Here is a 72,089-nt window from a genome sequence, read left to right as displayed (position 1 = left end):
TTAATGAGGGGTCATGCAGTGATGGTAAAGTCACAACGTCTGATAAGATATCCTGCTGCAACAGTTGGCTCTTATTTTCACAAAACAGCCTCACATTAAGTCCTTTTCTGTCTCTGTAAGAATTTAACCCACCACTTGATTATAAAACATAATTAAAATTATGATTAAACAACAACAAAAAACTTAAATGTAAAAAAATATATATAAATATTTTCTATTGCACTCAGATTTTGAAAGTCCAGGTAAATATATAGAAATTCTTCTTATTTCAGTTGCATAACTTCACTGAAATAAGATAAAAATTTGAACCTTTAATTTGACTATAGTTACTCAGTGTGGCGACATCAGAGATCTTACTATTGTTCACTGTGATAAAAATTATTATAAGGGGTCAACACTTCATATAAGTAGGTTTATTTGCATATTTTTACCTAAATACTTTAATTTGCTTACATAAGTTATTCAAAGAAATGAGAAACTTTTGGTTAGTAGTGCATGACTTTCTCTTTGACTTTATTTACAGTCTTACACAAGGAGTATTACAAGTTTTTGTTTCTTTAAGATAATTAGGTTTCTAGCCTTTCCCTTTTGGTTATGAGACACTATAGCATGCAAACTCTATCACCAGCTTTGCAAGGCTGAACATTGCAACTTTGCTACAGAATCAACACCAGAGCTGCTCAAATGCATCAGCAATCAATGTTAGCCTACCTGAATCTCATGCTATCTACTGCTGAAGCTTCAATAGACAACCAGAAGCTGAAGAGTCACAGTGGGTTCATCTCTCTCTAATAGTTGTCCAGTTTTATTTTGCGACTGACTGACCTGATTATTCATTTGACCACTTGGTGGTGCTCAGACACTTTACACAGAGCTTTGATCTTCATCCGTCATTTATCCCCTTTTAATATCCCCTTTTCCTGGCAGGGTTGTCAGCATGTGTGTGTACTCCCCATTAACCAGTAACATGTCCCTTAACTCACCCCGCCCTCAGGAATCCTCATTTTCTAAATATTATATTATGGGATTTGCTGCTACATTGAAATATTTTGTTTAGAGCTTTATGCAATTTTATCCCTGGGATGTAAATTTAATTCAATTAAGTTTATTTTAACACCAAGTCACAACACATGTCATCTTAATGCATCTTATAGAGACAGTTCAACACGATTCTACAGTCAGATTGGGTCAAAGTTTTTTATCTAAGGCAAAGCAGTGGATTGCGTTGACTCAATGACTCGAAAGCAATGCCTCATACCAAGCATGCTAGTAGCAACACAAACATTCTGAACAAAAAGTAAATCCTGATAAACGTATTTTCTAATTCGTCTTTGTTTCTCTGATTTTCTGGTTTCCTTACAGATTATGTTACCGGGAGGGGGATTTACCCTTAGACTTAGACTTCCTTTATTGTCATTGCACAAAAAACACAAGGTGAATCTTGACAACGAAATATCGATTACTTGGCTACCAGTGTAAAAGAGGTAAGACCTTATTCCTGCACAATAAATGTTTTATAGATCTAAGAGCTAGCTATATACAGTGTAAATAAGTATACATATACATATATATTGCACTGAGTTATTGCTAAACGAAACATTAAATTGAAGACAAAACTAGACTAAGGTGCATGTACTGTATTGTCCATGTCCATGGGGGGTGGTTTTAGAGTGTGTGTGTGTGTGTGTGTGTGTGTGTGTGTGTGTGTGTGTGTGTGTGTGTGTGTGTGTGTGTGTGTGTGTGTGTGTGTGTGTGTGGGTGGGGGTGGGGGTGGGGGTGGGGGTGTGGGTGTGGGTGTAGGACTGTTATTTGGCATTGAGCAGTGTCAAGTGTCCTATAATTTCATGGCTTCCTACACTTGAAAAGGAGGACTTGAAGACATCAGGAATTCACTCAGTCTTTTTATTTTCACCAATAAGTGAGAACCAATAAACAGAACAGGGCAGAGCAGGTGAAAAACCGGTAGTCCTTTTAAGTCCTTTTCCATTAAATGCCGCTTTGGAGGCTGTGTTTGCCTTCCTCAGCTCTGTTGCAAAAACCAGTAAAGCTGTTTGTGGATTCCTTATTACCTGAGTTGAGGGTGCTGCTGATTGGGCCAGATTTCTTTCACCTGCTGAGAAGTGCTGCAGAGTGGCACACTGAAATGTGTGTGTGTGTATGTGCACACACAAATGTCTGTTCATGCACCTCCATCTGACATAATGAGCAGATCTGCGCAACAAACAGTCTGATGGCCAGGGGGAAGAAACTGTTCAGTAGTCTGGTCGTTCTGCAGAACTTTCTGCCTGACGTCAGAGGGGGAAATAGTCCATGGTTGGGGTGGGTGGGGTCGGAGAGGATCTGGTGAGCCCGGGGTAGGCAGCGCGTGTCCGCAATGTTCTTTATGCAGGGGACGGGCGCCCCCGTGATCTTCTACCCTCTGTAGAGACTTCCAGTCAGAAGCCCTGCAGCTCCCAGACCAGATGGAGATGTAGCTGGTCAGCGGGCTCTCTGATGGTCACTCTGTGAAAGTTAGAAGGCAATACTAGGCAGCTGCCTAGGGCCCCAAGTTCCTCGGGGCCCCATAAAACTCTGCTTACATATATGGTTAATACAGCTATGACTTATTTGTGCACATTAATTATGTTTTTGATAAAAATCCTTTGGCTAAAATGCCATTAGAAAGCTTATAATATTAAGAGTGTCTCAGCCCCCCCCTTCAGCGTCCACCATATTGGATCAGTCCATTTGCTGCACATGTTCAGAAAGGTCCAAACAGACAGCAGCAAACCATTTGAAAACAAACGATGCAAAGACCAGTATTGTGAACTTCAGACCCCTTCAGACCCCTCTAGCACTTTGATTTCTAAAAAGCTCCTAGCGCCAAATCTAGAGACTTTTTTCTGCTACTGGAGACTTTGGAGACAACATCCAAAAGCAGCGAACTCTGCTCTCCAGAGCAAGTAGATTGGTAACCCCGCCTCCTGCTCTCCTCTATCTTGTCTGCTGTCATGATTCATGCAGCTATTATTTCATCCAAATGAAAAATGGAGAACAGATAAGCAGATCATGGCTTGTCTACAGTGAAAAGAAGGACTGGGTTATTTACTTTGGCCTTTTTGGAAACACAGGAAGGAGCAATCAGCTAAGTGAGCTTAGTGCTTGGAAAAAATCTTTCATTCCTTTAGAGACAGCATGAAAAGTCAGCTGAGTACAAAACATAGAGAGGAAAACAAGAAGAAAAGGGACAAGAAGAGAGGGACACAACCTAGAACTGATAATGGATTAATCATGACAGCAGAAAAGATAGAGGAGAGCAGGAGGCGGGGTTACCAATCTACTTGCTCTGGAGAGCAGAGTTCGCTGCTTTTAGATGTTGTCGCCAAAGTCTCCTGTAGCAGAACAAAATCGCTAGATTTGCAGCTAGGTGTTTTTTTGAAATAAAAGTGCTAGAGAGTCTGAAAAGTCGCTAAATATAGCAACAAGGGCATTAAATTGGCAACATTCCTCTTTGCACCTTTTGTTTTCAAATGGTTTGCTGCTGTCTGCTTCGACCTTTCTGAATATGTGCAGCAAATGGACTGATCCAATTAAAATTTCTCTACATGTTAAAATTTCTCTATCTGTGTAATGGGTCTGTTTTATATCTTGTCTTCTCAATTCAGAGGGCCCCCTGCCTTTCTTTACCTACACTGCAAAAAATAGAAATCTCAATAAGTTATTTTTTCTTAAAATAAGTGCGTTTTTCCTTGATTTGAGGAGGTAAGTAAGACACTTTGCCAATGGAACAAGACAATTTCCTTTTAAAATAAGAAAAAAACTATTTTATCGTCTTATTTCAAGTAAATATTATCTAACTATCTTATTTTAAGAGTGAAAATACTCATTCCATTGGCAGATCATCTTATTAACCTGCTCAAATTAGGGCTAAATATACTTAATTTAAGCCATTTTTTACTTATTTCTGGATTGTTTTTGCAGTGTAGGGCCCCAAATTTCCTTAATCCGCCTTTGTATGTTACTGTGAAAAAAAATTCCAGTGAAACAGAGGTTTGTGTTTTTTGTGTTTTATGACTACGCTCTAACTGAGCACCTCCCATTGGGGGGGGAGAAATGAGATAATAAAAAATTATCCACCAGTAATGAAAGGAAGTGTAGGAGGCATCGGCACCAAAGAGCCTGTTGAATTTTTTAAAGACTTTATAATTACGCTCCATCTCTAAACTCCACAGTCATTTATTTATCTTCCCATCTCTCTTCACTTATCAGTAGTCACATAAAGGCAGCAAATACTATCACTGTGTGCTTCATTATCATAGCAAAACATTTAATCTTTGCACTAATCCATGGGGGTCTACTTTCCATGCCTGTTTCACTTTGTAGATTTTTCATATGGATCAACTTCATATGGAGGGGGTAAAACTGTCCAGTTTGGAGAACTGCAAGAAATTCGATGACCTGCTGGGTCAGGTTGGTCTAGATTTAAGGTAAGCAATATAAATCTAGTTTTAATTGTAAGGTTGTTTGTTAATGACCTAAGTACTAAAATCCTGAACTCAGAACTTTTATATGAAGAAATGTTATCTGTAAACTTTCAAAAAAATGTATTGAAAGTTCCTACCTAAACTGATTAGATCCTTTCAGATACATAAACGGGACAGTTAGTGCAACAAAACATTATTACATGAAACAACTGTGTTGATTGTTAGACAGAAGAAAAAAATATAAAGGTTTGTAAAAGGAGCAGACTGATTCAATGAACTGCTTGATTATGGTCCCTCATACATGCATATATATATATATATATATATATATATATATATATATATATATATATATATATATATATATATACACACACTATCAGCCATTCAAAATGACCCTTCCCAGTACTCTGCCATTGTTGCCCATTATTATTTGGTACCTGATAGAAAAAAAACTTTTTAATTGTTTGTATTTACTTGCCTACACAATGTTTTATATTTCACTGTCACAGCCTCTGTATTTTTAAATGTTTTTAACTGTTTTTATTTTTTATGCTTTTGTACAGTGACCTTGAGTGTCCAGAAAGGCACCTTTTTAAATAAAATGTATTATTATTATTATTATTATTATTATTATTATCATTATTATTATTATTATTATTATTATTATTATTATTATTATTATTATTATTATTATTATTATTATTATTATTATTATTATTATTATTATTATTATTATTAATTATTATTATTATTATATGCTGATTCAGAAAAGCATTCAGGAAAAGTTGTTGGCATCGCTTTGTTTTTGCTAAATGTTCAGCATTAGCATTAGAAAGTCCCCTGTTTGTTATTTATACATATTTTATTCACAATGGAAAAGTATTTTATAAGAAATAAGCTATCACAGAACATAACTAATGACATCGGGGGTTTTATGCAACAAAAATAAAATGGTAAAAACTGATGACATTTGGATGAAGCTAAAGGGGTTTTTAGATCTAAGCAGGACAAGGCTAACCCTCACTTGGTCAGTTTAAAAAATGGTTTTGCTCGAGATGAAAGAAGAAAAAGAGGGTATAAAGATTTAATGTTTAGTAAGAAACAGGAAAGAAATGTTACTGGAAGAAAGGCTTCTATGCTGAGCTGTATAAAGGGTATGGGGGTCGTTTAGGGGAAATCTGTCTTCCCCCAAAATATTTTTATTTCTCAATTACAGTTACAGTTTCTTTTAACTGTTAAGACTAAAAAAAAACAACCATTCATCTTACTCTGCTGATGGTCTTTGCAGTGGAAGATGTTTTCTGTCAGTCTAAGTTTAACCTTAGTTTAATTCATCCCCGCTTCGTTATACAGAATGTTAAGAACTGGCCTTGGCTCATATTTTCATTACGCTCCTTATTGATTGTGCATTGTCCCATATCTTTTATAAACTAATGTCTGTTATTAAACCATCATGTTTTTTGCTGTTTCCAGGTCTCTTGCAAAGAGTTTTTGGTTGAGCATCAACTGATTCTACCCAAAAAATTAATGAACTAAAAGTAAATATTTATAATTTGATTTGGAGCCTGATCTTAGTCATGACTTTGAGTAATTTAGCCTAGAATGTTTCAATATCTCGACATGGAGCTATATTAACATGCTAAACTCATTTAACACACAATCAGTTTAACATTTCCCCCCAATTCTTTTAATCTTAGCTACAGTATGTTATATTATGGTTATGAAATTCAATATCTATAAGTTTTATGAACCTCAAACATATTGTTCCCACATTAATTAAAAATTTTAGCTTTATATTGAAATTCACAGCCAGACATTCCTCAGGTAGATACACAGATCAAATGACCCTACATATAGATAGAGCATAAATATTATGTGAGGAGTGAGTGCAGCTTCCATCACCACCTCCCCTCCCAGTGTCGCTGCTCCCAGTCTAATCACAGGCTGCAATCAGCAGGATGCACTGGATGTGCAGCCATCCAGACTGAGGCCAGTCTGTGCTGAACCCGGCATGAGATTGAGCCTTCATCCACACCGGATGAAAAGTATGATAATGAACATAATTCCCTGTCATAGTTCTGCTTTAACCATCTCGTTCCCAGCAGGTACCTGCCAGAGGTCCTGATGCCTTGTTTTTCTGCACTGCCTCAACCATTACATGTCATCACTTTGTTGTAGCTCCAGCCTGACCAGGCAGTGCAATTACTGCTGGAGTCGAGTTCAGACTAGCTCAGCCGCTACAGTAAATCACCCAAAATCTGTCTGCTACACCAGCGTCAGTTACATAGGCCCCCAATGACTACAATGAAACTAGTGGTGCTAATATAGTCACCAATGGCAGTCATGGAAATGGGCAACTTTCCTCTTTGTAAATTAGGAGACATTTTTGGTTATATTTATTCACACATTTCCGTTCCTGTGTGAGGATGGGGCTTTGTTCCCCCTTCTGTGTGAATTCTTAAGGTGCTCTGGTCAATGGTTTTCTTATTATCTGTATTCCTTGTACTTTGTGTCAATGTCTGTTTTTACTAATATTCAATAAGGTCTAAAACTCTTTTTTTTATAAAAGTGTATTGTAATACTGGCCCAGGTTATTCTGAGCTATCTCTATAGTTATGCTGCTGTAGGCTTTGACTGCTGGAGGACAAAGGGGCAACATTTCATCCTTCTGTTTTATTCTATTTCTATTCTCCCATTCTGCCGTATTTGTCATTTCAATTCCTTCATTTATGTTCACATGAGACTAGCTTCATCTTGCTTCTGTCTCCTTGAACCCCAGTGGGCCTCAGCAGATGGCCGCTCACACTGAGCCTGGTTCTGCTGGAGGTTTCTTCCTGTTCAAAGGGAGTTTTTCCTCTCCACTGTCGCTACAAGCATGCTTAGTGTGAGGGATTGTATTTGAGTCAATGCAATCAACTGGTTTTCCTTAGATAGAAAACTTTGAATCAATTTGACTGTATGATCTGGTTGAACTGTAAAGAGCTTTGAGATGACATGTGTTGTGAATTTGGCGCTATATAAATAAACTGTATTAAATTGAATTGAATCTTATCTGATTCTGCAAGGCTGTGACTCCATCCTGGAAATATTAGTTGGGCTGCTGGCATCAACACCTCCAATTATAAATGATTCAGTTGGGTCTGTTTTGCAGTTTTTAGTCCTGTTTCTCTCATAGACATAAGTATGGGATCAGCTTACACCATTACTAATTAATTGTTTTTACTCCCTGTCACCCATTTTGCCATGAAAATGGAAATCTTTTCTAACAAGGCAAGGCAAAGCAAGTTTATTCATATAAAACAATTCAATACAAAGACAATTTAAAGTTCCCAACATGAATTGAACTATAAAATAGAAGGAAAATGAAAGCAGATGGAAACCACGTGAAAATAAAAACATGATAAAAACATATAAATGATTTATTAATCTGTGTGTGTCTGCTTCTGCCTTCTTAATCCCCCAGTTATTCTCGGGAGAAGGCCAGTCACACTGAGCTTTGTGTTGCTGGAGGTTTCTGCCTGTTAAAAGGGAGTTGTTCCTCTCCGCTGTCGCTGCAGGCATGTTGTGCAGGAATCCTGTAGAGTAAACAACACATTTCAAGTTGATATCTATTGTTACCACATGCTCATCCAAGATGCGAGAATCCCACACAGCAATGACTCCATGTAAAAAGCTGGTTTTCCTTAGATAGAAGACTTAACCAATCTAACTGGATGATCTGATTGGGTTGTCTGTAAGAAACCTTGAAGTAACATAAGCTGTGATTTGGTGCTATATAAATAAACAGAATCAAACTGAATTGAATTAAGATTAAATCACACACAAGCTCCAATTTTAGGAGGCAAATCAATATTAAAGGACAATGACAGAATATCTACAATTTTCTGATTTTCATTAAAGGAATAGTACACCCAAAACATGATTAGCCTTCATTTTCTACTCACCCCCCATGCTGAACAACACTCTGGAGTACTTTTTTGATATCTCAAATGCATCTGGAGATCTGGGAGGCTTCCTGCTGTCTGCTGACATTCAAATAATGGAGGTCTATGGCGCCCGAGGCAGAAAGGTCCATAAAAGTCCACAAAAAACGTGTCAATATTCCTCCATACTGCTCGTCCAATGTATTCCAAGTGTCCTGAGTGGGTAGCGTCCAGAATTTACTCGAAACGAAGTCATTTAGAATGTTTTTAGAGCATAAACAGTATTGTATAGGATTTCCTAAAAGGGCGCGCCTGCGAGTTCACGAGTCTACGGAAACCGCGGCAGACCAAACCAGATGAAAGTGCACATTCAGCGTCTGCTCTGCAGATAATGCAAGCGTAGAAGAAGAAATGTACTCCAACTCTGAAAGAGACTAACCTCGTGCTCACCTGGCTCATGGCAGAAAATAAACAGGTGAAAAGCGGAACTTCTTCTTCTATGCTTGCATTATCGGCAGAGCAGACGCTGAATGCGCACTTTCATCTGGTTTGGTCTGCCGCGGTTTCCGTAGACTCGTGAACTCGCAGGCGCGCGCTTTTAGGAAATCCTATACACTACTGTTTATGCTCTAAAAACATTCTAAATGACTTCGTTTCGAGTAAATTCTGGACGCTACCCACTCAGGACACTTGGAATACATTGGACGAGCAGTATGGAGGAATATTGACACGTTTTTTGTGGACTTTTATGGACCTTTCTGCCTCGGGCACCATAGACCTCCATTATTTGAATGTCAGCAGACAGCAAGAAGCCTCCCAGATCTCCAGATGCATTTGAGATATCAAAAAAGTACTCCAGAGTGTTGTTCAGCATGGGGGTGAGTAGAAAATGAAGGCTAATCATGTTTTGGGTGTACTATTCCTTTAAGACTATAAAAAACCATAAATACAATAATTTTACAATTTATCAATTGCATGAAATACCCAAGTAATTTCATTCAAGTTAGGTTGTAAAGGGCCAAAGTTTGGAAAAGATGTTGTGCATCAATACTTTAGTAAATCAAATTGCAAGACACTTATGTGCCTCAATCTATTTAGATCATCCTCAAGGGAATCATCATCAAATCATAACCACAACTTGTGTTTTTTATTAAAGCAGTTTTTATGTGAGCTACAATTAGACTGTATAAATCTATGTTAGTCTAACCGTTTATATTTGTAAACAGTTAGACATAAACAGCAAAATTTATCATCCTAATAAAAAAAAAATAATAAAAAAAAACATAGCTCATATTTTCACCCTGCTTCACATTCTGAACATAACCCAAAAACCATTTTTTTGTGATGATGCAAAGATTGCGGTAGTCGTGTCATTATATAGACATTACCTTCCACTGTTTTTGGGTTTCATGAACACATCTGTGTTTTTTCCTTTCTTCTCTAACAGTAAAACCAGAGGCAGTGTTACTATGGTAACCCATGTGGATTTAAGCAGACTTCACTCAGCCTAAGAGATATCCAAGGACTTATACTGTACAACCTAGCACTGTATTAAATATGTTGTGGTTTATCCTGTTTATCATCATCCACACTGTCATTGTAACATTGTAGAAAACATCTAGTTCTCCTATTTATTGCATGTGTAGAAAACTTTCTTTGTCAAACATAAGAGTATTTAGACATTTCTAAATTGTACATCAAGATAATTATTGTGAAATGTTATTTTTTTTAATTACTGATTATTTCTCTATCTGTGAATCTGAATATTTTTAGTATAGTCAACAAAATACAGGCATAATACTGTAGATGGAGAATAAAAAAATCAGTATTTAGTGTTTTTTAGGCAGTTTACAATTTGGAACACAAGAGGGTGCTGTTGTATTGCGGGTTGGTTTAGAAGATTTACACATTTCATTACTAAATATGCACAGACTGTAAGTTGATTTTATTTAATTTTATTTTATTATTTCAAATGGTTCTTGAACCGGATTAGTTCCTATATAAGCACTTATGAAATTGTCTTATCTTTTTTTTGGCTCAGGAAGAGCATCAGCTGACCTCTGTGAATGATACAGAAACTCACCAAAAAGGCAAGAAAATACTCTGACCTAAAAAAATGACTTGTAAAAAAACAACCAAAAAACATGGGCATGTAAAAATTGTTCTATAGTGACATGATTCCAAATAGGAACTGCCAACATTGTATGTGTGTATATATTGGATTTTTTTCTTTAACTTTAAATTAAAAGTTCTGTTATTTTTGCAATTCTTTCAATCTTAAATGTATAGAATAGGTTGGATTGGGACAAAGTCACTAAAAAACTACAACATAGAAATTGCATCTAAAGATAAATATGTCATTTATTTGTATGATCAAAAAGGTATTGGTCATTATTGGTTAATAGTCATAGTAATATGTTAATCAATACTTACTTGGTATGACGCTTTACTACATGAAGTTAAGAAAATATTAGCTAGAGAATGATTTGGTACCAAGTAGGTAATAATCAGATATGGTTAAGATGATAGCAGTGCAGGAATAAGAATGCTAATGTCTATAATCAAAAAATTTTGAATAGAGAGAAGTAAGAAAATCAGAAATCAAGTGTTTGACAATGATAAGCTTGGACCTTATTTTTGCAGAAACCATAAGAACCATAAGAAACCATATAAAAAAAAAAAGATCCCATTTCTATGGAAAAAAAACCTCCTGACCCTTTATAAGGCTTGGCTGTGTTCCCCATCAAAGTTAGGGGGCGGTTATCTAACACCTGATTGGTCATCCTGCACATTAAGGCGAAGCTAATCGATTACAGAGACTGTGATCCACAGGTTGTGAACATACTCTGATACAGTAGGTGGCGACTCGATTCGCGTTAACCCCGCCCCCTAACTTTGATGGGTGAGTTTGACAGATTCTTTTAACGGTTTCGATGCACTGCGACACAGGACCATGAAATAAATAAATGCACACTGAAATAATTATATATATTTTTTTTTAAATAAAATGAAGACGTATTTTATTAAATTAATGACACATTTATATATTTAATTCCTTATTTATTTAATGAATTACACATTTAAATAATTGTTTATCGCTGTATTTATTTATTTAATTGTGGCACTTTATATTAGTGACGTGGTTTTAATTAATTAATGACACATTTATTTATCTAATTCGACATTTCATTAATTATTGACACATTTAATTATTTATTTAATGCTGTATTTATTTATTTAATTTTGGCACTTTTTATCCTCCATAGGGCATTTCCCATAACAATCCATTGACGAATCTGGAGAATTTAAAGGTCATCTGTTAGACATTTTTGGAAAACCGCCACTATATTCAAATTTCAACCAGCTAGCACCTTTTTCTTAAAATTTGATATAAATCAACATTTCAGCCAAATTTCATGCTTGTATTATCAAATGAACAGTTGTTTGCTTTATCTGCTCCACTAATGTAATTAACCAGTAGTCAAAACATTAAGGCTGAGCTGTAATGTAAATGGCCTGTACTTATATAGCACTTTTTCAAGTCATTCACCCATTCACTCACACACTGATGGTGGCAAGCTACATTGTAGCCACAGCTGCCCTGGGGCTCACTGACAGAAGCAGGGCTGCCGTACACTGGCTCCACCGGGCCCTCTGACCACCATCAGTAGACAATGCAGGGGAAGTGTCTTGCCCAAGGACACAATGACACTGAAAGCTTGAACACTGAGCTGTATTTTCCCCGCTATGTAATCGTTAGTTACCCGGTTAGCAACCCATGAGTTGGTATTAGTTCTTGTGGTTTTTTTTCTAGTAGTCAATCAAACTTGGTGTACCTTATGTAAAGTGTTACATAAGGTACACCAAATTAAAGTAAATTCTAAAAGTCTACAAAAAGGTCATGATCACTTCTCAATTTCTTTGCATATGCTTGTTTTTTTATATTTGGTTTAATTGTAGGACTATCCATTGTTAAAATTTGTTTCATAAGAAAGGATCAAAAGATGATGCAGAAGTGAGCACTTTGTACTATAGTTTTTATTAGTAATCTAATGTTAAATACTGTAGATATTCAGTGTAATCTCATTATCAGTTCGTATGAAATTGTACGAAAAGTTATGCACAGTATTTCGTACGTTTTTGACGTTTTTTTTTGTCGTATTTCGTCGTAGTTTTACGTCTTGCCTCGAGACAAGATATCCTTGCGCATGCACATCTTACGCACAATTCAATAACATAGAATATAACATACCATTAACCCTAACCCTAAGATACAAAACAGCAAGCAACCTAGTGAGAGACATGAAGAAGTAATTATTGCACTGTTTTTCCCAGTTTTACGTCCGTCCGCGGATCTGCTTTTTTCGTCTGTCTGCCTGCGCATGCGCACTGATCTGTTTTTTCGAGGAAAAACGTCAAAAACGTACGAAATACTATGCATAACTTTTCGTATGATCTCATACGAACTGATAATAAGAATATGTTGAGATATGCACATCGGTACATATACAGGATCCTTCTTACAATTTTAAGCGAACGCAAACTGATTGGACAGATTACATTTGTAGTGTTACAGGTTTTTGTACATTTCATCAGATCTACTAAGTTATTACTGGATAATTCTGTAATAAATGTTATATTATGGTTTTTCCTCTTGTGTCTTGCTTCTGAAAAGCTTCAGGTCTGTCTTTCTTCGATGGGTTCTTCGGCTCCACCGGTTGCACCAACAGGATCAGATCCGACCCTTTCACCACGGAATCAATAAGCCATCATTCACTCTATTAACATATAATTCCTTCATCAGTTAACATTCATTTTCTCCCCTTAAAAGACTCATTTCCCGATGATATATCCTGCTAATGTTTCATTATTTATTCAACAAAAATTTTAAGGAATCTGCTCTGTGCCTGCTGGAGAATTTAATCCAGAATCGTGTCAGATCCATGTTTTGTAGTTTGTTATTTTATATCTGCAAAAATCAAAATTATAAGTACTTTAAAGTGTCCTTTAACTCACCACATTCTTTCTCATATCTGCAGCCAGTCCAGTTTTACTTGTTACAAAAAAATAAAAAAACCTTTTGCTTAATAAACTTGAAACATACATACAGCCTGTTGAAATTCTTTTTGAGGTTTATTTTCTGTTTATAGTTACAGCTCATTGTGTTTATGTCTATGTGCATAATGTGCAAGTCAGCTATATGGACATTCCAACACTTAAAACTATTAAAACTATTTGTGGTTATGTTAGAAGTAGGAAAACCCACTGCTTTCTGATCAGTGGTAAAGCAGACCTAGGCTGAAATAAACTAATTCCTCTACAAGTTTGTGCTTAATATCAATGATTTTGATCAGAACATGACTAGAATAAATTCTGTTTAAATTGCATACTCTGAGAAGATCCCAGAATAAAAACAGCCGGGTTCAGAACAAGCATTGGGGTGTTTAAAGGTGCAATAAAGGTGTTTCCACACCTTTGCCTTTCCAGCAAGTGGAACAATTCAATTATGTGTTATATCTTTATAGAGGCATGTTCAGCAGCACTGCCATGCAAAGTGATATGATCGATACATTTCTAGCTAGGCAGCAGTAGCGACTGGGGAATTCAGTGATGCAGCAGCGTTGCAACACTTGGAATGAATGCAAAGTGATGAAAAATCTGAATGTTTGTGTATTGAAGTACTATTAAAATGTTTTTGGGTGGATTGCTAAAAGTTGTTTTAGTCCAGCCCTAGAAAGACCATTAAAAATCCTTTAGCTCCAGCCATGTTCTGGCTAGATGCTGCACCTCTTCTCTGCTCTACACTCCGCTTGGTGGATTGCTCTAATCTACAGCTGCCCTACATCTTTTTACATCTTCTCCTTACAATTTATCGCAATTATCTCTACTTTTTTCTCCTTACATTTTAAAAATAAACTTGTTAGTTTAGTTTCATTTAAGCTCATTTCTGCTATGACCTGTTGGTATTTAAAGAAAATAAAAACCATGTAAATGCAGTGGGGGAAATAAGTATTTGACCCCTTGCTGATTTTGCAGGTTTGCCCACTTACAAATAATGCAACAATCTACAGTTTTAATTATATGTACATTCTAACAGTGAAAGACAGAATCCCAAAGAAAATTCCAGAAAATCACATAATATGAATTTATTAAAATTAATAACCATCTGATGAGGAAAAACAAGTATTTGACCCCCTGGACAAACAGCATGTTAATATTTTGTAGAAAAGCCATTATTGGCCAGCACAGATGTCAAACGGTTTTTATAGTTGGTGACAAGGTTTGTGCTCATTTCAGCAGGGATATTGGCCCACTCCTCCCTGCAGACAGCCTCCAAATCATTCAGGTTCCAAGGTTGTCGCCTGGCAACTCGAATTTTAAGCTCCCTCTAAATATTTTCAATTGGATTCAGGTCTGGAGACTGGCTAGGCCACTCCAGCACCTTGATGTGCTTCTTCTTCAGCCACTCTTTTGTTGCCATGGCGATGTGCTTAGGGTCGTTGTCGTGCTGAAACACCCATCCTCCACCCATCTTCAGCTCTCTCACTGAGGGAAGGAGATGTTGGTCCAGAATTCCACCATACATGGCCCCGTCCATCATCCCTCAATATGATGGAGTTGTTCCGTCCCCTTGGCTGAATAGGGCCCACAAAGCATGATGTTGCCACCACCAGTGTTGGGAAAGTTCTCTTTCTACGTGAACTAGTTCAAAGTTCAGTTCACACATTTTAAAATGAACTAGTTCAGTTCATAGTTCATAATTCAAAACCAAAAAATTAACTAGTTCATAGTTCTTTTTTTTTTTTTTCATATATTGCTCCATTACACCATAGCCTACTGTAGAACCACAGACAGCAATTATTTTATCAGTTGTAACACTGAAACTGTGCGTCAGATTTCATCTTCATATCCAGTTTTGAATCCTAATCCAACCAGGGTTTACATTAGCATTGAGGGGACAGCATTTCCCCATTGTTGCTTTAACGCTTTGTTGCTGTCCATTCACTTCACACTAGTAGCAGCTGCAGCTTTCACCCCTACAGTATATTCTCAAAAACATCAGGAAAAATGTGCTGCTTGAATGGTCTTTTTTATGAGTAATTATTAAAAGAAAAATAGGAAAGTAGTCTTTAAGGTGCAAATGTTTTTTGTTTTTTTTCAATAATTTTTTCCATTTGAAATTCCATTTCAATACATACTAAAAAGGAATACTGGAATCCTGGAAAATTATACCAGGCAGGTTTAACAAACAAGTTACATGGATAGTAAAACCCTCAAGAACAGGGGTCTTCTATGTTTTCCAGACCAAGGACCCCCAAACTGATGGCGAGATGGAGCGGGGACCCCCTAACTATATATATTGTATGAAATTGTGTCCTATAGTCACTCTATTACAGATGGAGTAATGTAAAGAAATTAATTTCTCCCTGGGATTATTAAAGTTTTTCTGATTCTGATTCCTGGTTGATGGGACAGGTGTTGTGAAGGAAACGGTGCCCAGCTTGAAAGAGCTCCTGTGTGTCGCTGAATGTGAGCATTGATGACTAAAAGACATCTTTTGTCTCCATTTATCTGTTTACTACAGTGTGTTGATTTCATGTTAATGAGTATTTAAAGACATTTCAATTAGTGGGGGAAAAAATTGCAGGGGGGGAATATAAAAATATCAACTAACCATGCAGACCCTCATGCAGTACCTCCGTAGACCCCCTAGGGGTCGCGGATCCCCTGTTGAAGACCTCCGCTCAAGAAGATTTTACGAACACAAACTGAGGGACCAGGCTGAGGTAGGAATTTAAGGTTACTGAAGTGCGGATTTTTTTACTGAAAGCCGGCGGGCAAACTTGTTGGCATCATCCTCACCGACCACCTGGTCATAAACCTGTTTTAAGTGATCATACTGCTGCTTTGTCGCCTACACGGTCGCCTCCATGCTGCTGTGGCTTCCACGCTGCATTTTGTGTTGATGACGCACGCGGCTGTAGGCTACGACGCTGGTAGCTGGTGTTGCCAGATTGGGTGTTTTTTCCGCTACATATTAAGGCCTGTTTACGGTGTGATTTAGCCGGGGTTTCGCCTGGAGGGCTCTATAGAAATCTGGCAACCTATTGAACGGAGCTGAACTGAGAGAGCGTGCCGTTCACAGACACCAGAATGAACGAGTTCACAATAACGTTCATCAGGCAATAATGCAGTACGTTCAGTTCACGTTCGCCCAAAATATGAACGAGTTCATGAACTTTCGTTCAATGAACGCATTCAGGCACAACACTGGCCACCACCATGCTTGACGGTGGGGATGGTGTTCTTTGGGTTGTACACGGTATTCTTTGCCCTCCAAACACGATGAGTTGAGTTGAGGCCAAAAAGTTCTAATTTGGTCTCATGTGACCACATCATCTTCTTCCAGGCCTCTTCTGAGTCGTCCAGGTGGTGAATGGCGAACTTCATGCGGGCCTGTACATGTTTCTTCTTGAGCAGGGGGACCTTGCAGGCACTGCAGGATTTCCATCCATGACGGCGTAGTGTGTTACCAACCGTTTCTTTTGTAACTGTGGTCCCAGCTGCCTTCAGTTGATTCATCAGTTCCCCCCTTGTGGTTTTGGGATGATTCCTCACCGTTGGCATGATCAGGGGCACCCCACCAGGCCAGATCTTGCGTGGAGGCCCAGACCGAGGGAGGTTGGCGGTGGTGTGGTGCTTCTTCCATTTCCTGATAACTGCACCAACAGTTGATCTTTTCTCTCCAAGTTGCTTTCCGATTCTCTTGTAGCCCATCCCAGCCTTGTGCAGATCAACAATCTTGTCCCTGATGTCCGTAGAAAGCTCTTTGGTCTTGCCCATGGTGCTGATGTTGGATGCTGGTTGTTTGGGTGTTGACAGGTGTCTTTTATACAGGTAACGAGGTGAGGCAGGTGTATTTGATGTAGATAATTGGTTGGGATTGGGGCTGCGTCTTAAAGAAAGACTAACTGGCTTGTAGGAGCCAGAATACTTGCCGGTCAAATAATTGTTTTTCCTCATCAGATGGTTATAAATTTTTATAAATTCATATGATGTGAATTTCTGGAATTTTCTTTGGGATTCTGTCTCTCTCTTTTAGAATGTACTTATGATTAAAATTATAGATTGTTGCATTCTTTGTAAGTGGGCAAACCTGCAAAATCAGCAAGGGGTCAAATACTTATTTCCTCCACTGTAAATCTTATCATCCAGACAATGAATTTCATTGCGGTTGGACTTGGTGCTGCCCCAACATATTGTTTACCACATATCAAAATAACTAGTTCAAGATGATGTAAGTTAAATTTGACACTGTTACAATAACAGAAAATTTTGTATAAGGAAGTTATTATCCTGAACTGTAGAAATAAATTTACGTTTGACCTTTTTTCTTGCATTACTTTTAATTTTTCTAATTACTACTAGTTTTAAAAATTGTACTTTTACACTTTTACTTTAGTGAAAAGCTCAAGTTGATACTTCTACAAAAATATTTTTAAACAGTAGGATTTATATTTCTACTTGAGTAATATTATATAAAAGTATTAATAATATTAATACTTTTGATATCTCTGAATTAGATCTCCCACTGTCTCCCACAACCTTTCTGCCCAGCTCTGGTGCACCCTCTGTCCAGGTTCCTGCCGTGATCTTTTCTCTGGGAACTAAAACTGGTCCCTTCTGTTGGAGCTGATACTGTACAAGGTTCTAGTTTGGTCTCTGCTTGTTTCCTCGCTCTGATCTTCAGCTGCTCGTGTCTGAGATCCTGACCTCTGACCTCATGTTTGTCTTGGTGACCATCCCCAAAGTGGGATGATAACATTTAAAAAACACACCCTCAAAATGGCACTATTGGCACACACCCCCACCATGGAGTCTTCTCCCTGCTGCCCTCTGGGACAAATAAAATAATATACTTTTTGACACATCTCTAAATGGCTTCTTAGAAATCATTTAGTCTTTCCCGATAACATTTCTGAGTATAAGAGAAAGATCCCATTGGAAAACTATTATTTAGTTTTGCATGATTTAAAAAAGACTGTAGAAAGGCAGCTTTTCTTGATTATTTTTCTAAAGGGAAGGTAACTTCAGGAGAATTATCCATTTGAGACTTCCCGAGGAACTTAGTTTTTGTAATAGATAATAAAACTGCGGGATACCACTTGCCTCTGATAAGCTGCGATTGCCGAACATTTGACATCTATGAACTTTTCACTGAAACTAATTCAATTCAATATGTATCCAAATAACGCTGTAAAGACTTAATATATTATGTAATACAGAGACTAAAAGGTGCTAGTTTCAGGTTTTATCAAAAAGTTCACACATGAACACATGTGCAAAGCAATTCTTGAGGCCAGTCAGAGACAAAGGGGTCAGAGGCTGATCCATTTTTGCCTCCTCTACTATTTTAGGGCACACACATAAGTAGGGCATCTTTGTATGTGTTATTTCCTATGAAAATAACAAAAAAAATATATTATTTTACTATAAAGTCCATATCCCTACCCTACTACTCTCCACAGCCTGGTATAGACAGCAGAAATCAAATAAGGTTGGTAATTAAAGATTACAGTATTCTCTCCTCATCACCATACTAGTAAACAATAACAATAATAATAATAGTAATAAATTTTATTTAAAAGCGCCTTATCAAAACACTCAAGCGCACTGTACAGGCAGATAAAACATTAAAAATAGGAAGCTAAAAAGTACAAGCATAAAGGTGCCACAGAAAACAAAACAGCAGGAAGTAAAATAAAGCCAAAGGAAGAAAAGGAAGAAAACAACATTGGAGTGATGCATATGAACTAGATGGGATAAGACTGTCTGAACAGGAAAGTTTTGAGTCTGGATTTGAAAAGAGGGAAGGAGTCCAGAGTACGGAGATCCGGAGGGAGGGAGTTCCAGAGGTGGGGAGCAGAGCGACTAAATGCCCGGTTCCCCATTGTGACCAGACGGGCCGAGGGAACGGAGAGCTGGAAGGAGTGGGAGGATCGTAGGGAGCGGGTGGGGGTGTTAACGTGAAGGAGATCTGAGATGTAAGTTGGAGCCAAGCTGTGGAGGGCCTTGAATGTAGTTAGGAGGAGTTTGAAAATGATTCTTTGTTTGATGGGGAGCCAGTGGAGTTGTTGCAGGATGAGAGTGATATGATGAGAAGTGGGGTTCCGAGTGATCAGGCGTGCTGCAGAGTTTTGGAGGAGCTGTAGTTTCTGGAGGGACTTGTTTGGAAGGCCAAAATGAAGTGAGTTACAGTAATCGATGCATGAAGTGACGAGACTGTGAACAAGAATGGCGGTAGTTTGGGGAGTGACATAGCACTAGGCCATCTGCAGACAGCTCTTTTAAATGTGTCAAGTCATCTTCAATGTCAACATCACACATGCGCACTAATCCGATATTACCAGATCAAAAAAAAAGATCTGGTTTTATTATTAAAATGAATGACAAAGAAGATTCAGAGGAGAAATTTAATCTGCGGCTGCGAATTAGAAAAAAATTCTATAAAATTGAAAACAAGCCCCAGAGTGAAGTTAACAACGCTAACAGACACCAGCTCTCTACCTCTTCACCTATGCTGTCTGTGGACAAACAACTTCTACTGGTGATGGTTCGGAAATATAAACATCCAGAGATATGATGTATCATAAAAATGTCACTGCTATAAACAAACTGTGAAAAACCATTGGAAATAAATGACTGTCATTCTCTGATGACACAAAGAGCAGGGCTAAAAGTGGTTTAAAATTCTTGATGTAATATTTTCAAAAATGTACTGACCATTATTATTTCTCAAAGATTACACGAATAAAAGAGTTTTTTTAAGATATTGACCAATATAATCTATATATAACAGCTATACTGCATGTTGTTATTTTACATATTGAGCCTTTAGCTTCTTTATTTTGAGTTTTCAAGAAAAATAGAATAATTATTCAAAGGGCTTACTAGTATTTGATGATTAATTTTAAATTAAAATGCACAGAAATTCTTTCTTTACATTAACTGTTATAGTATAATATTTTTTATTTTACTCTTTAATTACTCGTTACCATCTATTCACCTCCTATATTAGATTAAAAAGAAATCTTTTTTTGGTATTATGGCTATGCAACTTACCTGGGAGCTATTATTTTAGCTATATTCATGATGGTGCAACACTTACTAAACTCTTTGTTGAAAGAAATCTATAATAAAGATTAGGTATCACTTTAAATCACTATGAACATAACATAATAGACAGCTCTCTCAAATTTGTTTAGTCACCTGCTTAGTCACCTTCGATGTTAACATCACACTTCCTGTACCAGAATCAGCATGAAATTCTTGTAAAAGGCCATGGACACTATACATTACTTGTCTTTAACCCAATTTATTTGACTTGTGTAGCACCAGTTTACATGTGATCTCGAGGCACTTTACACAGAGAATTCAATTCAATCAGTTCATAGTCAGAATGACTAAAAGTTCCTATCAAGGAAAACTGCTTCCATCAAGTTATTGGTTCTCCTGGATGAGCTCTAATTTTGTTGTGAACTCTTCAGCAATTACTTACTGAACATGCATTTAGTGACAGTGGGAAAGAAAAACTCAATTTGAAAAAGGATGAAACTTTCAGCAGAACTTTCAGCATGTCAAAGGATGAAAGAGAGTACGGACAGTTACTGACTGTAAAAGCTCTGTCTAGGAGAGAAACAGGACTACATTTAAAAACAAGCCCCACAGTAACCTCTGTAGAGGTGTGGATTTTAAACCTTAAACTGGTTCATCAAATGAAACGGACCCATCATCAATGTATGCACTGTTTGTTTGCAGATCAGCAGATGTTTTACAACAAGGGAGTGATTTTAAAAGCTTGTCGATGATTCCTTTTCTAATGAAGAAGTACATTGTCAAATCTGCAAGAGGACTCAAATTAAGAAAGATGAAAACTACTTTACTATAGATATAGCTATCTCTGGCTTTTTCTACCAGAGACCAAACGATGCTTGGAACAAACAACAATGTATAAATGAGCAGGACAGTGACCAGAATTGCTACAATTCTTCGTTTTTCATCAGCAGGGACACTGAGAGCTGCTGACAGCGCTTCTATGGTTCCAAACAAAAAGAAGCTGAAAAGGGGAAGAGGGATGAGGTGATAGATTGCATAAATAGCTTCTCTGACCTCATCATTAACATCACAATAGAAAGGGATGGCATAAATTAATGGCAACATCCAGACCACAAGACAGACCACCACCAAGGTATTGATGTCTCTTCTTAATCTGTACCACAGCGGCTTGACGATGACCAAGTATCTGTAACAGAAGTCTAGGTTTAAAAAACAATAGATTAACAGCACATTAACATTATGGCATAAAAAACTTGAAATATACATCAGTGAACGTTTTATAACTTACCTTTCCAAGGATATACAGACCATGAACCCAACACTGGCCATCTCTCCAAATAAGTAGATGCATTCAATGATTTTAGGGTCCCCTCCCATAGCCAAAGATGTTAAACAACACAGTTGAATCAGATCAGAAATGTGAAGGTTGATGATGTAGACCGGAGCAATATGATCTTTTTGTATCTGTAAAGAAGCATCACCAATTTACTAGACTTTACTCAAAGCCATTTATTAAAACCTAGCTGTGTTTTTACCAAAGTAATACAAAAAAAAAAAAAAATTGTATTTGCTGCCCCCTTTAATGGAGACTTAAATTTATTATCTATAATTGTCTATTCAAATTTCTGCTCTAGAAATTCTTTTTTATCTAGTCATGATTTTACAAAGAAGTATTTCTCACAAAAAGAACGGTCTGTACAACCACGATCATCTTCATCACCAATCCAAACATGATGACTTGATGAAATGAATGGAGTCTGGTGTGCTATTGTTTGGTTGGAAAGAAAATCTGCAGCCACATGACCCTTTCTGGAACCAGTTTGACCCCTGTGATGTAGAGCATCCAGCCTGCACTGCAACACGGGGAGAAAACCGTTCCACTTTTAATCCGGATTGCAAATGAAATATGCATGTACAGTACAAAGCTGCTGCTAAGTTGCCCTAGATTTTAAAATGGAATCATTAAACTATTTTGTAATGGAACCAATTGTCTCAGATAAAATTAAATTAACTGCCTTATGACTTTGTAGCCTCGTTATTGTTGGGATCTGGAGGTCTGTCCACTTTCTCCACCAGAGGGCGTACGAGATCTCCTGGAACCGGAGCTGATTGCACCACCTGTCGCTCATCTGCTCATCAGGAGATCCGTATTTAAGGAGGCGGAGGACTTCTCTCCAGTGCCAGAGTGTTTGCCAGTAACGGTTAGCAAGCCTGAGCCAACCTGCCTGTCTGAATCTCTGACTCCCTAAAAACCTGAACCTGATCAGTTTTTTCCTCTGTGCTTCCTGGGTTGAATCTGCCAGTAACCTGAAACCCTGAAGAGTTTCTCCGGCGGTGATCTGCCTGCCCGCTCTCAGAAGATACTGGAAGGAAACTCAAATCTGTGATCTGCCTGCACTCAAATTAAGCTCTGCCTCCGTCTAGCCCTCAGCCTGCCGACAGCCTCTGGAACCTCAAGGTTCCCCCCCTCAGCTGCTCAGTTCAACTCCAGAACAGGTACTGCCCTGCACTCTCTCATCCAGCTAATTCCTGGACCTCCACTAACTCCTCTGTCCCCCTCTGCAGTGAACCCACTTGTGACCAGTCCGTTCTCTTCCTGGACCTGATTTATCTGTGTGCCTTTCAGAACCCACTCGTGACCAGACGAGTTCCCCACTGGATCAGTTCATTGATTGTGTACAATCTTCTAAATAAACCTTTGAACTTTACTCCTGCCTCTGAGTGTTCTGCATGTGGGTTAGACACGTTAAACCAAACATGACAGTTATGTCTCTTTCTCCTCCTCCTGCATCTGTGTGTCTTTGCACTGCTTTCTTTTTTATTCATACCTTTGCTTTGGTGGTTGGCAAACAACAAATTATGAATTTATGCCACCAACTGATATTGAGTTTGGAACAAAATGGCTGAATTATATGTATTTTTCTTTAATTGACACATGCAAATTAGGTGATGACATCATACTTTACCTTCTAGCAACTTTTAGAAGAGCTAATATAGACCTTTCTTGCTGATAAGTTAATAACAGTGTTGCTTTTGACAGCCATTTTAGATTTAGTTAGTCTTCAGGATGGAAACTATTCTTAGTTTTAATCACATTTTAGTCATTACTTTATGTGATAGTTTTAGTAGATTTTAGTCGACTAAAATTCAAAAAGGCCTCAGTCTAAATTAAGTCAGTTTTATGTTGCAATTTAAAAACAGCTAACATTTACAATTTCAAATACAACCAGATTCTTTACCAGATTGACAGCTCTTGCCTAGATACTACAATAGCTGGGTATAGAATACTGCTATGCAGTTCATCATTGCTATTGGACAGAAAACTGATTTCTAGAATTCAAATAAACCTTTTTTATGAAATGATGCCCTACTTTAAACAAAAGTGCCTCACAACGGTTCACTTTAGACTTTTAAAAGTCTGAAAAGGGTTTGGAAAAAAATATAATAAAAGGCCTTTTATTAGCAGAAATCTAAATTAGGCAAAATCATTCGCAGATATACAGGTGACTTTTGGACTTCAAAAGATGGTATAAAAAAGTGCCGCCATGAAAAACCTTCAGCGATAATACCTATTCAATTATTTACAAGAATGTGTCACAAATTGAGTGTTATTTTAGTTTAAGCATCTCAAAATTTTAAGGTGGGACCTGATCCAAGATGAACTTCATTCAGCCACAAAACCTTTGGCCTTAGTCCTAAAAGAATACACCTAGGCCCAGACTATTTCATAATTATTACATCCTTTATTGTAGATCCCTTGTGTTAATGGAGAACCACTTGCCAAAAACATTTCCATGTGCTTGTCTTTACCTCCAATACTGAACTGTGACTGCTTTCTAATTACGATTTAGAAAAGGATTTCTTATATGCCCTGTGTTACCAGAAAGCTAAATTAGACAAAATCATACACAAATTTAGAAGGCCCATGAAAAATCATCAATGACAATAATTTTGCAACATTTGCAAAGATGCTTTACAGAAACAGTTACAAACTGAGTGGTACATTAAGCATCCTAAACTTCAAAGTTCAAACCTGATGCAAACTGAACCTTATTCTACCACAGAATCTTTGGCTCTAGTTCAAGATCAACATCAAGTGACAGGCCTTGATTTGTTCTTGAGTGTTTTATTTTTATTAGACATGTATTATATAAGGATCTCAATTAAACTCACTCACCAGGCAACAAACTGCAACAATCGCCAGAAGAGTTGATGGAAGACCAGTGCAAATGATGATTAATTCCAACAGACGCACTACTGCACGTACACCATTGATATTTTCAGGGCTGTCACCAGGTGAGCTGTTGTTGAAATCACTGCTTCGGTTGAAATTGGTTTGGTTGTAAAACTCATCCATTTCTTTGAGGAGAACCTGCAGATAGACATGAGATCATGGTTAGCAAGGTTAAGTTTACCTTGTGAAATTTGTTCCTGAATATTGTCAATACTCTGTGAAGCAGAGTCAGTACAGTCATTGTCCACTGTTGTGCCATATGCCATGATCATGGTTTTTGGACATTGGGAAGCAGTGTAAATATTTCATCTTGACATGATGACCAGATAAGAGAATAAAAGTTCAGTAAATAAGCAGCTATAAGAACTCTGCACCCCCCTTTCTCAGCCACAGGAACTTTCAAAGAGGTGTGGCCAACCACCCCCCTCTGTGTGAGGACAGAATAAACCACATAACAAACACACAGGATTCTCTCTTTTTCCCTGCTCTTTTTCCTATGAAGCTGGAGTCCACTTCAGCAGGGTATCTGCCAGAGTGGAGACCCGGGCCCAAAAAGACCCAGATCTCCAGAATAAATCATTATTGTGACCTTTTAGAGCCAAACCTTGTGCAACACATTTCTCTTGAGAATTTAGAGAGCCAGAGTGGAGAGAAAGCCTTCTAAAGCCCCATGGTGTGAGCCTGAGACAAAGAAACCCCTGGTTGCTGTTTAGCCTGACTGCTAAGCTGCTGCTGGATGAAACCCAAGCCTTCTAATGGACATGGACAAAAATGATTCCAGATAAACTTTGGTTATCAATCACAAGATCCATCTTAAACTGTTACACGGTTTTCAACCATGTTTCCCTTCCTCTTTGTACATAGTAGTTTAGTTTAGTTGAGTTTCACTAGTTTTAGTTAAGAGTTCTAAATTGAAATATGTTTTACTTGGAACAACAATAACAGCCAAAACAATATCTGATTAAATAAGATATTTACCACCCATACTGGGGAGGGCAATAGGCATCTGAATGTATCAGAAATATAAATTCCCAGCTGTCTGGGAATTGAATAGAATATAAATCCACAACATTAATGTGGCATCCACCCTGGATGGGCATTGAATATAAAATCCCAACACCAAAAATGTCAAATTATGAAATTCAATTGATACTTTGTACAAAGACAACACATTGGCTCTTTTAAATTTGATTCCTTTTTTGAATTTAGTATTAACATTTCTATCAGTTCAGTTCAGTCTATTTTTTTTTACCCTAAATTCAATCAAACATCTATTTACTATAATTATTTCTACACAGCAAAATAAAGTCATACTGGAGAAATTAGAATCTGATCCAATGAGGTTTGTTTATTAAAATAAAACTACCATTTGAAATTAGAACCCATGTACGCTACTATTAAATGTAATTTTTTTTTCATTTTTAGATTTCATTATCTGTTAGAAAAAGATATCAATATATATAGAAGAATTAAAAGCTATAAATCAAAACTTAAAATTGTTGGGAGCTGGAGAAATTCCACCTTTCTCCAGCAGAGTCCGCCGTGGATCCTCTGAGGGAGCCTCCTGCACAGCTGCAGCTCGTCAAGATCATCAGAGGATCCACTACTTAAGCTGTCTTCAGACCTTGCCTCAACACCGCAGTGTTGTTCCAGTTGGTCAGTGCTTAAGCCTAGATCCTCAGTGTAAATCCATGACTTTTGAATCCAGCTTGGATTCTAACCCCTGTGTCTGTTTTCCAGGAAACCTGTGCCTCCTCTGTGAAAGCTCTGGAAGAGCTAACCTGCCGAGCCGACCCTCTGAGCCAAACCCGAAGATTCACAGAGAACCTCCAAGCAGCTCTGGACTTGAGCTGGGTAACCCAAAGCCAAGGTCTGTTCTAAGTAGACGTGAGACGCTGAAGCAGCTACCGACTCTGCTGATAAACTCTTCTCCAGAACCAACAGTGACTCTCCCAAAGCTAACCTCAAGAACCCTCAAGGTACAATCAGTAGACTTCTGGAAGTCAAACCTCTGTTGGCAACGCTAACTGAACTGTCTCTCACACAGACTCCGGTGAACCAGAATCCAGGCCCCGAACCAGAACCAGAATATTCCGTGTGTTTGTGCAAAATAAAACTGTTAAACTTTCATCCTTGTGTCCGTCAGTGGTGTTCTGCATTCTTGGGTCGCTTTCAGTGAACCCATCATGACAAAATTAGGTAAATACTCTGTAAATATTTTGCCTTTGGACAGCTGTTTCCATTAAGAATTTATGTCTTTATGTCCAGAATTTATCTGGACAAGACTCCGCAGTACACCTACACCTTGTGGACAAAGGACATTCTTTTGAGGACCAGAATGTCCATATTCTGGATAAAGAAAATAGGTGGTTTGAGAGGGGCATGAAGGAAGCCATCTATGTTAAGAGAGAAAAACCAACTTTAAACAGAGGTGGTGGACTGAGATTCCAGATTCCAAAAACATACAATTCAATCATAGACATGATCCCTTCCAGATATCACCAAACCCCCCACCCCATCATAGAGGAACGAGGGACTTACCCGCTCCAGCCGGTGAACAATACCTCCTTAACGACCAACCCTTAACAATCATAGACAGGTTTCAGGTATTACAGGAGACAATCTCCCCCTTAATGGCAATCCCCCCTTTAACGACCGACCCCTAGAATCATAGACAGTTTCAGATATTACAGGCTAACGAAGGAACTAACGACCCATTCATCGGTTTCTATTGCATGTTTCCAAGCGATACAAGGCGTTGTCTATATAAGACTCAAACTCACTGCGGATCCAGACATTTGAATTGAGAAAGCTTCATGGAGAGGTGGCGAAACGTCTTCAAATCTTGAAAACCAAGTCCAGTGGATATTTTTTGAATTTTTACGGAATGACTATGACCTGGATGACTGAGAACCTTCATCAGCATTAAGAATTTATGTTTTACCAGATAACAGATTGATTTCTTTTTTATCATTGAAATGTCAAAAGAACAATTGTAAGTAGTGATGTATGAATTTAAAAGAAAATGCATCAGTCATTGATATTCAATTTCATTGTATTATCAATTTTATTGGCAGTTTTTATTCTTTATGTACATTGATTTATGCAGACAATGCTGATTGAAACAGATGTCAACACGTATGTGTTATGGTTGTATACTTTTCACGCTTTAACAATATCTCTCTTTCAGATGTAATTAAACATTTCTATTCAAAATGTAATTAATAATAATTAAATTTGTCAATTGGTTAGTAGTGTATAAATAAATACATTTTCAAAATAGAAACAAATATACAGTATGTGTTCAGATCATTTAACCCTATTTAATAACAGAAACTAAGATCATATCCACTTAAGACAAAAAAACAACCAATTTAGTCGCTGACACAGTATGGAAGGTTTCAATTATGCCTGTTCTTTATTTGCAATGTTACCACTCGGTTTACATCAGTCAGTAGGAAACAGACTTTTATAGATTTCAAACCTCTACTAATTAAACTCAGTTTCAAGCATATTATCTTTCCCAACACAAAGTTCTGAACATATCAGGACAAGTTATACATGGCAAAATATAGCAAATAAATAGTCAAGCTATTAAAGCCAACAGCTCCAAAAGTCAACATTTACAATGTGACACATAATCATATTTACCTTTAAAAGCTTAAATAAGAATTCTCCCACAAAATGGTCCTTTGCAGATTGTTATTGTCACAAAAACATCTAACAAAATGCTTATATTCGGCTGCTGTTTCTGAGTAACCTTCTCTGGAAAACAGAAGTGTGAAATGATGCAATGATGACTAGAAAAGTTACCAAAACCTCCTGAACATTGAATGTGGAATGGCAGCATTTACAGGATTTATAATATACATGTATATATTTAGAATTGCTTGTGTTATAAGAGATATAGATATAATGTGAATGAGTCAGAACATCTCTTCTATTACTAAAGTATTTAACAAAGAATAAAGGTGCTTTGAGAAACTAATAGAATCATATGTGATCTTTTTACGAAAACCAATGAGAACTGCATTTCGTTCCTCATGTTAAGAAAGGTCATTATGATGTAGGAAACTATTTTATGATAAAAAAGGAAAAACAAACATGTTTCTCGAGTTTGAGATAAGGATCTGCTTTTAAAGCCAGATCATTGTTTGTTAAATCCGTTTACTATTTACAGTTCCGTTTCCTGGATAGGACCCAAACTCATGGTCATGATCTGCCCTGATAGCTCACCTTAATTATTCATGCCTTTCACCTGCTTAACTCTGTTTGGTTCTTAAATACTCCACATCCTATCCACCTGGTTATTTCCTTTATATTCTGCTCAGCCCAGCTATCGTGGCCAGATCATTGTTCTAATTCTGTTTCTCCTGTCTGTCGGTTTTGTTAGTTTTAGTTATTTCCAAGGTTCATGTTTCCCGTTTCCAGTGGGAGATTACTCTTGAGCCTTTGAGCCTTTGTCTTCAGGCAAGTTAATTCTCTAAACAGTGGTGAAAGCGTTTCAGGCCACGCTTTTGGACCCTTCTGTCTCTCAACCAGCCTTCCAGGATTCCTAGAAGCTTGTTTTCTTCTGTTCCTGTTTGGGTCGGACAACAGAAAATTAAAAACAATCCACTGGATTTTGTTTCCAAGCTTGAAGATGTTTTGCTTTCCATCCAGGAAGCTTTTTCAATTCAAAATGTCAGGAATAGCGCTGAGTCTGAGGTTTTATACAGTAGCTCAACAAAGCCTTGTTATTGTTTTGAAAACATGCAAATTGTAAAAAGGGGTCGTTTGGCTTCTTTTGTTAGACTACATTACCCCATACCCATTTAAGTGTCGTTAAAGAAAATTGTTGACCTGGCTGAATTGACGAGGTCCTCGACTCTCCTGTACAGGGGGTGGGGCGGCAATGATAACAGAAAGGGATTAACTCAATAGCTACATTGTAGGTTTTTTAAAGCTGGAAATTGAGTCCACCCCTTTTGTTTAAGGTTGTTTTTTCTTTCTTAACATAGATGCTTCCTTCACGCCCCTCTAAAACTACCTGTCTTCTTTGTCCAAAATGTGAAAATTCTGGTCCTCAAAAGAATGTCCTTCGTCCATAAGGTGTAGATCTACTGCAGAGTCTTGTCCCGAGGAGGGCGCTTCTATATTTGGCCGTGCATCTGTGGAGAGCTTGTTTGGTTTTTCCAATATAAAGATTATAGGATTCCTCACTGCGCTGAACTGCATACACCACTCCACTTATTTAGGTCTGAACTTCTGATCAGCTGTGGATTCTTGGATTGTTGGACTGTTGGCATGTTCTCCGGAGCTGCAGCATTGGAGACACTCGGGACGCCTCGACAGCATTTCATTGGCAGCACAATAATCAGCACGCTCATTATTGAGAGGATGGACTGTGAGGATGTCAGTGATTGGGTGCCCCCCCCCCTTTTTCTGCAGTCACCACGGTTGCATTTCCAAAGCCCCGCGCTTTAATTCTGTTCTGTCCATTTATGTTTTTGTTTTAATAAATGTTTTGAACTTTCCTACTGACTGTCTCACCTTGAATACTGGATCCACCTGGTTTTATGAAACTCATTGAATTTGGGAAAAAATTCTTTCCAGGTTTTTGAGAAGTTTAAAATGACTCATACCCTAGGAGTATTATGTTTCATCTTTTGAGTGTGCTTCTTCTAGCCTGATGCCAAATATATGCCAAATTTATATATTTAGTTCAATTTAAATTCCACACAGTACCCACCTGGAAAGTCTTCTGTTAAAAGTGTTTGCAAAAGGGAGGGACATTCAGTACGCTTCTTTAAACTGATTGGGTAAATCACAGATGGCCGCCTGCCTCCCATGTGGAGATTTAAGCCAATCACAGCAGCAGTACCTGCTGTGACCTATCATGATTTGTTTCCCCACTAGTCAAGTAGACTAATAAATCAAACTCACATATGTAAAGATACACATCTGATTTGTTGACTTCTTGTCAGCAAACAGTTAATGGGTGAATGATAACAATTTCAATTTCAAAGAAATAGCAAGTCATAGCATGACAACATTATTTCCGGGCTTTATTGACTTTATTGATCTATATAGTGCATCCTCATATGACAGCTTTTTTTTTTATAATGCAGGGTTATTGCATAGGGCGTTTACATGGGTATTTATACAGGTGGATAATTTTATATCTATAGTTATTGCACTGAGTGTCAAATATAGAGAAACAGAGTATCAAATTGTAATTGCACATTATACATTGCATAAGTTTTTGCCATTGTAGTGTCCCATTGTAGAGTCTGATGGCAGCAGGGATGATAGACCTGCGGTAGCGATGCTTTTTTACAAACAGGTTGTAAAAGTTTTTCACTAAAGGAGCTGCTCCGCTGCTCTACAGTCTGCTGCAGAAGCTGGAAGGTGTTTCCCATGATGGATGTAAGCTTGGACAGCAGCCTCCTCTCAGCTACTTCCTCAACTGAGTCGAATAATGTATTGCACATGTAATTTGGGCTTACAGTTATTTGCTTTTCCATTTGGGTATGCAAAATAGGCGAGAATTTCCTAAAATGAGGTGGATGTTAAGTTAAAAATTGCCTTAAGGCAGATGGCCGCTCACACTGAGCCTGGTTCTGCTGGAAGGTTTCTTCCTGCACTGCAAAAACGCTCTAGAAATAAGTAAAAATGTCTTAAATTAAGTGTATTCACCCTTAATTTGAGTAGGTAAATGAGATAGTTTGCCAATGGAATGAGTAATTTTACTCTTACAATAAGATAATTAGATAAAATGCACTTGAAATAAGACAATGCAATTGTGTTTTCTTATTTTTAAGGGAAAATTGTCTTGTTCCATTGGAAAAATGTCTCTTTTACCTTCTCAATCCAAGAACAAATGCACTTATTTTAAGAAAGAAAAACTTATCTAGATTTAGATTTTTTTGTCGTGTATTAAAAGGGAGTTTTTCCTCTCCACTGTCGCTACAAGCATGCTTAGTGTGAGGGATTGCTGAAGAGTCAATGAGTCGATGCAATCAACTGGTTTTCCTTAGAAAACTTTTAATCAATTTGACTGGATGATCTGGTGAACTGTAAAGTACATTGAGAAGACATTTGTTGTGAATTGGCGCTTTATAAATAAACTACATTGAATTGAATTGAACTTGTATGTTGTCATGTACTTGTGTGCTCTGAAAACATAATCAGCCTCAGCCCTAGCAGTGTTTCAGTTCACAAGAACACAAAACGAATGAACAAAGTCCCAGGATGTTGTTCTCGCTCCTCCCTCTTTACCAAGCATGCATCAAAGCAGACTTGTGTGTTCTCTAGACTGACAGCTATCCCAGCATGCATCGTGGCAGCAGCTGCTTCCAGAGTTCCGTAATTAAATGCACTGTTGTGATTAATAATTGCATTATTGTGATTGTTTAATAAGCTTTTCTGTTTTTTGGCAGGCAGAAATTTGACACCGTATTAAAATCAGAAATGACTTATCCTGTCATGAAAAACAAGCTAATGATTGGTGACCACTGAGAAGGACTTGCATTGTATTTACAAGTAGCACTGTACCTTGCAAAACTAAGAAATAACACATTTCCTAAAGAATTAAGGGCAACAGGCTGTAAATGTCTTGCTTTACCAAATCAATTAACCATTTAATGGTTTTGGACGGCGGAGGTGCTGGGTATTTTAGGGTTAGAGGGTGGACAGGTGACTTATGGGACCGAATTCCTTTTTAATAATTTAATCTAAAAAACATTTTGATATCAAAACAAATCTTTGGATGAAAACTACTTTAAACTGTATTATTATAAGGGATTTATAAAATTCTATAATTGTTTTGTGTCATAATTAGAACTTGATTTTTGAGAAAACAAAAGGGGAAGAGGCAATTAAACCGTGTTTCATTTAAACAAGCTTTAATTATCAAAAGTTCATTTTCTAATTACTTTTATACTTATGCTCTAGGGCTGGGCGATAATTCAATAACGATATATATCGATCGATAGACGTGTGGCGCAATAGAAAAAAATAGTGTCGATAAAAGTTCTATAAAGAAACGCAGTTTTCCTTCCTTCTCATTGTAGCCTATCATGTAGGTTTATGCTAGTCACTACTTCCTCCCAACCAATCACAATCACGGACCCAGACACGCCGTCACCAAGCGTCGCCCTCTTAAACCACAACACAGAGCACATGAAGATGTCGCAGCAACGAGAGGCGGAGGAAATTGTTCCAAAGAAGGGTTTTTGTAGTTCGCCAGTTTGGCAGTATTTCAGTCACGGCAAGTCGGACAAAAAACAAACCACAGTCATCTGGAAAATGTGTCGGGAACCAGTGAAAACCAGTCTGATAACACAACCAACTTTTTTTTAATCAACTCAGCCGCTCACACCCGCAGGAGTACGAGCTGTTTAGGCCCCGGGGCGGCTCTCCTCCGAGGGATCTTCAGGAATTTCGGGAAGAAAAAAAAAGTACATTTTATATATATATATATATATATATATATATATATATATATATATATATATATATATATATATATATATATATATTTTTTTTTTTTTTTTAGAACTATGTGGGAAACAGCCCAGAACTGAACGTATATATATATATATATATATATATATATATATATATATATATATATACGTTCAGTTCTGGGCTGTTTCCCACATAGTTCTAAAAATTGAGAGAAAAATGCTAAGGGGCCAGAAACTTCAAAGTAATAACTCAGGTTAAAGCAGGAAACTAAGCTGAACCATAACGAGGTGCCAGCAGCACCTCTAGAAGAAAACGGGTGAGAAAAAATACCCCATAGAAATGCTAGAATAAAGGGTGAGTTGATTTTTTGGGGGGGGGTTTGTTCTTGTTGAGTGGAGTTTACATGGTAGCCTAGTCCTACAATCTTTTAATTACCACAAGCTGGTGGTGTACTATTCCCACCCAAATAGGGTATTCTATTTATTTATTTGTTATATTTATTTTGGTCACTTTTCTGGTCACTTTAGTTTATTCTTTGTCAGCATTTAATACATAACTCAGGTCTCTTAAGCTATTTTTCTTTAAAACAATTCTGTTATGGTTAAAAAAGTTGATTAAATAAATATTTAATTGAAAGTCTGTGTTTGTGTTCTTTATTAAAATTAAATCATTTAGCTATATCATAAAAAGTCCAGGCAGACCTGCACATGAAATATGGTTTCAAATCTTTTCAATAATTATTGATATCGATCAATATGCATTTTTTTTTTTATCGATAAGCTTTTTTTCTATATCGTCCAGCTCTATTATGCTCGTGATCATGGCATACATCATGGCACTGAAACCCAGGATTTAGAAGTCCTAAGTGCCAAAGTTAGTAGGAATGATCCAAGAATGACTGATTAATTTATCTGTGATAAAATAATAATTTAAGTGTTTCGAAATAATTTCATTTAAACAGAAAAGGCCTTTGTATCATTCTGATAAAACTTAAACCTAAAAGATGAACTTCAATATCTATTTTCTGACAATAATAATAAATAGTTTACTCACCACTTTGTTGCAGAGGATATTTATCTGTTGAGTAACCCAGCAGGTGAAATCAGCAGCTTTTCAATGTTGAGACAATGGTAGGATTATTGAGTGGATTTTAAAACGCAGTCCTTTTACAGCAGCTTTTTTTTTTTTTTTCGGTGGTTATCTTGATTAACTTCAGAGCCTCACTGTGGTGATAAGAGTGGCAGGAAGCTCAGATATGTTTAAAATGCAGCATGACACTTTTTGAAAAAGCTCCGCCTCTTGACATATTTAGGCTTTCACAAAACAAAAAATGTATTTCCAATATGTGTGTTAAATCAGGAGGTCCAATAGTTTTGTCAATGCAATGTTTTTCTAGACAGCCTTCATCTTTGCCATACTATAACATTTTTGATAGTTTATATTTTGTTTCTATTAATACGCTGGTCCTAACTCAAAACAACTGTTGTCTTCATTGTTACCAACATCAAAGTTATTTTCTGTCCATTTGAATACCCGCAAAAAGTACTGCAGTGGCCTCCCTAGCCACTGCAGTATTGGGAAGTACCCCCACCAGCCATTGCCACCAATGCAGCTGATGCAGCTTCTCTGAAGTTTGTCAAATTTCTATACATAAGGCTCAGGTGGAAACAGGAAAACATAGAACCTGAGTCTTCCCCTTTCTACATGGTCAGGCAGCAGCTCCATCATTTTATCATAAAGGGTACAGCCGCTCTCGCCTAAAGAGGCTGCCTAAAGCCGCCCGAGCTTTTAGATCAAACAGAACTTTAAATCGCCCTTAACAGAAAAAGCCTGAGAGGGCGATCTTAGCTTGTAATCGTTCTGATGGAGCAAAACACTCAACAGTTTGTTCCCTATCTTTGCTAGAGGAAGTTATAATCTAGATGAGCACGTGAGACGTTCTGAATTTGACTGAGGTGACTCCATGGCACGTCCAAAACTGCAACAGTGAGATAAGAAAAATCTTAACCAGAACATTTTGTGGTCCAATTTAAACATGTCACACAAGAAAAGAATCTATAAATGTGATCAAAAGCGAGTGAAGCAGGTATGGAAGCCCAATGGTCCTGCACATTTTTCTAAATTAAAACTGGAAAGATCTCTATGTGCAAATATAAACATTTAAATGTCCTTTGAGATGCATGTATTAAATAATCAGACACGAATGAACGTGTGTGAGATTTAAAAATGGCACATTAGTCTCATTAAGTTGGTATCTGTACATTTGTTGGCAAAAATAGCAGCCAGCAGCTCTTCCTGGAACTGCGTACCAGTCCTAAATCTTTTACTGGTACGCAGTACCGGACCACTCCGGCTTACTTCCACCCCTGTTTCTAACAGAATCCATACATTTAGTTTTTATCAAAGGACAACAGTCCATAAAGGTTATGAATGCCATTACTAAGATGTCAGGTTTGGTGGAAGTTAGTTGAGGACCCAAATGCTAAGATGACTAAGCGGGATTCCCGTTTTGCAGACATAATGAAAAAGGCAACAGAAACAAAATCCAAGAACCAAAATACAGGAAAACAAAAACCAGGAGATGTCAGGATAAAACACACATGGGGAGCTAAGTAACAACATGAAACAACAATGAGGAACTGCAGAGGAGGAGTCAATGGAATAGAGAAAGGGGAAATGAGACTGGCACAAGAAGGCAAAAGAGAGTAACTCAAAAAAAAAAACAAAAAAAAAAAACTCAGATTAAATATAACACATAATGGAAATAAACCAAAAATCAACAAAACGGAATGACATAAATAACTTAAATCCCAAACAGTCAAATGGAAGTCGAAAAGGGGAGAACCGTAACATAAGGTTTGTCAACTTATACAGTCTGGCATTTTAGTCTCAACTATTATGACTTGTTATGCAAAATGATACCTGCAGAGAATGAATAAATGATTGTTGTAATTAATTATTTGTTTTCTTAGTTTAATAATTGTAACTCTAATTTTCTTACTTACCAGTGTTTATGCCTTTCACCTCTGGATGGTTCCCTGGACCGGCTGTTAAAATTCACGTATCCCCACCAATTTAGTGACCTAGGCTAGGTTATCAGCAGAGCTATCAATTAAAAATCAAATAACTATTTATCTCTGTTTATACAAACTATTACCAAAAGAGGGTGGATCTGGCCTGAGTGATAAACTATTCGTATATGAACCACGCACAACTGCAAGTTAAACAATGATGTCTTTATTGTAATAATTCAGGATTACTGAAATCTAACATCTATGCAAACACGACACACTATTAGAAAATACACACGAGGTAGACTAACAGACTAGTTTGAAAGAAAAAAGAATGAAACCCTAAGATTCCATTTGGAATAGTAGCAGGTATGATGATAACAACAGTGCAATTAAAACAACATAAATACATTCAACTACAACTACATTCAGATTAAATGATAAATGGCAAGGCAAGTTTATTTGTATAGCACATTTCATGTACAGAACAATTCAAAGTGCTTTACATAAAACATTATAAGCAAAAGGGAAAGAAAACAATTAAAAGCGTGATTCAAAATTAAAAACATTTAAAATTAAAAATAGAGAATACAGAGACGGGCCAATTTTAACTTTTGAATAAAAGCTACGTAAATGCAGCTGAGAACAGGTGGGTCTTCAGCCTGGATTTAAATAAACTAAGTGTTTCAGCTAATCTAAGGCCCCGTCCACACGAAGACAAAACGAACACGAAACGCTAATATTTTCCAGAACGTTTGTCGTAAAGACGGAGACGTAAAATAAATGTGATCGTCCACACGAATGCATGAAATCGCTGCAAAATGTATGCCAGGCCTGTAAGTGGCGCTGTGGTGCCAAAGCAAAAATAAGCGACGAAATGTTGGGCATGCGCACTAATATTTATACATGGTTGCCCTGCGGGTCAATTTTCGTGGTTCAGTCAAATTCAGGTGCTGAACTATGTGGTCGATATTGCTCTGTTCTTCCTGGAGATATTCCAGAAGAAGAAGATTCTGTTGTAAGCCCGACAGCAGGGTGAGTAGCATGAGCAGCAACCATTCAACACTGTACGGCGCCATTGTTGTTGTGATACTGTGTCGCGCATGCGTGTTTAGAGGCGACGCTATGACGCATGCGTGTAAAAAAAAAATGCGGTTAGAGCTTAAAGATGGAAACGCTAAAACGGCGTTTCAAAATCTTCCCACTCTGAAGGCTGAATAAAAAAAAGATTGTTTACAGACCCCCGAAACGCCGGCTTCGTGTGGATGAGAGGCTGGTTTGGTGAATAATTTGTGCGTTTAGGCCAGGGTTTGACTTCGTGTGGACGGGGCCTGAGATTTTCTGGGAGTTTGTTCCAGACATGTGGAGCATAGAAGCTGAACGCAGCCTCTCCATGTCTGGTTCTGACTCTGCGAACGGATAAAAGGCCAGATCCGGATGACCTGAGGGGTCTAGTAGGTTCATACTGGGTCAAGAGGTCACTGATGTATTTTGGGCCTAAACCATGCAGAGCTTTATAGACCAGCAACAGAACTTTATAGTCTATTCTCTGATGGACCAGCAGCCAGTGTAAAGACCTGAGAACTGGACTAATGTGGTCCACTTTTCTGGTCTTAGTGAGAACTCAAGCAGCAGAGTTCTGAATGAGCTGCAGCTGTTTAACTGATTTTTTAAGTAGACCAGTAAAGACGCTGTTACAGTAGTCAAGCCGACTGAAGATGAATGGATGGACTAGTTTTTCCAGATTTTCCTGAGACATCAGATCTTTTATCCTTGAGATGTTCTTCAGGTGATAGTAGGCTGATTTAGTGATCGCTTTGATGTGCTTTTCAAAGTTTAAGTCTGAGTCCATCACTACACCCAGATTTCTGGCCTGATTGGTGGTTTTTAGGTGCATGGACTGAAGTTCTGTAACAACCTGCTGTCGTTTCTCTTTAGCTCCAAAAACAATCACCTCAGTTTTGTTTTTGTTCAGCTGAAGAAAGTTGAGGCACATCCAGTCATTAATCTCATCAATACATTTACCAAGAGCCTGTACAGGGCCCCGGTCTCCTGGTGATACTGTAATATATAGCTGTGTGTCATCTGTTTGCTATGGTAACTAATATTGTTGTTCTTTATAACCTGAGCCAGTGGGAGCATATAGATGTTAAACAGAAGAGGCCCCAGGATAGAGCCCTGGGGAACTCCACAGGTCATTTTTGTCTGCTCAGATGTAAAATTGCCTACTGACACAAAGTACTTCCTGTTCTCCAAGTATGTTTTGAACCAGTTTAGTACAGAACTAGAGAGGCCCACCCACTTCTCCAGTCGTTGGAGTAATATAATGTGGTCAATGGTATCAAATGCGGCGCTGAGATCCAGTAAAACCAACACTGACATTTTACCAGTGTCAGTTTTCAGACATATGTCATTCGTGACTTTGGTCAGAGCAGTCTCGGTGCTGTGGTGCTGTCTAAAACCTGATTGGAAGACATCATGACGGTTGTTTTCTTTTAAAAAGTCATTTAGCTGGTGAAAGACTGCTTTTTCAATGATCTTACTTAAAAATGGAAGATTGGAGATCGGCCTGTAGCTGCTCATCTGTGTCTTGTCTAGATTATCCTTTTTTAGCAGAGGTTTGATCACAGCTGTTTTCAGTGACTCTGGGAAAACACCTGACGTTAGAGAGCAGTTCACAATCTGAAGCAGATCTGACTCCAAGGTCTTTGAGACCTTTTTTAAAAAAACAGTGGGCAGGATGTTAGTACGTCATATGCTCATTGATCTGATTGGTTTGTTTGGCCCGTCTATCACCAACATAGGCCAATCAGCTAACCAGTATTTTCGCCCCTTCCCAAAATTACTTCAACGGAAGGTTTCCAGATGGATTGCTCCGCATATCAGAGAGTTTGTCAGATTGCTTGAGAAGACTATTTTATCAACAAACAAAAATGTACAGCCTCAGTGTCCATCGTTAACTTTAAATGTAATAAATATATACAAAAAAAAAGATGAACTACAAAAAAGAAAGAAACATTAGTTAGGGAGCGAACAAGTTTTTTTAGGAATATAATAAAATCCTTGAAAACTTCAGACAGCTTTAATGTAGATACCAATTCAGATACAAATGAGGGAGCTGTGCCTAAAGGCTGGTTTATGCTCAGAAACCAGGTGAATGCAACAAATGTGCTCCCCCAACTCCGGCCCCCACCCCCCCTTCCAAAGACACTCTGGTGCATTTGTCCAAAATTGTAAGTGACCGCAGACAGTGCTGCAGACCAGAGGCCTCTTATTGGTCAAATCTACATCTGCTCTACTCTATGCGTATTTCCTGTTTGGTACCTTACCTGCTTGTTTTGTTTGTATGACCGCCATTTGTGGAAAACGATTCGAGAAGATGGACCAGCTAGAAGAGCGAGGTGCGCGAGAACGCTGGGACCTCTTTTTCCACCTGGATTCCCGCTCTTTTTGACCCTCATGTCCCGCTGTTGTCGCACAACCTTGCCCCCATTTCCTCACCACCTTGGCCGCATCTAGACCTAGTTCCTGATAGTCTCTTTTGTGTCTAATAACATAGCGCAGACCATGCTTCAAAATTGGGCATAAATCAAAAATATCTGTCACAAGCTCACTGCGACACACTGCTGCCGGAGGATAATCAGCCCTATAGTGGTTAGAGGGTCCTTAGGCACAACCCTTAACATCAGAGTGCTTCCTAGGTATAACACACGTCTGCTAGGAAAGGAATAAATGCAGACGACAAATTAAACTACAGACGACAAATTAAATTACAACATACAATTAAAATGACGAAAAAAGGGATTGTTATTGTTCAACGTACAAGAAATGTGCAAGTTTATGTAAGGGTAACAATAATTGTATAGTTCCGAAATCAAGAAGGAAAGAAATGCGGTTGAGTAAAACACAGCCCCTTCATGTCACCGTTTAAGGCCTAAACTGGCTCATTAAATAAAAGCTACACATTATCAGTACTTGTGTTGTTTGTGTCTTCATACAATGTTGTTTTACAACAACAGAGTGATTTCAAAACCTTATCAATGGCGCCTTTCCTAATGAAGAAGTACAGGGTCAAGTCAGCAAGAGGACTTATATTAAGGAGCATGAACGACACAATATTAAAAATATTCTGTCTCGCCTCTTCAACCAGGCACCAGATGACATTGGGAATGAACAACAGTGTGTAAATTAGCAGGACTGTGACCAAAATTGCTATGATTCTTTGTTTTTCCTCAGTAGGGACGCTGCGAGCTGCAGAAAGCGCTTTGATGGTCCCAGCCAAAAAGAAAATAAACAAGGGGAGAGGGATGAGATGGAAGATTGCAAAAATTGTTTCTCTTAGCTCAAATTTTACTTGAAAATAAAGAGGGATAACATAAATTAAAGGCGCAATCCAGACCACAAGACAGACCACCACCACGGGCTTGATGTTCCGGTTGCATCTGTACCACAGTGGCTTGGTGATGATCAAATACCTGTAATACAAGATACATTTTCTTTAAAAAAAACAGATTCAGGATAATATCATTGGAAACAAAATGAGAATGATACATCAGTCATTTTATAACTTACCTTTCCATGGAGATACAGACCATGAATCCAACGCTGGCCATCTCTCCAAAGAAATAGATGCAATCGCTCACCTGATCCTCTCCAATCTCCTTCCAATACACCATGCAACACAGTTGAATCAGATCAGAAATATGAAGATTGATGATGTAGATGGGAGCAACGCGTTCTTCTCGAATCTGTAGATGAAGTTCACTATTTACCAAATTGCACTCATAGCCATTCTTTAAAATACAGATTGCATTAAACACATTGAAGAAAATGACATTTGACTTGCTGCCTCTTTTCAGCTTATAAACAAGAGATTCATAATTTAACAATTTATTGAAAATAGTAATCCATTAAACTTGGGCTTTGTGTTTATAAATGGCTGTTTCCTAAAATTCAGTATCAGTTACAAACAAATGTTATGGTTGGAACATCCTTAGTCCTTACTGATAAAACTTTCTTTGATATCAAACTAATTCCAGTTTGATATGAAAAAATGGATAACAAAAAAGAAGTAATTGTAGATGTTTTTTATAATAGCAATAGAATATATTTTGTCTATTTATTTGATATACACACAGGTACCGATGCCAGTATAACTTGATTTCACACCTGTAAGAGGAGGGTCCGAGGACCCCTGACTCACCAGAAAATAAACTGCAACAATCACAATAAGAGTCAAAGGAAGACCGGTGCAGATGATGATAAGTTGGACTACATGCAAGAATGAATGGGGACTAATGATAAATGCAGGAGGGCTGTCGCTGTCATTGCCGCCTTTGCTGAAATTTGATTTGTTGAACTGGAATGCTTCCATTTCTTCATACATCATCTGCAGACAGACGTGAGATCATAATGAGTTTGACCAAGTTCTCCCCATTTATTGTTGAATATTCTCTGTAAAAAGCTCTGTAGTGCACATCACATCAGTGTTGGGATCAAGGTTTCAGTTTACTTTTGTGTGAGTCATAGTTTTTACTAAAATCCAAAAGGAACAATGACTTTTTGTAAAAAAAAAAAAAAAAAAGAAAAAGAAAAAGAAAAGAGAAGACAAATCATAACATCTGGGTTATATTTACAAAGAGTTGATATGAATATGAAGAGGCAACAGAATTTGTCTCTCATGGTGTAGTATTATTGAACTACATTGTAGATGATGTTTTTATCAAAATGCAAAAATGCATTTACTCCAAAATTGCACACTGTACCAATGAAACCTTGTTAAAAAGATATGATTTTAAAGTTCTGTACAGAAACATCCCTGCTTCATCTGTTAAAGGGTGTTTTATTATTGACTGTTATTAGCTTTATTTCTTTCTGAAATGTTTGTAGGTTTTAGTAGGTAGGCTCCACTTCCCTGACCTTTGGAGCAATAACTCAGTGGGATCATTTATTTACCAGTAACCTGTTTCATTTGAACCCAACTGTCCTACCTGCTCAATTTACAGAGCTCAGCTTTGTCAGGTCTTCTCTTCAATGGCTAAGCATTTACCCAACTGAACTCTGAAACAAAGGCTCTAACATTAAGACTAAGGCTTTTATCCCGTTGTGGTTGAATAGCATATATACACTTAAAAAAAGCAAAAATAAATATCCTAGTTGGGTTCACTAAAAAGCATAATTGCTATCAGGTTAACAGCAGTCCTTAGAAATACCCAGCACACTGTATAAATTAATGGATGAAATGTAAACTTACATGTAAATAGCTCAAAATAGGTCCTATGCCGCAGGAAGATTATTTATTCTATGGTTGTTCTCCAGCTGGTAAAATGTACTGGAAATAAATTTTCTGGTGTCACATTAAGTTTTTATCATCTAGTACTTAGAGGCAGCTGTCTAAAGGAAATGAATCACTTTAGCTTTCTGATGCAATTTCACCATTAATGCATTAATAGTTTTGTTGATACCCTTAGAAAGCAATTACTGTGGGAATCCAATGAATAAATTATGTCTCTCAAAGCTAAATGGCTTTTTTAATGGGAGCATAATTTCATTTGTTTCATTCCTTATAGTAGCGCAATGGTTTTTAACCCTGGGCTTTACGACTTTTTTACAATAAACATGCCTCAACAGTCCTTAATGTCTTGTAATGGTGTTGATGATGTTATGTCTTTTTAGACCAAAAATGAGACTTAGAGACTTAGACTTCCTTTGTTGTCATTGCACAAAAAAACACAAGGTGAATCTTGACAACGAAATGTTGATTACTTGGCTACCAGTGTAACAGAACTAAGACCTTATTCTATAATTATTGCCATGTGGATTTTAAGGTATTATTTTGGTCAAAATAGGAAAGTCTATAGTAATCAAATCTTGACCCATATGCAAGAAAACCACACAGGATGATAGAAACTGTTTTTAACAGTTTATTGAGCAGACAATTCTTGATATTTTAGAGCTCATCGAGACAATGAAATTCTCATGGCCTCTCATAATAGACCCGGTGCTCATGCTGTTAGAACAGAGTGCTGCCTTTGATACCTTTGATGAAAACATTGTTTAAGAAAGGCTTGTAACATTTTAATGAAACAGCACTTGGTAGGTATTTGTCTGACAGACGACAGGAATTACTTAAAGAAATAAAAACCTGAATGACTGAACATTCTGCTTTTGTATGCTGATTAAAAATATGAAGTAATTGTCTTTGGACCAGAGTCTCTGAAAAAGAAACTCTGTCACTTCATCTTGATGGCATAAAATTGGCTTCCGATAATAACATAAAAAATATTCTTGTCATTTTTGATCAAGAGTTTTCCTATCAGTCCCATATTGAAAAGGTATTCCTTGCTTTTATTGCTGGAATATTGCAAAATATATAAATATCGGGTCCTGGGGTGATGCTCAAAAAGACAGCATTTGTTATTTCAAGACTGGACTATTTTAAGTTTTTATTTCTGAGAACTCCACAAGCTTTCCACATACTATACAAAGCCATCAGCTTATCTCAAATGCTGCAGCAAGAGTTTGATAAATACAGATAAAGAAATTTTGATTTTGGCTTCTCATACTCACCATGATTACAATAACACATAAAGGCAGCATTATTTACACAGAGTAAGCCTCATGTCACGCTTAAAATAAGACTGATGAAAATGTTCTTCCCACACCTCTGTCGTGTCAGTTAAACTTCTATTCCCCCAAAAAACTTGACACACGTAAGAGAGACTCTTGCCGAGTAAACTAACTATAATTCAGACAGACTTAACAGCTTTAAAGGTGCTGTAGGAGTTTTTGGAAATACGGTTCCAGCAAGCTACATTTTTGAACATACAAAACCATACCTCTCTCTTCAGACCATCCCTTGAAACCACGCCTTCAAAACACATGAACATGCAAGCTGTCTGTCGAGGTGTGCAGATGAGATCAAGAAGAAACAAGCCAGGAGTGCTCGTTATACGAGTTAACAACAACATAATGCTACGTTCACACCTAAAGCAGCAGAGGCAGCAAAAGCAGCTAGTTTACATGCAAAGTCAATGGTTGACCCGCATCACGGTGCAGCAAAAGATCCTGCAGCGCATCTAGAGCAGCAGGAGCAGAGCGTCTGAGCAGCTGAAGTATTGCGTCACTGATCTGGGAGTTTGCAGGGACACAGGCACAGCAATGATTATGCAGAGTGCTATGATCACTCCTCTGAAACAGTTAATTAACGCCTAAATTAACTTAAAATACCAAAATCAGCCAGCAAAACATGTTCGCTTTTATTATCCTGGTACCTGCAGTTTGGATTACGTACATGAAAAATGCCTTCCAGCCGATGCAGCAAACTGTGAAGAGGCAACCAGGGCCAGAGGCTGTTGTTGAATTGGATTCGTAGTGACAGCGCACCGCCGGTGTACAGGGGCCTGAGCGGCTCAGACAGAAATAATATTTGAGGGCAGGATGGTAATCTGGATGAACTGACTGCACTGACGATATTTTCAGCCGCACATCAAAACTAAACATGTACAAGCATAAAAAATAAAGCAGCATGCACATTCTTTACTCACTTTTGGGGGGCTCTTGGTTTGTCCTTAGATCAAATGCTAAGAACAAATGCTAAGGTTAGACTCTGCTAATCACAGTTTGGCTAGAGTACCAAATACTGGCAAACACTCTGGCGTCGAGGTGGTCACAGCCCGCTGCTCATTACTCCGCTGGTAATGACCAAACAAGCCGCAGGTGTTATGGGAGGCCCAATGAAGACAGCGCACCGCCTGGTGGTGGAGAGAGGAAAACACAAAAAACAAACTGAAGACAAACACAAACTGGAATCCTAACAGTGTCAGGGTACACACACAGGAGGGAGGCACAAGCAGACAACCATGATTGATGTGTCAGGAACCAATTGTGTACAACATGATTGGTGTACATTATTCATTGATCTCATACTGTAGTGTGGACCATTTATTTTAGTTTCACTTCCAGACCTTCTATTTCACTGTTTGCTACGCGATCTTCAAGCCACATGGTAAAAAAATGCATCAGAAAAACTACTGTATCTCTAACAACCTGTCACTGCTAATGTATTTAGCCAAAGCAGTTTCGCGTCCGTTTTATCAATACTGCTTATGATGCATTTTTCTGCACTAATTTTTAATTTAAATTTTGAGTTGCAGTCACTAACCTATATATAAATGGGTCGTCTCTTTTTTTCCCAGTGTTTTATTGACGTTACACTGTCACAAGTAAAGAGCAATTAAAGGAATAGTACACCCAAAACATGATTAGCCTTCATTTTCTACTCACCCCCATGCTGAACAACACTCTGGAGTAACAAAGTATACTTTGTTACGTTACTTAAGTAGAAAATTTGTCTAAATGTATTTTACTGGAGTAATTATTTTTTCAATACATTTTTACATCCTCTCCTTACAGCAAAGAACAGAGCTGTTTTCCCCCCAAGGCCTGTATCTGGTGGTGGAGTGAAAATAGATGAAGTTGGTCAGTTTGTAGACTGCTGGTTGGCGAGACGGTCTGCTGAGCTTTATGGGGAGATCCAGTGGACTGCGTGAGCTGATACTAGAGCTTCACTCAGGGACCTGGAACATGGAAGTCCAGTTGGCTATCACAGGTTCTATGAACCTGTCCATGATGAACAAGCATAAAGCGACAGTGGAGAGGAAAAACTCCTTGTTGGGAAGAAACCTGTGGCAGAACCAGGCTCATCATGGCAGTCTTCTGCCAGACCGGTTAAAGGAATAGTACACCCAAAACATGATTAGCCTTCATTTTCTACTCACCCCCATGCTGAACAACACTCTGGAGTACTTTTTTGATATCTCAAATGCATCTGGAGATCTGGGAGGCTTCTTGCTGTCTGCTGACATTCAAATAATGGAGGTCTATGGCGCCTGAGGCAGAAAGGTCCATAAAAGTCCACAAAAAACGTGTCAATATTCCTCCATGCTGCTCGTCCAATGTATTCCAAGTGTCCTGAGTGGGTAGCATACAGAATTTACTCGAAACGAAGTCATTTAGAATGTTTTTAGAGCATAAACAGTAGTGCATATGATTTCCTGAAAGCGCGCGCCTGCGCATTCACGGCGCTACGGAAGCCGGCAGACCAAACCAGATGAAAGTGCGCATTCAGCGTCTGCTCTGCCGATAATGCAAGCGTAGAAGAAGAAATGTGCTGTTTACCTGTGCAAAGAAAGAAACAACGAAAGAAAAATGTCTGAGGACTTCAGTGTTGAGGAAGAGCATGAGTTCTTTGCCGAGCTGAATGCGCACTTTCATCTGGTTTGGTCTGCCGCGGTTTCCATAGAGTCGTGAACTCGCAGGCTTTTTCTATGTTTAGCTTGCACAATCCACTTATTTAACCCCTCTAATTCTTTTCTGTATGTAGCTGGCATGACTAAAGTAATTTTCTGGTGGGTTATTTATTTCAAATTTTTTTGTTGGAGACCATGCAGGCGCATTAGGAAGGCTGTCAGCTGAAGTCAGCGCTGCAGTCACTGCTCCACTGACCACCCCCCCCCCCTACCCTACACCGTTTCTACAACGTTTCTACATCGATTTTCCTTTATGATCTTCTCTTTACTCTTTCCTGAACCCATCTTTTTTAATTCTTTTACCTCCCTGGCTCTCTTTAGTTATTTTATCCTTAAGTTCTATTATTTTATTTTTGGGAATAGAGGCATCCCTCAAACCCATAGTTATTAATCCATATATTTAAGTGTTTATTTTTTGTTGGATCTTGCACTTCTACAAACTTCTAATCGTTGGATTTTAAATTATCTCTAAATTTACTTTGACCTTTACCCATTTAAAAGAATTTAGTCCAGTACAAACATCAGGGTATTGTAAGCACTGGATGTTTATTCAGCAGGACAGCACCCAAAAACTGTTGTTGTAATTTCTGCTTCTACCTTTTCAGGTGAGAAATTCTTGCCTCTGCATCCACAAGAGCTGTACTGTATTTACTCCTGCTGTTTTGGTATGAAACAGTGGAACCTAAATGTTTGATTGTTTCCTCACACACTTTCACACAGTCACTGCTTTTAAGGCCTACTTTATTCTTTTAAAAATTGTTTAAAAATGCTATTCACTGCAGTTTTTTTTATCTATTTCTTTGTACACTTTGGAGTCCCAGACTCCACACGCACAGGCCCTTGCACGCACCAGATACCCAGTCCCAGATCTGTCAATGAAACTTGGTTTCATCAAATATCCCTGCTTCAGCAGCTGCAAACCTTACTATCTTGGGAACAACACAGAGTCCCAGACTCAAACGCACAGAATACCCAGATACCAGATCTGTGAACGAGACTCCGTCTCGTCAAATATTCTTGCGATTACAGCAGTAACTTAAATGGTCCCAGACCAACTTTTGATCAAAAGCTTTAGGCCTACCCTTTGCTGTGCAGATCAGTCCTCAGGGAGTCGTCACCAGGATGCCCAGGGCAGGGCTGGACCAACCTATTGGCCCCGTCCGGCGAAGGGAGGACGGCTGTCAACAGATTCTTGGCCTTGGTCCCGCACGGTCCTGGACAATTGGATCTTGACTCCCGGGTTTCGGTACCAATAATGTTAGGTTCATAAATGTGGGTTTGTAAAAGAAGGACTGAGACCACACAGAAAGGGATTTTCAACAGCTTCTGCAGAAGGGGAGAAAGAGCTGCAACCCAACACACTACTCTCTCTCTCCGACCCCCCTCCTGCAGTGCCTTATTTATTAACAGAACATAACACATGGGGTGTGTTACAAAACAGAGTATTGTTCTGACAGGACAATTGATCAGGTCATAAGACAGAATGCTTCACTGACTGAATCACAACAGTCAGTTTGGTCAGTTTGTAGACTGCTGGTTAGCGAGATGGTCTGCTGAGCTTTATGGAGAGATCCAGTGGATTGCGTGAGCTGATACTACAGCTTCACTCAGGTACCTGGAACATGGAAGTACAGTTTGGATAACACAAGTTGAGAGACCCTGTCCTGTTGTTGTTTGTTGTTTATCTGATAAAAAGTAAGATCAAGTCGCAGTAACAATGCCTGCTCTGTTTGTCCTAAGTCAGTAAAACTGGCATTGGGTCTGTGCAACAAATTTTGCGAAAAATGTAAACCTGGTGCCTGTAAGTCTTATGCTTCAGGTTTTCCTTTGTGATTCTAATCATACAGCCTGTTGAAACATAATTCTTTTAAAGGTTTATTTTCTGTTTATAGTTACAGCTCATTGTGTTTTGTCTATGTACATAATGTGCAAGTCAGCTATATGGACATTCCAACACTTTAAAATGAAATTGTGGTTATGTTAGAAGTAGGAAAACTCTGGGGTTGTGGTGTGTCCACCACTGCTGCACAAAGTGCATAGGCCACATCCTCAGAGGGTGTTTCTTTGGATTAATAGATGGGAAAACTTAAGATTGGGGCCAATGCTTTCATATCAGTACTCACAAAGCAGACCTAGGGTGAAATAAACTAATTCCTCTACAAGTTTGTGCTTAATATCAAAGATTTTGGTAAAAACATGACTAGAATAAATTGTGTTTACATTGCATACTCTGAGAAGATCCCAGAATAAAAACAGCCGGGTTCAGAACAAGCATTGGTGTGTTTAAAGGTGCAATAAAGCTGTTTTATATCTTTATAGAGGCATGTTCAGGAGCACTGCCATGCAAAGTGATATGATCGATACATTTCTAGCTAGGCAGCAGGAACAACTGGGGAATTTCAGTGATGCAGCAGCGTTGAAATACTTGGAATGAATGCAAAGTGATGGTCACCGGAGATGAAAAATCTGAACATTTGTGTATTGAAGTAAGGAGTACTATTAAACGGTTTGTGGGTGGATTGCTAAAAGCTGTTTTATTCCAGCCTTAGAAAGACCATTAAAAATGATTCATCACCCATCCTCCTCCCTTAGCTCCAGCCATTTTCTGGCTAGATGCTGCACCTCCTCTCTGCTCTACACTCCGCTTGCTGGATTGCTCTAATCTACAGCTGCCCTACTAGGATCAGAGGTGTCAACTAACAAAGTATACTTTGTTACGTTACTTAAGTAGAAATTTTGTCTAAATGTATTTTACTGGAGTAACTATTTTTCAATACATTTTTACATCATCTCCTTACAGCAAATAACAGAGCTGTTTTCCCCCCAAGGCCTGTATCTGGTGGTGGAGTGAAAATAGATGAAGTTGGTCAGTTTGTAGACTGCTGGTTGGCGAGACGGTCTGCTGAGCTTTATGGGGAGATCCAGTGGACTGCGTGAGCTGATACTAGAGCTTCACTCAGGGACCTGGAACATGGAGGTCCAGTTGGCTATCACAGGTTCTATGAACCTGTCCATGATGAACAAGCATAAAGCGACAGTGGAGAGGAAAAACTCCTTGTTGGGAAGAAACCTGTGGCAGAACCAGGCTCATCATGGCGGTCTTCTGCCAGACCGGTTAAGCTGAGACAGGAGAGACAGTCAGGCTCAGTGGAAGAGGGTAGCCGAGACAGGACGTAGGAACCGGAACTTGAAGCTGGACTTTAAACTGGTCTCCACCCTGGAGCCAGGCTTACTTTGATAAAAACTGAACCTCCCCCCATAATGAGCCAAAAACCCAGAGGACTCCGTGGGGGAGGAACAGTGGACGATCAGGAGACGAGACAAACACAAAAACCCTCTATCCACTGGCAGCTAGGATCCAGGACATGAACCAAATAAAACTGGACAGACTAACAAAAAGACAAGCAATGATCTGGCACTGAATGCTCAGGCTGAACTGAATATAAACCACAGGAAACAGGTGAGAGGAATTACTAATTAAGGGAGAGCAAACAGGCCAGATCATGACAGAATGGAGTAAGAGTCCGGGAGGAATGACACTCTGATGAAGCTTTAGCTACGATGGTGGAGGAGGGGCTGGAGGTGGGTTGAAACGGGGTCACAAAAGCAGACAGGTGTGTATCGGAGGCCTTTTAAGATGAACTTTGGATGCCGACTGGCTTTCGTGGAGGCGTGCCTCAAAGTTGATTGGCTGTGTCGCAGGTGGATGTAGGAAAGCAATGAGTTTCTTCAGTTGAACTTCCGCCTAGGCTCCATTTTTAAAAATCTTACTTTTACTTTAGTAAAAAGCCTAAGTTGATTCTCCAACTTCTACAAAAACACTTTTAAACAGTAGGATTTATTCTTCTACTTGAGTAATATTTTATAGAATTATTAATAATATTAATACTTTTGACGTCTCTAACAAGGATCCCCCACTCTTCGCTTCCAGAGGGGGAAATGACCAACAATTTCTGCCCGGCTCTGGTGCACCCTATTTCCAGGTTCCTGCCCTAAACTTTCTTTGTTTTCTCTGGACACTAAAGCTGGTCCCATCTGTTAGAACCCCTACAAGGTTCTAGTTTGGTCTCTGCTGGTTTCCTCGCTCTGATCCTCCCCTGCTCCTGTCTGAGATCCTGAGCACCCCCTGACCTTATGTTTGTCCATCCCCAAAGTGGGATGATAAAATAAAATAAAAAACTCCCTCAAAATGGCACAATTGGCACACACACCCACCATGGACTGTTATCCCTGCTGCCCTGTGGGAAGAGGCTTTGCAGCATTCAATGCAGGTTCTGCAGATTCCGAAACAGCTTCTTCCCCACCACCATCAAACAGCTGAACTGTTGAGAAACACTGAAATTTGTCACAGTCTCTACATCATATGACCATATCATTCCTTTTTTTTGTTTGTTTTGTTTTTGCACCATATGGTTTTAGTTTTCTTTCTCCCATAATGTTTACATTTGATCGCTGCTGCACTTTGAGGAATGGAAATGTTGTGAAAGCTGTAGAAAATGAAATTTCGGGATTGTAATCACTCTGTGTATACAAAATGATAATAAAGCTTGTCTAGGGTAAAGTTTAAGAAATGTTAACTATATAACCTGTACAACATTAGTTGTAGTTACATTGTATTTCCACCAGAGCGCAGAAGTGAGCTGAGTTTGCAGTTTTATGAAGCCCTTGGTGTTTTTGCTTTTCTACTGTTCCAAATCATCTCTCTCCTTTAGCATTTGCTTTTTAACAACCCCCCCCCCCCCCCCCCCCCCCCCCAAAAAAAAAAAAAAAACATGACATGGACAGTTACAGCTTCTTTTAATTTATTTTTATTTGACATACATAGAAGATACTGACATACTTCTACAAACAAATGTATCATGTATTTCTAATTACAAGGTCAGAAAAAATTTAACAAGTAACAACTTCTACTGGTAAATATAAACATACAGACATCTTATGATTTAGCACATAAATGTCACTGAGGTAAATAAACAGACTGTAAAAACCCTTAGAAATTAATTAATGTCGTCTTGGATGACATAAAGAGCGGGGCTGAAAGTAGGTTTAAATTCGTGCTGTACTATATTCAAACATTATTTGGCTAATATTGTTTCTTTAACACCAAATGAATTTTTAAAGATTATAGTTTTTCAGATATAGACCAATATAACCTATATATAAAAGTTAAACTACACTTTTGTATTTTGAGCCTTTAGCTTCTTTATTTTATTTTTCAAGAAAAGAAGAATAACTATTTAAAGCGCTGACTAGTATTTGATGATTGATTTTAAATATAATGCACAGACATTGTTTATCTTTACAATAATTCTTATATTTTAAGTATTTTTCTATCTATTTTAATAATTTTTTGTTTCTTTTTCACTTCTTGTATTAGATGAAAAAATTAAACTTACCTGGGAGTTATGTTTTTATATTTATACAGTTACATTTTTAGCTATACAGTTTGTATGATGATGCAACCCTTACAGAACTATTTGTTAAAATAAAGATATAGAAGAAAAATTGCTATATATATGAGCAAAACTGACTGAAAGAGTAGTTTTAGACAAATGGAATGATATGTTTTTTGGCACATCTCTAAATGGCCTCTCACAAGTCATTCCTGATAAAATGTCTGGGTATACAGAGAGAGATATCATTGAAAAAGCATTATTTAGTTTTGCATGATTTAAAAAAGACTGTAGAAAGACAGCTTGACTTGAAATATTTTCCTAAAGCGAAGGTAATTTCAAGAGAATTATCCATTTGAGACTTCCTGAGGAACTTAGTTTTTGCAATAGATGATAAAACTACCACTGATAAAGGTAAGCTGCGATTGCCAAACATTTGATTTCTATGAACATTTCACTAAGCATGTAAAACAAAATAGGGAATATCTATTATTAGTTATTTTTTTAAACCAATTTCATTCAATATGTAGACAAATAACGATGTAATTACTTAATATATAATGTAATACAGAGACTAAAAGGTGCTAGTTTCAGGTTTTGTCAAAAAGTTCACACATGAACACGTGCAAAGTACTTCTTGAGGACAGACAGAGACAAAGGGGTTGGAAGCTGATCCATTTTTGCCTCCTCTACTATTTTAGGGCACACACATAAGGATGGCATCTTTGTATGTGTGTGGTTTCCTAAAAAAATAACATAAAAATATGTATTTTATAATATTTTATAAAATATGTTATTATAAAATCCATGTCCCTACCCTACTACTCTCCACAGCCTGGTATAGACAGCAGAAATCAAATAAGGTTGGTAATTAAAGACTACAGTATTCTCTCCTCATCACCACACTAAACATAGCACTAGGCCATCAGCAGACAGCTCTTTTAAATGTTTCATATCACCATCAATGTCAACATCACACTTCCTGTGGCAGAACCAGCATGGCATTCTTGTGAAAGGCCATGCACACTAATCTGATCTTACCAGATCAGAAAAAAAGATCTGGTTTTATTATTAAAATTAATGACAAAGAAGATTCAGAGCGGAACTTTATTTGATCTGAGCAGAAACATAACCTGTTATTCCAGATAGTGACACGTCAGCTTGCTTTTCTGATTAAAAACATAATCATTACAACCATAACATCACACAGTCAGTTGAAATTAGTATCATTTAAGTAAAAAGAAACAAACAGTAGATAACATTGACAAACGTTGTGACTGTACTATGGAGAATTTAATCTGTCACCACTAGAGGGTAGACTAACCCTACTCTGGGTATGCAAGTAAGTTTTTGGAGCTGCATATTGTTCACATTTATGCAGGAATAATTAAGTATGTATGAAACACATGAATCTGTCCTGATGTGAAAGAAAAAAAATTATAATAGCAAACATTTGTTGAATTAAATCTTGTCCTAATAAACATGTACTGATTATTATCCTGAAAACTATAATGGAGTTTTCAAAGTATCCTATCCCCAAACTGAACATGCTGATGGGAATTAGAAAAAGATCCATAAAGTTTAAAACAAGCCCCAAAGTGAGGCTAACAATCCTAGCAGGCACCAGCTATTCACCTCTGCTGTTTGTTTACTTTGTATTATGCAATTTTTTGTTATGAGTCTTATTTTGAAAGGCCTCTTTAGGAAGTGTGGAATCTAGCATGTTCGCTGAAAAACTAGAAGAAAAGGATGCACACAGCATGAAGGCATGACATTTGCAAGAAGTTTTACAGAGAAATTTTAGTTTAAAAGGTCCTTTATTTCTCATTTCTACCTCAAAAGGAAGGGTCAGCCAGCGAGGTATGTTTATATGTATTTATATAATTTTTTATGTCATTTTGTACTCATGAAACCATCTCATTTAAGTTTATGTTGTATTTTAGTTCGACGGTGGTTTTGGTGTCAGTGGAAAATAAATTATAAGAAGAATTTTAATAAAGCTGACTTCACACCAGCAGTACCGAACTCTTTATTGCCGTCAAGAAGAGGTGGAAGTGATAGTCGAACTCGGAGCTGCATGATTCCCGGCCCTCTGGTGGACACATCGCGTCATTGCACCAAAGACCAAGCTGCTGCAAAATTAATGGACACACGTTCATCTGTTGCTTCTTCATAAAGACGTGCAGAAGCCAGACATTTAAGTTAATGTTTGGGAAGTGACACAAGGAGGGAGTAACAACAAGGAACTGTGTGAAGCCTGACAACAACAGCACAAAAGGTAACGGGAAGGGAAATAATGCAACAAAGTTCAAAGTGAATTTAAGTCAAGTTAAAAGGAGATTTTCACCAAGTAAAAATCCATAACATTCCAAGTAAAACAAAATGTCAGAAACAAATGAAACAGAAACACTTGCTGATGCAGAAAAGGCTGCCGTAGGTGAGCAAGTAGATGAAACCTTTTTAATTCAATCTGGGCAAGAAGAGCTGCGTAGGAGTGAAAGACCTCGCATGCTAACAGGAAAAGGAAGAGAATTCCATAAAGAAAAACTACAGGTGTTACAACGTCACTTTGAAAGCACTTATGACAGATGGAAAGCATTAATTAAAGTTGCTAAAAAATCTGTTATTAAAGGAGATCCTGTTGACATCCTTGAAGATCACATGGACATTGTGCAAAGAGAACTAGCTGCTCTTAATGATATTTATGACCAATACAGAGCAAAGGATGGACCACCTCATAATATGCGTTCCAAGTTAGACAAATGTACATCAGTGACTAAAGTAGTTTTGCAAAACATCCAGTGCCATGTTGAGGGAACAAATAAGGAGGAGATTGTTTGGCCTGATGCCAGTTCTGTATTTACATCTTCTAGCTCAGCTAGTGTCTCAGTTCATAGTCTGTTTAAAGCATGTTCAGCTGTTTCTAATGGCTCCTCCGCCAAAAGACAAGAAGCTGCAGCGGAGTATGAAGCCACAAAGGCTGTGCTTAAGATAATGACTGAACAAGAGAAATTCAGAGAAAAAATCCAAACCATAGAAGAAGAAGACAAACGCATAACTGCAGAACAGCAAGCTGCTGTGATGTCACAACTCCAGCTAGAGGAAAGAGAGGAATCAGAACGCAAGTTGAAAAGAGAAAAAGAAAAGGCAGCTGTGATAAAGAGACAACAAGAGGAAAGTGCTGCAAGGAGAAAGTCAGTCGAGGACTTAAAAAGGGAAATTCAAAGACTGGAAAATCTGAAAGGACTCAATGCAGCAAAGGCAAAATTACAAGTTTATGAAGAGGACTACTTTTCAGTAAAGCAAGAAAGCATCACTCCAAGTCCTGCAAACATACAGGTAACTGAGTTCAAGAACACTGCTAATCAACCCACACAGCCACCACAACAGTTAAATGTCATCCATGAGAGCACAGGTGAGCTTGTAAATGTTTTGGCAGAAGCTATGTCAGCTAATAGGCTACCTATTCCAGAACCCTCAGTATTTAGTGGGGATCCACTTAAGTTTAAACATTGGAAAGCATCCTTTCAGACTCCAGTAGAGAGAAAGAACATCCCCATTGCAGAAAAGATATTTTTCCTACAGAAGTATGTAGGTGGATGTGTTAAAGAAGCCTTAGAAGGCTATTTTCTGATTGGCTCTGAAGATTCCTATATAGCAGCATGGAATATGCTCAATGAACGTTATGGAGAGCCTTTTGTCATCGCTAAGGCATTTAGGGACAAGTTGCACACATGGCCAAGGCTCCAATGTAAAGATAGTGCAGAGTTGAGAAAGTTTGTGGATTTTTTACAAAGCTGTCAATCTGCAATGACTACTAATGAGAATCTGAACGTCCTCAATGATGGGATAGAGAATCAAAGACTTGCTGCTAAACTGCCAGACTGGTTGAGCAACAGATGGAACCGAAAGGCTACAGAGTATCAGCTGGAGCACAGACAGTTCCCCCGTTTCAGTTACTTTGTAACATTCCTGTCAATGGAGGCAAGTATTGCATGTAATCCCATTACATCATATCAAGCTATAAGACAAAGTGAATTTGACAAACCAAAGACAAAACCTCAAATTACACCCATTCACAAGAAACAAGATACAGCAAAAATCTTCACAACTATCTCTACAGAAAGAAGCATGGGTTATTGTGTGTTTTGTAAAAGAGCAGGACACAGCTTATACAAATGTCGTAAGTTTACTGAGAAACCAGTTACTGAGAGAATCAAGTTCATTCAAGGTGAAAAACTATGTTTTGGCTGTTTAAATAGTGGTCATTTCTCCAAGAACTGCAGCAACCGAATGACATGCAACACATGCTCCAAACGACATCCCACATGTCTGCATGAAGAAAGACAAAGACAAGAGACAAAGAAAGAACAACCGAAAGACCAAGAAGCAGCTGAACGGAAGGAAACTCAGCAACAGGTAACACAGTCACAAGACGCAGTTAACGAAATTACATCTAACAGAGTGACTCATGAAAGTAGAAACACACAGACATCTGCAATAGTACCTGTTTATGTATCCACACAAAATGAGCCAAGCAAAGAAATACTTACCTACGCTCTGCTGGACACACAGAGTGATTCATCTTTTATTCTCAATGAAGTAGCAAACAATCTGGACACAGTTAAAACCCAGGTTAAGCTAAAATTATCTACGATGTCATCCAAGAAAACAATTGTACCATGTACAAAGCTTGAAGCTCTGCAAATAAGAGGATTGTTTTCCAAAAAGAAACTCACTGTGCCAATTGCTTACACACGTGATTTTATACCTGCCAATCGTAGCCATATTCCTACTCCAGACACGGCAAGGTCATGGCCACATTTGGAACATCTCTCTGAATACATTGCTCCACCATTGGACTGTGAGATAGGACTCCTGTTAGGCTACAACTGTACACAAGCTTTAATGCCCAGAGAAGTCATATGTGGTGAAGAAAACCAACCTTATGCCCAGAAAACAGATTTGGGCTGGAGCATCATAAGTTACTGTGATTTAGTTGATGCAGGCAGCGATGTTATTGGAGTAAGCCATCGCATCACTGTAAAGCAAGTAATACCAGAGACTGAGCCAACCATGAAGCTAAAGAATAAGGTTCATTACATCTGCAAGACACAAGTAAAAGAAGTAACAGGACCAGATGTAATCAAAGCTCTTGAAGCAGATTTTACAGAGAAAGCAGTGGAAGAAACAAGCATTTCACAAGAAGATGTCTGCTTCATAAGAAAGCTACAAGAAGGAATAAAACAAAAGCAGGATGGACATTTTGAAATGCCCCTGCCTTTCAAAAACGACAGACCAAATCTTCCCAACAACACGTCATGTGCAATGCAACGCTTAAACAGTCTCAAACGCAGATTCATAAGGGATCAAAGGTACTTCTCTGATTATGTAAGGTTCATGGAGGACATTATTGCAAGTGGTGACGCAGAGAAAGTGCCACAGAAAGAACTCTGTAATTCCCCTGCCTGGTATATTCCCCACCATGGGGTATACCACCCTCAAAAGCCTGGCAAGATTCGTGTAGTTTTTGACTGCTCTGCACAATATCAAGACACTTCGCTAAATGAACACCTGCTTACAGGGCCTGACCTAACAAACACTTTAGTGGGAGTACTCTGTAGGTTCAGGAAAGGATCAGTGGCTGTAATGTGCGACGTGGAACGTATGTTTCACCAGTTCCATGTAACGCCCCAAGACCAGGATTATTTACGCTTCCTATGGTGGGAGCATGGTGATCTAAGTGTTCCCCCCTCAGTCTATCGCATGAAGGTTCACCTGTTTGGTGCAGCTTCTTCACCTGGTTGTGCCAATTTTGGTTTAAAACATCTAGCCACACAAGGTGAGGGAAAGTTCTCTCCAAACACAGTGAAGTTCATTCAAAGAAATTTGTAAGTGTTAAATCTGAAGCAGAAGCAATCAAATTAGTAAAAGAAGCAAGAGAGCTGTGTAGCACAGGCAAATTAAGATTACACAAATTTGTTTCAAACAGTGACAATGTGTTAAAGTCGCTGCCCAGAGAGGAGTGTGCTGACAGTGTTAAAGATTTGGATCTAGCACTTGGAGAGCCACTGATGGAAAGAGCACTTGGTGTTATGTGGTGCATCTCTTCTGATGAGTTTCAGTTCAGGATAACAGTCAAAGAGCACCCAATGACAAGAAGAGGAATCCTGTGCACAGTAGCATCAGTGTATGATCCACTGGGATTTGTGGCACCCTTCATCCTTAAAGGAAAACAAATCTTGCAACAGCTATGTCAAGAAAAGGTTGGATGGGATGAGCCTCTTTCGGATCAACTCTACAGAGAGTGGGAATCCTGGCTCCTAGATCTTCAAAACTTGTCAAAGGTGAGAATCCAAAGATGCATACTACCTGAAAACAGAGACATCACACAGTGTGATTTACATCATTTTTCAGACGCCAGTGTGACAGGCTATGGACAATGTAGCTACTTAAGAACAGTCACATCCAAAGGAGATGTTCACTGTGTGCTAGTCATGGGAAAGGCACGCGTTGCTCCAACCAAAGTCACCACTGTCCCTAGACTTGAGTTAACAGTTGCAGTAGTTGCAGCAAGAACAAGTGTAATGCTAAGAAGGGAACTGGAGATCAGCAATCTTCAAGAACATTTCTGGACAGATTCTAAAGTGGTGTTAGGATATGTGAATAATGATGCCAAAAGATTTCATGTGTTTGTGGCAAATAGGATTCAAATAATAAAATCACTCACAGACCCACAGCAGTGGCATCATGTACCATCTGAGAATAATCCTGCAGACCATGCATCAAGAGGATTAAGTGTCCAACAGCTTCTCAAATCTAACTGGTTTAAAGGACCAGAGTTTTTGTGGCAAAATGAACTACCCCTTGAAACTGACAAGATAAGTGAAGTTGTTTCTAATGACCCAGAACTGAAAGCCGTACATGTGCTCAAAACAGAAGTACAAGAAAAGAGAACAATACTTGATCGTCTCAACAAATTTTCTGATTGGAGAAGAGCTGTTAAAGCTATTGCTCGTTTAAGGAAATTTGTGAAAGATTTTAAAGGAGACACACAAACAAAAGGTGGAAGCACATGTGTTGAGGACAGACGAGAAGCAGAACTGTTCATAATAAAACTTGCACAAGGAAACACTTTCAGCAAGGAAATCAAGGACTTAACCCAAGGAAAGGACATTCAACTCAAGGATAAGACACACAGGCTGTATAGCTTAAACCCATTTGTTGATGAGCAAGGAGTACTCAGGGTGGGAGGACGTTTAACAAGAGCAAGTCTGCACCCATACATCAAACATCCTGCCATTATTCCCAAATCAAGTCATATGTCATCTTTACTGATTAAACACTTCCATGAGAAGGTGCAGCATCAAGGAAGAGGAATTACTGTAAATGAGCTGCGTTCCAATGGACTGTGGATCACAGGATGCAGCAGTGCAGTTGCTTCACACATCTTCAAGTGCACAACCTGCAGGAAGTACAGGAGGCATACCCAAGATCAACAGATGTCAGACTTACCAGAGGACAGAATGGAAACAACACCCCCATTCTCTTACTGTGGTGTTGACTGTTTTGGACCTTTTTATGTAAAAGAAGGCAGAAAGGAACTTAAAAGGTATGGTCTTTTGTTTACATGTATGTGTTCCAGGGCAATACATATTGAAATGTTAGATGACCTTACTGCTGATGCTTTTATTAATGCATTGCGTTGTTTTATTTCTATTCGTGGATATGTAAGACAGATCAGGTGTGATCAAGGGACTAATTTTGTTGGTGCTAAAGGAGAGTTTTTGAATGCACTGAAGGACTGTGACAAAGAACAGTTGAAACAATATGGATGTGAGTTTGTTCTGAACACCCCATCTTCAAGCCACATGGGAGGTGTTTGGGAGAGGCAGATTAGGACCATTAGAAGTGTTTTAACTGCTATTCTTGATAAAACTTCTAAGAGACTTGATAGTTCTTCCCTCAGAACGTTTTTGTATGAGGTGATGGCTATTGTGAATAGCAGGCCGCTAACAGTAGAAAACCTAAGTGATCCAAGTTTAGAGCCTCTTACACCAAATCATATTCTCATGATGAAGTCTGGTGTTATTCTGCCCCCTCCTGGTGAATTTGTGAGCCAGGACTTGTACTTGAGAAAGAGGTGGCGCCAAGTTCAGTTTTTAGCCAATGAATTCTGGACAAGGTGGAAGAAAGAATATCTTCTTAATCTTCAGCAGAGACAAATCTGGCAAAGAGACAAAAGAAATGCAAAGGTGAATGACATTGTTATTCTTCAAGAGGACAATTCTCCAAGGATCAAGTGGAAACTTGCAAGAGTAACAGATGTATATCCAAGCGCAGATGGAAGGATCAGGAAGGTGAAACTGTTGTTAGGTGATTCGACCTTGGATAAGAATGGACTAAGGACTGTCAAGCCAGTGTATCTTGATAGACCAGTTCATAAAACTGTGTTGTTGCTGGAAGCACAGTAAATGTTAAAATGTAAATATATTCCTATTGCAATGTTACATGCTTGAAGTTAAATCACTATAGGTTAGTGATTTGGTGGGAGTTTTACTGCCATATTTTTTGGTTTACATGTTTTACTTTGTATTATGCAATTTTTTGTTATGAGTCTTATTTTGAAAGGCTTCTTTAGGAAGTGTGGAATCTAGCATGTTCGCTGAAAAACTAGAAGAAAAGGATGCACACAGCATGAAGGCATGACATTTGCAAGAAGTTTTACAGAGAAATTTTAGTTTAAAAGGTCCTTTATTTCTCATTTCTACCTCAAAAGGAAGGGTCAGCCAGCGAGGTATGTTTATATGTATTTATATAATTTTTTATGTCATTTTGTACTCATGAAACCATCTCATTTAAGTTTATGTTGTATTTTAGTTCGACGGTGGTTTTGGTGTCAGTGGAAAATAAATTATAAGAAGAATTTTAATAAAGCTGACTTCACACCAGCAGTACCGAACTCTTTATTGCCGTCAAGAAGAGGTGGAAGTGATAATATTCAAAAATTTACTGATCATTATTATTTCTTAAAGATTACATGAATAAAAGAGTTTTTTTTAGATATTGACCAATATAATCTATATATAACAGCTATACCACACTTTATTATTTTATATATTGAACCTTTAGCTTCTTTATTTTGATTTTTCAAGAAAAAAAGAGCAAATATTCAAAGGCTAACTAGTATTTGATGATTCATTTAAATGAACATGAACTTAAATTCTTTCTTTACATTGTAAAGACCTGTGACCCCAGGCATAAGACTGCAAACCTTCGACTTCCGCCTGCAAAATACTGAAGGCGGGAACCTGTGATCCTGTGGTCATGCTTTTTAAAAGCCAAGGACAGAGCCCTGAAGTGAAAGAACTATATTTTTGATTTTTTTTCAACAGAAAAGAAGACAACACAAGTATCAATTATTCTTGTATTCTGCAAATATAAACCTGATGTTTGTAACATGCCATTGCTTTGCATAATAACCTGTATTACTGTTTTATTATTTGACATTGTAAACCTTCCATAGCTGGCTGCTTAGAGGAGTACTGACTGACTGACTTCTGACTGACTTTTATTATTAATTATGATACTCAGTAAGGGTTAGTTAATGGTTTCATTTAAAGGTTTATATCTCCCGACTTCCATCCATATCAGGCTGTGTCGGTAACGCTAAAATTTTGTTTTTTTCATTTAAACTTCACATACATCTAAGTGCGCTTAGTGGCGTAGTATTCACATCACCATGTAACATCACAAAGTATTTCATTTGCAATGAACTACAGGGGGGAATGTAGAAGCAGTATTATTGCCTTATATATATTGTCACACGTGGCCACAAAACTTAGCAACAAAACAGTACATGTTGAAGTTCAAGTATGAGCCTTAGCAATAATAAAGTCTCTAATGCCTTATTCGTACGCAATTAGATGATGTATGAGGAGGTTTGGCAAAACAGAGAACATCTGTATAAACATTCTTTGGCGGTCGGAGTGACTTTGACGCAGACCAGCCCACGTGAATTACAGTAAGCTTTCGACATGATATTCCTGTGCATGTGCAGTTACGTAATGCGATGTGGAAACTATAAATGCAGCCTGAAATGGACTGAAGGTGGGGGGTAACAGAATTTTGACGATGCGTTGCTGGATGTATGAAGTGTTTAAGACAGCTGTATGAATTTGTTTTTGTAATTAAATGTGTCCCCCCTCCGGATGATAAAATGGTGTGAATCGTGGCCTTCTTTCTGTCATAAGGGAATTCTACCAATGAGTTTCCATAACTGTTATAGTTCAAGTATTTTCTTTATTTTATTTTGTATTAAAAATGACCCTTTACCATCTATTCACCGCCTATATTAGATTAAAATATTTTTTGGAATTATGGCAATGTAACTTACCTTGGAGCTATACATTAAGCCGTTTTCTTGATGGTGCAACACTAACTAAATTCTTTGTTCAAAGAAAGCTACAGAAAAGATTAGCTATCATTTTAAATCACTATGAACATAAGTAAACAAGTGTTTATAATATTTTCAACAATTCCTTTAGAATTCCAGGTGCATCCTCTTACACTGGAAAATGAAGAGTACTTTCAAACAAATTGAATGATATACTTTTTGGCACCTCTCTAAATGGCTTCTTACAAATTATTTTGTCTTTCCTGATAACATTTCTGAGCACACAGAGAAAGATATTCTTGAAAAACTATTATTTAGTTTAAATTATTTAAAAAAGAATGAATGGAAGCTTGTTTTGAAATTAGTCTAAAGGGAAGACAACTCCAAGAGTATTATACAATTGAGACTTCCTGAGGAACTTAGCTTTTGCAATTTCGATGGGAGAACTGTGGGATACCACTTGCCACTTATAGAGGTAAGCTCCGGTTGCTGAACATTAAAGACTATCATCTTTCCTCTTCATCACCATACTAGTAAACATAGCACTGGGCCATCTTCAAACAGCTCTCCAAAATGTGTTGAGTCACCTTCAATGTCAAGATCACACTTCCTGTAGCAGAAACAGCATGAAATTATTGTGAATGGCCATGCACACTATACAGTACTTGTCTTTAACCCAATTCAGTTATGTAGCACCAGTTTACATGCAGAGATGGCAAAAGTACTCACTTTCCGTACTTGAGTAAAAGTACAGATACTTGTGTTAAAAAATACTCTGGTAAAAGTGGAAGTACTGATTAAACTTCTTTACTCAAGTAAAAGTAACAAAGTAAAGGCTTGTAAATTTACTTAAAGTATAAAAGTAAAAGTAGAAACCACTTTTTTCATGCCGTTGCCTACATTTTAAATGGATGTCTGCCAATAGGACTAGATCTCTGTTGTGTTCATTTTCAATCATCTCGTCGTCCATGCTACTATGCTAACGCCACCGCCACCAAGCTGCAATGATTTGCCGCCAATGAATACCGCCGAATCTGTCGATTCATCTTGTAGTGGTGCGTCAAATGCAACGTAGATTCCCATCCAATCAGATTGAATTTGGTATTGATGATGTGAAAAATAATAACGGTAACTCCATTGAAATGATTCAAAACTAAAGTAACGAGCCAATTTTTTAAAATGTAAGGAGTAGAAAGTACAGATATTTGTGTAAAAATGTAAGGAGTAGAAGTAAAAAGTCGCCATAAAAATAAGTAGTAAAGTAAAGCAAAAATATCAGAAAATCTACTTGAGTACAGTAACGAAGTATTTGTATTTCATTACTTCCCATCTCTGTTTACATGTGATCTCGAGGCACTTTACAGAGAGAATTCAATCGGTTCATACAGTCAGAATGAATAAAAGGAAAACTGGTTAATTGCATTGAGTAATTTGGTCCTCCTGTATGAGCTCTAATTTTGTTGTGAACTCTTCAGTAAACACTAAATGAGCACGCATGTAGTGACAGTGGAGAAGAAAAACTAAATTTTAACAGGATGAAACTTTCAACAGAACCAAGCTCAGCATGAACGGTCTTTCTCTTGAGCCTCAACAGGTAGGGAGATAAATACACAGCCAAGTAGACAAGATGTGAGGCAGTGTTCATGTCAAAGGATGAAAGACAACACGGACAGTTAGTGACAGTAAAAGATTAGCCCATATCTCTGCCTAAGAGAGAAACAGGACTACATTTAAAAACAAGCCCCACCGTCACCTCTGTAAAGGTGTTGATGGGGTAAGAGAAAGGTAAAACCAAAAGCCAAGAAGAAACATCTATGTTGCATTTTATCTGACCTTCACATCACCGCCCTGTTTTCCACACAGCATAGCTAAAGGCTCTTAATAGTTTCACTGTTTGTATAGTGGACTAATGACACTAACATTTCTTTTTATATGTTATCTTTATTGATTCTCAAGAAAGTATAATTTACAAAAATGTAGGCTACTACCTCACTATTTGAAATAACGTGGAAAATACAACCTAGCTTCGCCGAAAAGATTATAAGGCAAGAGGTAAAAAGTGTACAAGATGAAACAACAACAAAAAAAACAATGAAAAACATAGTATGAAATAATTATGAAATATCGCTGCCATAGGAGAGTGGATTACCAAGGAAATGTATTCAACTTCTCTCTAAAAATGAAATCATATCTTTTAAGTTTTAGACTGACAGAATTGTTCAGTCGTGTGATTGAGAAAGGCTGTTATTCTTTCTTTATATGTTATCATAACATTTTTAATAGCAGTGTTTTTGAAGAAGGTAAGAAAACAATCAAAACAATAAAGCTGCAGGACAAATACCAGAAATCTTACATTTTCAATAAAATGAATTTTTTTTATATACATTTCCAAAATCAAGACACACAAAAAAAAAACTTTTATTGTTTAGAACACAAACAAACAAAATCAGTTGAAAAATAAAACTCTCAAAAAGAGAGATTTCTTCCCTTTTGGTCAACTTTTAAAACTTAAACTGGTTCATCAAATGAAACGGACCCATCATCAATGTATGCACTGTTTGTTTGCAGATCAGCAGATGTTTTACAACAAGGGAGTGATTTTAAAAGCTTGTCGATGATTCCTTTTCTAATGAAGAAGTACATTGTCAAATCTGCAAGAGGACTCGAATTAAGAAAGATGAAAGCTACTCCAGTATAGATATAGCTATCTCTGGCTTTTTCTACCAGAGACCAAACGATGCTTGGAACAAACAACAATGTATAAATGAGCAGGACAGTGACCAGAATTGCTACAATTCTTCGTTTTTCATCAGCAGGGACACTGAGAGCTGCTGACAAGGCTTCTATGGTTCCAAACAAAAAGAAGCTGAAAAGGGGAAGAGGGATGAGGTGATAGATTGCATAAATAGCTTCTCTGACCTCAATATTAACATCATAATAGAGAGGGATGACATAAATTAATGGCAACATCCAGACCACAAGACAGACCACCACCGAGGTATTGATGTCCCTTCTTAATCTGTACCACAGCGGCTTGGCGATGACCAAGTATCTGTAACAGAAGACTAGGTTTGAATGAGGTTTTAATATTTTGAGGTTCTAATGAAGTTTACTTATTTGAAAAACAATAGATTAACAAAACATTAAAATTATGGCATACAAAGCTGGAAATATACACCAGTGAACGTTTTATAACTTACCTTTCCAAGGAGATACAGACCATGAACCCAACGCTGGCCATCTCTCCAAAAAAGTAGATGTATTCAATGATATCAGGGTCCCCTCCAATTACCCACCACGTTAAACAACACAGTTGAATCAGATCAGAAATGTGAAGGTTGATGATGTAGACCGGAGCAATATGATCTTTTCGCATCTGTAAAGAAGCATCACCAATTTACTAGACTTTACTCAAAGCCATTCATTAAAATCTAGCTGTGTTTTTACCAAAGTAAGAAAAAAAGTGTTTACATTTGCTGCCCCCTTTAAAGGAGACTAAAATTTAGTATCTATAATTGTCTATTCAAATTTCTCTTCCAGAAATTCCTCTTAATATGGCGATGATTTTACAAAGAAGTATTTGTCACAAAAAGAACATTATGTACATCTTCTTCATCAGACTACTGTACAACAGTATCTGCACTCAGGTCTCTCCTGATTCGAGAGACAGCAAGCTCAGTTCGTGGCAGCATTGTGACACTTCTAGTGGGTTGTTGCGGCAGCGTCGGGCTGACACGGCTTAAGCCGGACATACACTGTGCGATTTTTTTCAATCGCTGCATGCAACTACAGTTCACGATGTACGACGAAACCGCAGGGTTTAAAAGTGCACAGCTCACGATGTATGTTCTCACACTCACACCCGACACTCTGATGCGATCTACCTGCTCACACTGTATGTTTAAAAAAAAAAACATTTGGGACTCAGCCCTGGAGTAAGATGGCGCTACTTAGACTCGTCTATCTGGAAGCCAAATGAGTAGAAAAGGAATATGAAGCTCACTAGAGCTTAGAGAGTTCCTTGGCAATTTTGTGCTTAAAGCCCTTAAAAGAAAAAGTGACGACATAATTGGACAAAGACATGGCTGAGCACATGTGGCTACTACGGTCTGTCAATTTTACAGAAAGAACTCCATTTCACTCACACCCCACCATGTTTTTGTGTTTTCGCCTGAGAGGAAGAAGAAGAAGAATCCTTGTTTGCCCATAGAACGACTTGCCCTTGAGGGCTAACCAAATTTCAGACATGTCAAGCTGAAGCAATAACATCACAATATTAAAACTACAATCTATTTAGAGGTACTATAAACAAGTTATTTGCCGAAAAACGGCTTCTGCAGCCCCCAAGGTGTCAGTAAAACTGGGAGCCAACCTTGCAGCCAAAAAACAGAACCGCCAGATTGTCACTGGCCACTTATTGGCAGATTAACTACTTTTTTCCATCAAGTAAATGTGACTTTATAAAAGTTCTAATGCAGTTTATTAAGCAATAACATCACAATATTAAAATAACGATCTACTTAGACGTACTATAAATAAGTTATTTGCTGACAAACAACCAGTGATGGGAGTAACAGCATTGAATGGACGGAACGGAACGCGCATGCTCGCTAAAGGCACGTAACAGCCGCTCTGTGCTCACACCACACGAGAACTACGGAGAGCGTGAACGATCAAATGTTAGCCTATATGGAGAAAAGGAGAAATCTGGATGGACGGACGGACAGACAGACGGCAACCCACAGACAGGATTTCAGAATTAGACATCCCCCGTTATAAATCTCATACACTCACCAGATCTGAATGCCTTGTTAAAAAACTTCACACCCATGAGCAGAGGTAAGGCTGCCTGAAGATATTTACACCACATCAGATACTGTTTCCCTTATGTTAAACAGGGGGAACGCTATCTGACGCGGTTTATAAGCCCGTCAGATAGCGTTCCCCGGACGTCATTTCCATTGAGTTGCAATAAATTCAAAACTCTCTGCAGGTTCTTGTCTTTGTCGTCCGCTCTATCCAGATGGCTTTGGAAACACACATCGAGAAGGTGGGGGCTGGGTGGTGAGGGTTAGGGGGGGCGAGAAACGCAATAGTTACTTTTACTAGTAACTAGTTACTTTTATTGTGGAGTAACTAAGGTAGTAACTATAACTAATTACTTTTTCAAAGTAACATGTCCAACACTGCAAACAACAAGAAAAAATTTAATAAAAAATGAAATAAAATAAGTTTTTTGCTGAAAAAAGTCAATAAATAAATAAATACAAAAGTTGTTTGCCAAAAAACGGCTTTTGCAGCCCCCAAATCGATGGCAGTATACATGGGAACTGTCACGATTTGGTGGTGTTTGTAGAGGACCTAAATGCAGAGACGAGTTGGTTGAGATGAATTTAAGTGTTTTAATGGGTTTTCAGGTTCTGAGGCTGGAGGTAAACAGGTTCTGAGGCAGGAGTCAAAAATCCAACAAAAATATCTCACAAGACAGGAGTCAAAAAATCCAACAAAATATCTTAAGAACCAGATTCTAAGAGACATCAGGGAAAAACCAAAAACTAAGAACCAGGAAGAGACAAGGAAGGACGACAGAGAACTGACCAGAGATTTGATGAGATGTAAGACGAGCAAACAAGAACTCAAGAGGGAGGGTTTTTAAAGGGGACAGAGACAAAGAGAGAGCTGACGAGGAAATTGGCAACAGGTGCTGGCAGGACAGAGAAAACAGCAAGGGAGGACAGAGCAGAAAACAGAGCTAGGGATAGAGGACACAAGAGGGCAGCAGAGGACAACAAATGGAAAACCTGGAGGACAGGAACTAACAAGAAAACAACAAAATAATAATTAGACACTAAAACAAGGAGCAGAGTAAGACTGAATACTCTACATAAACATAACAAAACCAAGACTGTGACAGTAACTGATCGGGCATTCTCCTGACAGGACAGCGAGACTGTCACGCCGCTTAGACCATAGTGGCTGCATAGTGGCGGGTGCCACTGGCCACTAATTGGCACAGAACTACTTAATTCCATCAAGTAAATGTGACTTTATAAAAGTTACAACATAACAATATAAAATCTATTTAGAGGTATTATAAATAATTTATTTGCCGAAAACCGTCTTCTGCAGTAGCAGAGACATTGTCAGTAAACGGGGAGCCAATCTGGGAGACTGTCAGCCTAGTGGCTGCTGCCAGTAATACGGCGTGTCTGCCCGATGATCCACCGGAAGTGTCACAATGCTGCCTCTACCACGAATAATTAAGGTCGGCCCTCAATTTGTGGTCTGGCTGTCCTTTTACCTGATTCCCTGTAATGCAAACTATTACAGGAGATCTTTCCTGCCAACCACCATCAAAATCTTTTACTTTGATATCAGTTACATTTCAATAATTGAACTATGGGATTTTTAAGTATTGATCTCAATCTTAAAATAATAAAACTGTCAAATTTTTTAGACTGAGTCCCTCAGTGTATCAGCTTTTTGATTTGTATTTTTTTGCTGCTGTGCCATAATTGTTACCAACTTATTGCCTTCGTGCCTATATATAGCAACTTTTCAGATCTTTCTAGTTCCTACATAGCACAGAATCTGGCGCTTTTCAATTAATGGAGACTGTACCGGCACATAACACAACACATAAAACTGTCCTCCTGAGCGGGGAGCGAGCCTGCCTCCTGCTCTCTCTCTGTCTGCTGTTGACATGCATAGCAGGCTGCCCACTGCAGCAGAGAGAAAATCTTTCCACTTCCAGTCCAAATTGCAAATGAAACGCATAAAACCCATAAATGTGCATCTGTTTTCTAGCTGTCAAAGTACAGTTTAATGGGCATTTAGTGCAGAAAATATTTAATATAATATATTTAAATAGTTCCTAATTACAGTGTGGCCAACTTTTGTTGCAAAATTTAGCGCCTTTTCAGACCGCTCTAGCACCTCTGTTTCAAAGAAGTGCCTTGTGCCAAATCTAGCCAACTTTTCTGTGGCAATAGAGCCTTTTGGACCACCTCCAGCTCTCTCTATCTGCTGCTGCTCTATCATGTAGAACAGGTTGTCTGCACTGCAACACAGAAATAGAAATAGTGTTGTGCCGATGCAATATTTTGGCCCCGATACCGATACCTGATACCTGGCTGTGCATTAATGGCCGATACCATACTGATACCATCTGTTTGAAATTGATGTGTATGTGTATATATGTAGAACTGCACACTACTTGGATGTAAAATAATTGCCATCACGGCTTTGTCAAGCTGCTGCCTACTTTTGTGAAGCAGGAAAGACATATCCACACTTATCCAAAAATAAACAGTATGCAATTAAATATTTGCACGGATATGATTTATGGATTGCTTTTGGTAGAAATGAAAGTAGGTTTGGTATCAACTGTTATGAGCTGGAAGAAATAAAATCTTGATAGCTAGACAGAAGGATTGTTTAAGCTTGGCAGAGGATGATCAGCGACATATATATTTCATTTAGTAGCGAGGGCGGGAAGAGCCAAGCTGCTGAGAGTGAACCATCAGTGCGGAGATTGAAGCACAGATTTGAGATATAGTTGAGAGTGCAGTACTCCAGCCTACTTTCACCCCTGCCATGGTCCATCTGTGGCCATGCAGAATGTGCACTGCTGCACACCAGGTGAGTAGCTAAAGTTTTTATTCAGTCTCGTCCTGCTCGTTATATTTCAATAATCAAAGATCCATGTTTAGCTCGTCACTTCTCATTATCCTCATGAACAAAGGAGCGTCCACAAAATAAACACCGGTTGGTAATACTGTTTAATTACCAACTTCACAGACACTGAACTTTTAAGTACAAGTGCCATGCAGTAGATTACACAGAAGATACACAGTATGTAACTTTTTTTTAACTGTTGCATGCATAGGGCACTTTTTTTAATAAATTACTCATTGTTTATCACTTTATATGCAGAACTGTCTTAGACTGAATTGCTCTTTACTAAAAGCAGCAGCAAAACAGCAAAATAAAAATACTATTAAATAAAACATACAAATACATTATGTTATGTCCTTAAGATCTACTGTCCTGCATATTTTAGTCCTGCTCTGTTTATTTTTGGTCTGGCTTGTTTAGTAGGTTTTGCTTTATATCCCTCCTTAAACCATAACACTGCAATTTGATTGGCTGGCTCATTTTGGGTGGGACTCCCAACAAGTTAATCTGGAGAAGGAGCTTGTGTCCCACGAAAAAAGTCAAATATATTTATATGTTGAATATGTCACCTTTCCTAAATGCAAAGAATCTAGCACTGCAGTCATTGTTACTGGTGAGGTTGCTTGAGGACCCAAATGCAGAGATCAGAGGGCAGAAGTGAGTCTTGAATCAGTTAACTGAGGCAAAATCCAAAGAAAACAAATACCAAGAACTAGTGGTGTTATGAGATGAGCCGTGGCTTCGAGGCATGTGTCGAATAGGGATCTTTGAAGCAATAAGTCAAAATGGTTCAATGCCTCATGAGGCTTCATCTCACCAACACTACCATGAACAGAAAAACTTCAGGGGGAAACTGACATAGGGAGCCAGAGATGAGGAAACAACAAACGACAACAAGGAACCAGCACCGAGTGACTGCAGAGGTGGAGTATTTAAGGGGAAGAGAACAAAGGATGGACTAATGAGCTGAATGAGGAGCAGGTGTGAGGTGAACTAAATAGAAGAAAGCCAAAGGGAAAGGAAACAAGCACAAGGAGGCAACAGAGAGCTAAAGACCGCTTGAATATATATTGGAAAATAAACCAAAGATCAACAAAACAGAATAACTAATAACTCATAATTAAAAAGTCAGAGTCCAAAAAGGGGAGAACCATGAAAGTTACAGAACTGTACTATTGCCCCACATCATGACTAAGCTGCATGTTGAGTTCTAAAATGGATCAGAAAGAATTTGGTGCAAAATATTATGGAAACTAGGGTTAGATAGAATGAATTGCATCCACATAAGAACCTCTCATAAGCAACACTGTTTTTTTTCAAATTAATATTCAGAAACACAGGTGGATTACAGATTGAATCCAAGTCTTTTATTAACAGAAAACTAAATCATGCGAAATCATACACAGATATATAGGTGACTTTTTGAGTATTTTATTATTTATTAGACATCTATTATATAAGGGTCTCAATTAAAGCGACTCACCAGGCAACAAACTGCAACAATCGCCACAAGAGTTGATGGAAGGCCAGTGCAAATGATGATTAATTCCAGTACATAGCACACTGCACGTACACCATCAATATCAGTGTTGTTGAAATCCATGCTTTGGTTGAAATTGGTTTGGTTGTAAAACTCATCCATTTCTCTGAGGAGAACCTGCAGATAGACATGAGATCATGGTTAGCAAGGTTAAGTTTACCTTGTGAAATTTGTTCCTGAATATTGTCAATACTCTGTGATGCACGGTCAGTACAGTCTTCCACAAAAATGTCAAATAATGAAATTCAATTGATACTTTGCACAAAGAAAATACATTGGATTTTTAAATTTGATTCCTTTTTTGAACTTAATATTAAACTTTTTATCAGTTCAGTCTATTTTTACGCTAAATTCAATCAAACAACTATTTATTAAATAATTATTTCTACACAGCAAAATAAAGTCGTACTGAATAAATTAGAATACAATCCAATGAAATTTATTTCTTAAAATTAACGTACCTTTTGAAATTAGAACCTATGTACGCTACTATTAAATGTAATTGTTTTCATGTTTAGATTTCATTATCTGTTAGAAAAAAATATCAAGATATATAGTAGAATTAAAAGCT

General features: G+C 38.1%; 3 protein-coding genes across 3 annotated transcripts; 1 reads left to right on the top strand and 2 right to left on the bottom strand.

Moving 5' to 3' along the window:
* Positions 1–20,769: 20,769 nt before the first annotated feature.
* On the bottom strand, positions 20,770–34,322 carry LOC119791925 (proteinase-activated receptor 2-like). The gene is made up of 4 exons (XM_038298313.1): positions 34,245–34,322; positions 24,684–24,878; positions 21,795–21,970; positions 20,770–21,692 (listed from the first exon to the last, which is right to left on the bottom strand). Exons 2-4 carry the CDS (start codon positions 24,861–24,863, stop codon positions 21,149–21,151), a joined length of 900 nt encoding a protein of 299 aa, XP_038154241.1. The 5' UTR covers positions 24,864–24,878; positions 34,245–34,322; the 3' UTR covers positions 20,770–21,148.
* A 5,432-nt stretch (positions 34,323–39,754) lies between these two features.
* On the bottom strand, positions 39,755–54,010 carry LOC119791939 (G-protein coupled receptor 4-like). Its single transcript, XM_038298331.1, has 4 exons — positions 53,927–54,010; positions 41,406–41,591; positions 40,775–40,950; positions 39,755–40,677 (listed from the first exon to the last, which is right to left on the bottom strand). The coding sequence occupies exons 1-4, from the start codon at positions 54,008–54,010 to the stop codon at positions 40,161–40,163; spliced, it is 963 nt and encodes a 320-aa protein (XP_038154259.1). The 3' UTR covers positions 39,755–40,160.
* On the top strand, positions 53,621–57,236 carry LOC119791927. The gene is made up of 3 exons (XM_038298316.1): positions 53,621–53,765; positions 53,849–55,244; positions 56,168–57,236. The coding sequence occupies exons 2-3, from the start codon at positions 54,288–54,290 to the stop codon at positions 56,243–56,245; spliced, it is 1,035 nt and encodes a 344-aa protein (XP_038154244.1). The 5' UTR covers positions 53,621–53,765; positions 53,849–54,287; the 3' UTR covers positions 56,246–57,236.
* Positions 57,237–72,089: the final 14,853 nt, after the last annotated feature.

This window comes from Cyprinodon tularosa, unplaced genomic scaffold (assembly GCF_016077235.1).
Source record: "Cyprinodon tularosa strain WSP-4 unplaced genomic scaffold, ASM1607723v1 ctg406, whole genome shotgun sequence".
NCBI classification, from domain to species: domain Eukaryota; kingdom Metazoa; phylum Chordata; class Actinopteri; order Cyprinodontiformes; family Cyprinodontidae; genus Cyprinodon; species Cyprinodon tularosa.
This window is presented reverse-complemented; position numbering and strand designations above follow the sequence as displayed.

Coding starts and splice junctions, on each gene's coding strand:
- LOC119791925 (XM_038298313.1), bottom strand. CDS start 24,863: ATGGATGAGTTTTACAACCAAACCAATTTCAACCGAAGCAGTGATTTC. Junction 21,971..24,683: donor TTGTTGCAGTTTGTTGCCTG/GTGAGTGAGTTT, acceptor GCTTCTTTACAG/ATACAAAAAGATCATATTGC. Junction 21,693..21,794: donor GTCTGTATATCCTTGGAAAG/GTAAGTTATAAA, acceptor CTTCTGTTACAG/ATACTTGGTCATCGTCAAGC.
- LOC119791939 (XM_038298331.1), bottom strand. CDS start 54,010: ATGTGTCCACCAGAGGGCCGGGAATCATGCAGCTCCGAGTTCGACTAT. Junction 41,592..53,926: donor TGACGGCAATAAAGAGTTCG/GTACTGCTGGTG, acceptor GTCTGTCTGCAG/ATGATGTATGAAGAAATGGA. Junction 40,678..40,774: donor GTCTGTATCTCCATGGAAAG/GTAAGTTATAAA, acceptor CTTGTATTACAG/GTATTTGATCATCACCAAGC.
- LOC119791927 (XM_038298316.1), top strand. CDS start 54,288: ATGTCAGAAACAAATGAAACAGAAACACTTGCTGATGCAGAAAAGGCT. Junction 55,245..56,167: donor CAAGTCCTGCAAACATACAG/GTAACTGAGTTC, acceptor CTGTTTAAATAG/TGGTCATTTCTCCAAGAACT.